The 72,089-nt window shown below is 38.4% G+C and overlaps 2 protein-coding genes across 2 annotated transcripts; both read left to right on the top strand.

Moving 5' to 3' along the window:
- Positions 1-11,385: 11,385 nt before the first annotated feature.
- Positions 11,386-20,525, top strand: LOC143530638 (uncharacterized). Its single transcript, XM_077026122.1, has 5 exons — positions 11,386-11,682; positions 14,874-15,098; positions 15,765-16,073; positions 16,695-17,030; positions 20,105-20,525. The coding sequence occupies exons 1-5, from the start codon at positions 11,386-11,388 to the stop codon at positions 20,513-20,515; spliced, it is 1,578 nt and encodes a 525-aa protein (XP_076882237.1). The 3' UTR covers positions 20,516-20,525.
- Positions 20,526-30,401: 9,876 nt separating this feature from the next.
- On the top strand, positions 30,402-31,531 carry LOC143530648 (uncharacterized). Its single transcript, XM_077026128.1, has 2 exons — positions 30,402-30,986; positions 31,061-31,531. The coding sequence occupies exons 1-2, from the start codon at positions 30,402-30,404 to the stop codon at positions 31,529-31,531; spliced, it is 1,056 nt and encodes a 351-aa protein (XP_076882243.1).
- Positions 31,532-72,089: the final 40,558 nt, after the last annotated feature.

Here is a 72,089-nt window from a genome sequence, read left to right on the forward strand (position 1 = left end):
TTTTTCTATTGCTCATTTATTTCTTCTTTTCTTCATAAAACATTCCTCCAAGTAATTTTATAGTTTATGTTACTCATATATTTTTTTGTCCTTAGTCATTTTTATATGTTTGTTCTTCATTTTCGCTTATTTTTCTTTTTTTTATAATGGTTTCAAAACCATCAAATAATCATTTCTATGATTCCACCTAGTTAATACATCATGGTGTGTTGGGAGGAAGAGACCAAGAACATAAGGTTGCAAGATTATCTTTAACTGTCACACCTTAACAAGTTCTTACGTTTTTTAAGTTTTTATTTTGTTTAATTTATTTTGATTAAAGAACCATAAGGATTTTAATGATACATGACCAAACATATTGTATTTATCATACCGCAAGTGTTTCATAATTTTCTATATCAAAATCCATTCCAACGTATCAAAAACATTGTTGTTTACAATTTTGCGGATTTGACCGCAAAATTGTTCGACAAAAGTTGAGCAATAAATTGATCATAAAAAGATACAAGATGCAAGTCCAAGCCTATAATTAACTATATTGAGTTATGGTTCTAACGACTATTTATTTATATTTTTATTATTTCGTATGACTTCACAATCGTTAATTAAAATTAGTGCTCAGATTTGTAACCTCTGTGAAGATCAACTATTTTAGCCTATCTTGAGTCTGAAAATGGGCAAACTTTATAAATAAAAGTTGTTTCTTACATATTAATTTAGTTGACTGGAGATTTTTATAGTTTTAGAGAAATTATTAATATATTTAAATATTTATCCAATCGGTGACAAAAATCTGTCCAAAACTGATTTCGTTTTTTTTGTTTCTTTTTCAACTTCTAGTTGTGTTATTTTAATACACATGTTTCTTTGACTTTTATTTATTCAATACATTCTAAAGAAGCCTTAATTACTTGGATTTAGGGATTACTCATTAGGACTCGCCCAAGCATAACCAAAGAACGATCTTTTCATTCACTAATCAAGGGGAGTAATCACACTCCCTTTTTATATTTTTGTTTTGGGAACTTTATGCATACACAACTTTATTGTGTATGTAAGTCCCAAATCTGGATCACTACAGATATGATATTAACAATCTAGGTGTTGGTGCGGAAATCCAACGCTAGATGATTAAAGAACACTAACAAACATAAACACGTAAAACACACAAATGGCTTCAAAACACACGTTAATATTAACGTCGGGTGCTTAAGCACTAACAGTACAATACTCGTCTATGATAACCCTTAGACGGCCAAAATCACACGTGAATGAACAACCCCAACCCTAAACAATGCATTCTATATATATAGGGTACAAGCATACTGTCCCAACAAAAGCCCAAAGCCCACCGAGAACCATAAAGTTCTCGGTTTACATAATATACCCTACCTAAGCCCAACATACAAGCATAAACCACAAATATAGCCCAACATTCTCCCCCTTGGTTTATTGCTTGTATGTTGGGCTTAGGTAGGGTATATTATGTAAATCGAGAACTTTTTGGTTCTCGGTGGGCTTTGGGCTTTTGTTGGGCCAGTATGCTGGTACCCTATATATAGAGAATGCATTGTATAGGGTTGGGGTTGTTCATTCACGTGTGATTTTGGCCGTCTAAGGGTTATCATAAACGAGTATTGTACTATTAGTGCTTAAGCACCCGAAGTTAAAATTAACGTGTGTTTTGAAGCGATTTGTGTGTTTTACGTGTTTATGTTTGTTAGTGTTCTTGAATCATCTAGCGTTCGATTTCCGCACCAACACCTAGATTGTTGATACTTCAAAACACACGTTAATATTAACGTCGGGTGCTTAAGCACTAACAGTACAATACTCGTCTATGATAACCCTTAGACGGCCAAAATCACATGTGAATGAACAACCCCAACCCTATACAATAGGGTACCAGCATACTGGCCCAACAAAAGCCCAAAGCCCACCGAGAACCATAAAGTTCTCGGTTTACATAATATACCCTACCTAAGCCCAACATACAAGCATAAACCACAAATATAGCCCAACATTCTCCCCCTTGGTTTATTGATTGATCAAAACTACTTTGGCGGTAGACAATCATCGTCCATCTATACTTTTATTTAGGCCATTCGGTGTATATACTGTGGCTTCGAAATAGACACTTGGAGGTTTAGTGTCATATTTAGCGCCTTAATTTTAAAACCTGGCTGGGAGTCCGGAACAGGTCGTGCTACTATCCATATCAAATAGATAAATATGATGTTCATCATCATGGATAGCAACGAATATTAGGCTTAATTGACTCAGAAAAGTCAAACACGATGTATCTATGGTAGGACCAAGAAATCCTCGGTCAAGATTCGACCGAGAATGCTTTAACAACTCTTCAAAATGAAGATTTCTCTGATTGACCAGAAAAATCTGGTCAGTCCATGCCGAAAACCTCAAAGCACTGTTCGTCATCTTCAACATGCCACCAATCACCATTAATGACCAAACCTGTAACTACAATCAATGACTAAAACCAACCATCAGTAACTTCAACATAGATCAAACAAACCGTTTGAATGATGAATCAAAATCAAATAATCTCTAACAATCTCTCAACCATAATATAATTCCTTACCTATTTAAAGAATTTTTTTCTTGAGAATCTCAAGGAGACAAGAAAAGAAGTAAGGCAGCGAGATAGGTGAAAGATTTGATGGTTAGAGTGAGAGAAGATTGTAGAAGATAAGAGAAGTTGTATTTTTCAAGATTAATGAGTGCCTTTATAGACTACCTGGTCACATCAGACCAGACCGAAAACAATGATTTGCCAAAAACATGTGGCTGAGAACTGTTCACTGAAGGCAGAGAACTCTCAAATCTGGTCGAGAACAAGAAGCAGCCGAGAACATCATCATCACAAGAAACTAGGACCAAAAATGATAGAGCCGAGAACTCAGAAATCATGTTTAACCGAGAACTCTGACCGAGAACGGTTATTCTTTAAAAATATCTCAGCGCACTTTGAAAAGTATCCCGACTTATGTGAAAAACGATCTCTTAAGAGCTTTGTTTAGACATGAGTAAACACGAGGCAAAAATAAAATAAAATAAATGAAAGTAGATGAGAATAGAAAAATAAAAATAAAATAAAACTAAACTAAAACAAAATTTACCTATCCAGTCTTTAGAAAATCAAAGTATATTGGGATCAAATTTCAGCTATTTAAAACTAACCACCTTTTATGAAAAGATCTGAACATGAGATCATATTGATTAAGTTACTTTCACAATGATTCATTTTCAGCATTATTGTGACATAATGAAAAGGTTGATAGTAGGTAATTTTCATGAATTTCATTGTGATAGTGATATGATTAGATTCGATTAGGCATGAAACTTACATGGACATCACTTATGGACCTCTGATGCCCCTTATCTATTCTCAAGGTGTATTTGGCTTTCTCTAGATCACCCTAATTTGACTCCAACCCCTTAGTACTTGATCAAAGTATTTTTCTCTATACAAAAAGATTTTAAACTTTAAGGTTGAACGTTGGACTTACATGTCATCCGGACTTACAAGCCTTACATTTAGGGTGTTTAGGACTTATTTGAGTGCCCCACCCCTGTAGTTCCCTGAGACCCCTTTAAGCTTTTAGAAAATAATTTAATGATAAATTAAATAATAATTTTTTTTAATATGAAATATAACCTTTTTGGCGATCAAGATACTAACGGGCTCGTGTATGACTGGGTAATTGCCTTTCTGCCTATCATTCGGAGAGATGTGTCTAGGGACATGCAAATATTTTCAAAATGACTCTCCACAATAAGTTTAGCAGATTTAGTTTATATCACTTCAAAATTTTAATTATCATGAAAAGCTTCCACACACATCAATAACAAATCAAAAGTCTTTTTAGCCTAATAATTTCAGACGTTAGGCACTCAAAATCAATTTATCTATCATTTCTCAAAGGTTGGATCAATTTTCATTTGAAAAACTTTAAGCAATCTGAAAAGCTTTTAGCTGAATAATAATATCACTTCCCAGATGATATTCCAAAGATGATTTAAATCCAATCACCCCAGCTGCCTTCAGTTTTCAGGTGAATGGCTATCCTATGTGTCTACGGACCAAACACATAATAAAATGTGTCCATCAAACATTAAGTGGCCGACATGATTTTCAGTGAAAGAACTTAAACTGAGAGTTAAACCAAAAATTAATTTTTTATGTATGTTCAGTTGCCCCGGTCACTTTCAGTCCTAAGGTTAATGGCTATCCCTTGTGTCAAGAATTGATGACAGGACCAAACATATGAAATATGTCCGTTGAACTTGAGTAACCGGCATGATTTTAAGCAAGAGAACAAAAATTTTTGAATTTTTTTTAAATAAGCGCACACACATACACACACGCACACTCTTTTTGTATTTTTCTATTTCTCACCCTAAATTTGTACAGAAATTATGACACAAAAAAAAAATTTATGTACACAATTTAAACCTCAAAAATACTTAGTCTTCAAAACGCAGCATCTTGAGATACCCTACAAGCACATTGAATCTGGCTGTACCGACCGGCTTCGTAAATAGGTCCGCCACATTATTATCAGTGCGGACCTGTTCAAGATGAATTAGCTTCCGGTCGTAACAGTCACGGATAAAATAAATTTTAATGTCAATGTGCTTGGTTTTAGAATGCTGAACAGGATTCTTAACAATTGCAATGGCAGCATCATTATCACAAAAAATGGGAGTATCAAGAAATTCCATACCGTAATCCAGCAGTTGATTTTGCATCCAGATAACCTGAGAGCAGCAGGCTGATGCAGCAATATACTCCGCTTCGGCAGTCGAGGTGGGCACCGTCTGTTGTTTCTTACACTGCCATGAAATGAGACGATCTCCTAAGAACTGGCATCCGGCAGATGTAGATTTCCTGTCAATATCATCTCTACCATAATTGCTATCACCAAAAGCATAAAGATCAAGTTCCGATTGTTTGGGATACCAAAGACCTAACTTCGGCTGTCCCTTCAGATATCTAAAAATACGTTTGACAGCAATTAAGTGAGAGAGTTTAGGATTAGCCTGAAAACGAGCACACTGACAGACTGCAAACATGATATCGGGTCGGCTGGCGGTGAGGTACATAAGAGACCCGATCATTGATCGATAGTACGTTTGATCTACGGGACTCCCTTCCGGATCAGATGACAGTAAAGGCCTTTCCGCCATGGGATAGCACCACGAATCTCTTGATCAGCTCTACAGTTTCACTCTTATTGGACAAGAAAAACACCTAAGTAAAACGTGAGTAATCATCAGTGATAACCAAACAATAAGAACTGCGAGAGAGACTTAAAACATGAACCAGACCAAAAAGATCCATATGCAATAGCTGAACAACTAAGGAGATGGTGTCGATCAGTTTTGGCTCGTGAGATTTACGATGATGCTTGCCCAGAGCACAAGCTACACACTTTTCAATGGTAACAAAATCCTTAACAGGTAATCCACGTACCAAATCATTTTTAGCAAGTCGGTTTAGATTTTTCATATTTGCATGACCAAGACGACGATGCCAAAGCATTGCATTATGCTCAGACACTTTTGAGAACAAACATGTTATTTCATCAGGAACGTTTTTGTTCATGTCGATCACGTAAGCATTATCCTTTCTCTGTGATCGAACAAGAATCCAGTCTTCTGGTATAATAATACCCGGTTTCAAAATCAAACACTCCTTTTTAGTAAAATGAGTTGTAAACCCTTTATCACAGATTTTTGACACGCTCAATAAATTGCGCTTCTGTTCTGGGACAAAACTTACGTTTTTCAAATTTTAGAACACCGTTACTTACAGTACCCTTCTGTGTGATCTTTCCCTTTTCTCCATCGGCAAAAGACACATACCCACCATTAAAAGTTTGAATGTCGTGTAGCTGGGAAATGTCTCCTGTCATGTGCCTGGAACAGCCACTATCAACATACCAAGGTTTGATGATATTCCTCCATAGCTGCTCCTGCACAAAGTGCAGAATTAGTTAGATTTTGGCACCCAGTCCATTGTGACACTGGGTACACCTGACTCATCTACACTAGTTACGAGCTGCCATGACATATCTTCTCGATTATCTAATATGGAATAAGAAACCTTCTTTACCGGAGACTTAGGCATCCATTTATATTTACCATTGTAAGATTTACTGTTGTTTGTACGAATGGATGGTTTAGTCTCTGGTTTGTGTGTAGAAGGAACAAACGAATTTGTTCTCCCGACAGGCCGAAGTTTAGAAATCGAGTTAATTTTTAAAATAGAAACATGGTTTCCACCCCTTTTCCGAGACATGTTAGGTTTGGTCTGATGAGGACTAAACCTGCCAGATTTGTGTCGGTTCCAATCACCGTCAGAGGAATTAGCCGTATGATGCCAAAATCTTTGCCTGTATGAATTGTGAGGCATATAGGGCATATTCCTCTGATAAAATCCATAATATGGAACATATGGACGATGTGGACAATTTCTGGCAATATGACCGGGAGTGCCATAGTTAAAACAAGTTTGACGTTTTATGTAGAAGTCATTTTGGGCAACTCCTTGTCTAGACTGGTTGTGTGGACCAGTTTGTTTAAAGTCGCGAGAGCCATGTTTCACATTGTGAAACATATCACCTTGTTTCATTAGAGCATCCCTCTTTAACAAATTTTGGTGGTAAATACTTGTTGAATTTTTTGGGTTTTTCAATTTTATTTGAAACCACATTATCAGAATTTAAATTTTCAACTGAATCAACCACACAAGAATCGTCGCTCTTTAAAACAGAGCCCACAAAAATAGTCGGAATAACAGAATTCAAAGCAGGTAGTTTTAAAGTAACATCAAAATTAAAGTCTTTATTAAACGAAACACAAGCTTAATCATCCTCATCAGTCCAATCCTCAACAATTACTTTCTCTGCACATGAAGTAAACACGTTAGTATCGTTCACTCCTGAGGTGGATGCACTCACATGATCAGATTTGTCATTCTTATCATGTATACCGTACTTCATGTTATGTACCTTTTCTTCTTGTTCTTTGGTGACAGGAAGTTGAACATAGTTGTCATTGTAAGGTGGGGGTACCTGGCTGTACCCTAATCCCTCACCTTCCTTTTCCTTCCACCATAATTGATTATCAATCATTGAATTTACTACTTTACTGGAACCCTCAAATTTTTTAAAATCAAGTTCAGCTCTTTCAAACTTAGCATTTAAGTTCAAAATTTCCAATTTGGAGGCTTCCAGTTTAGCAGTTAATTCAGAAATTTCCTGCTTGGCATCTAGGTGGTGACAACACTTTATACTGAATTCAGACTTAAGCTTAGAGAGATCCTTTTTATATGCTTCTATTTTATCTAAGAAGGATTTTTCATTTTTCTTAAGTTTAAAGTTTTCTGATTTTACTCTTTCCATGTCTCTAATCAAGTTATCATTATGAAGTTTATATAAGTTGATTTTATCAACACAATCTAGAGAACATGGTTGAAAGCTTAAATCAGATGAGCTGGAGGGAGTGAACACCATGAATGCGAATTGAAGTTCCTTGACTTGCTCCTCAGCAGCGTTTTCCTCTTCAATGTCTTCAATATTTGCTAAATTTGCGGTCTGATTTCCAATATTGAGAGCAGCCATCTGATCCTCCCAAGAGAACTGTTGAGCAATCAATCCCCTTTCACCATTTCCCGGACTCTCACCAACATCTCCCCTAGCATTACCCACTGGAACCAGCACCCTTTCTATGTTTCCTTCCTTCGCTGGGTTAGTACATTCACGAGCAAAATGACCCGGCTCGTGACAGTTATAGCATCTCAGAGTTTTCTTGTTAAAATCCACCTTCTGATTATTAGGCATGTTCCAATTGTTTCTACCAGTCCTCTTAGTGAATTTCATGGCACGAAACACTGCCATGGCGATTTGCCAAGCAATATCCATTTCCTCAACATCATCAGGGTGAATCTAATCGAGTTCAGCAGCCACAACTGGTTGAACCAAGTCTCCAGCTAGAAATGCATTATAGCAGTTCATGAACCCTGCCATTAGAGCTATGTTCTCCTGAGTCTCTTTCGGAATGGAGGGAAGCTGGCTTGAGTTCTGACCTTGAGCAGCGCCAACACATGAAGGTTGTGCAGACTTGGTGAAGAAAACTGGAGCTTGTTGAGGCGGAGTAGAGTAAGACTGGCCTTGAGTGGACTTAAACATCTGAAAGTTTCCTTGGGTTAGAGGTTTTTGAGTGGCCTTAAACATAGAGAAACTATCTTGAGAAATAAGAGCATTGTTGGAGGCAACGTTGTAACCAGATGCACTGTAAGAATTTGCAAGGTTTATTTCACGTTGCTTGTTGTCCATATCACATGCCTTGATAGTAGCCATCATCTTAGAGATAGACATTCTGTTGAGATCTTTAGTCTTCTTGATAACAACAACATTCATATCCCAACTCTTTGGCAATGAGTTTACCAGTTTGTTGTTTATCTCTGAAGTTGCTAGATAAATACTCGCAGATCTCATTTCAGTCATTAAAGATATGAACCTTTGGAGTTGAGTTTACAATGACTCCCCCAGAACATGGTTAAACATGTTGAACTTTTGTCGCAACAAGTCTTGGCGACTTCTTTTCATATCTTCATTTCCCTTATACACCTCGATTAATGCCTCCCATAGTTCCTTAGAAGATTGAAGTTCTCTAAAACCAAGAGCAATTTCAGGTGAAAGTGCCATGGTTAGAGTTGATATGGCCCTTTCATCATCTTCTACTTTGGCAAAATCATCATCATCATACTGTGCAACCGGCTTTACAACAACCTCGGTTGAATTCTCACGTTGATATGTGATGATTTGGGGTCCTCTAACTATGCTTCTCCAGATCTTAGCATCTTTCATTTTAACATACTTCTCGAATCAAAATTTCCACTCACTGAACCCCTCATGAGACAATAGACGAGGTACATGAGTGGTTGTCCCCATTATGGAATCCAGTTCTTGATGAAGTAGAGCATTTGATGACACATTGCTGTTGGTTAATTGTTCCATTTTTTTTTAATTACTTTAAAATTGATTCTGGTCCAGAAGATTTTATAGTCCTAGTCCAAGTATCTGGTCCAAATCAACTAATCAGGTCCAAATAGAGCCTGCCAGTTTACTGAGCCGAGAACTAAAGGTTGACCGAGAACACCTTCAGTCAACAGAGAACACCACTATTGACCGAGAACAATATTGACCGAGAATTAGAAGTCGACAGAGAACACTCTTAGTTAACCAAGAATACTTGGATGTAGCTGAGAATTGGCAGATTTGGCCAAGAACCAACAAATTTCACCGAGAACGACCAAATGATGGCCGAAAACAATGAAAATTTTCCGATAACTTCCAGGAAACCTAAAGATTCTTTGACCAGATAATTTTAGTAACAAATTAAATCCCGAAATCTCTGGGATTTGAATTTTAACCAAGATTAGGTCAATCTTCAATCCAAAAAGGAAGTCTTTCCTTCTCCGACGAGAGTATCACCGGAAAATCAAACACAACCACCAAAGATAAAAATCTTGAATCCTTGATATCACAATAACGAGCCTGAATAGGTCTAAGGCTCCGATACCAATTGTAAGTCCCGAATCTGGATCACTACAGATATGATATCAACAATCTAGGTGTTGGTGCGGAAATCCAACGCTAGATGATTCAAGAACACTAACAAACATAAACACGTAAAACACACAAATGGCTTCAAAACACATGTTAATATTAACGTCGAGTGCTTAAGCACTAACAGTACAATACTCGTCTATAATAACCCTTAGACGGCCAAAATCACACGTGAATGAACAACCCCAACCCTATACAATGCATTCTATATATATAGGGTACCAGCATACTGGCCCAACAAAAGCCCAAAGCCCACCGAGAACCATAAAGTTCTCGGTTTACATAATATACCCTACCTAAGCCCAACATACAAGCATAAACCACAAATATAGCTAGACAATGTATTTATTATACAAGTATTTACTCAAGCATCTTATCCTCATCATCATCCTTATAGTATGATCATACGCCGTCCGAGTAAACATGTCTGAATCTAGTGGCATGTTGAAAATACACTTTTATTTTATTTGGCTTGTTGATGTAATACATATTATCACAAGGAATTGTCATTTTTATCATTATATATATCTTAAAACTTGTGATTACTTGCTCAACATTATTGTTGACAATATATATATATATATAGGGTAAGGTTAAAATGAAAACTCATTTGAGTTGTGAAAACCCGGGAAAACCCTATGTAACATCGTTTTTTTTGTTACATGTAATATATGTTGTAACATTTAATACAAAATATCGAAACATAAAAAAAAATGTTTTCAGGAGAGAGAAAAAGTTATATTTATATTTACATTTTTTGTTCACTTTAATTCTGGATCACAAGATTTAAACATAAATTAAAAACATGTGGTTGAGAATGGGTTTCTAGAGTTTTCACAACTCAAGTGAGTTTTCATTTTATACTTAGCCTATATATATATATGCACATATCGCAGTTAGCTACATGGGATGATTGAAGATGCAAGATATTAGTTATACATTAGGTTTAATAAAATAAAGAAAAATTTATATGTATTAGTTAATTTAATAGTTTTGGGATGATTTTGGTTTGTTAAACTCTTGTGTATGATTATTGTAATAAATAAATTAGATATTGATACTTTATAACTATTTTAATATCTTTGAGCTATGATACAAATTATGTCGCGTCACGACATGTTCCGCCGTTAGGTTGGGGTGTGACATCTAGCATTACTCTTTGGCTTTACATCAAAAAGATTGGGAAACCGTACTGTCAGCTGCCACTTGACAGTCGTTGTGCCACCAAAAGAGTAGAACTCTCTGGCGTAGCACACGGTGGGACTAAAACCCAGGTAGGTTTGGGATTCGAAATAACAACCTCACAATGCATAGCTCAAATATGCCTTTGCTGATATTCACCCAAAGTACCACAAGTGGGATCGAACTTGGGTCTCCATTGGAGAACCCAAGGCTCCACTATTTTTAAATTTTTTTCTTAATTTTATCTATTTTTTTCTAATTTGTCGTTTACATACGTCTCTCTCTCCATATATGTATATGTTGGTTCATTACTAGCTATTGATTTTTATTCCTATTAATTTGGGAATTTGAGACATTCTCAAATTACTAAAAATAGATTTAATCTCCAACCAATAATCCGACCCTCAAAACAATTACACCAACACTCTTAAAACCTAGTCATTTTACATTAAAAGACATTAATCCACACCATTATTAACGTTATAAAGATGTACACCAGCCAAATCATCTACCTAAATGTTCCCATCCTCTAGTGAAACCAATAATGGGAGCTCTGTGGTGTAAACAGATCGACCGACTAAAGACGGTCATCGCTGAGAAGACCTTATTAAGAGAAATGCAAGAAAGATGCGGGTCCGGCTACCTTGGATCCAATTGGCACCCAAGAGATCGTAAAAATTGGATGTCAAGCCTTGACCCAAAGAAAGCTCGTATCAACATGATAGTGTGGCCCGGGACCCACAGCTCCGCCACCAACAAGATTGGAATCGAGATGATTACCCGTCCGTTTGCCCAATGTCAGTCGTTATCCGTTTACCAACAACTTGTATGTGGGGCTGATGCAACCTAGTTATCAAGCTCGACTGGGCCAATTAGCAGGCCCAAAAGGAAGATCCAGAAACCTACTAAGTTGCTGGAATAGGATGCCTTTTTGACGTGGAGTTGGTTGAGTCAAATTGCATGTTTTTTTTAGTTAGTGCATCTTCTTATTTTCTGCATGATTGTTTTAATTGGTTGTTGCAAAAGTAGTGGGTTAGTGCATGAGTGTTCCTAAATAAGTGGCTAGTTATCGTGGTGGGGTACACTAAGTCATAGTGTGTTGAATATTTATATTCTTGTACTGCATTTTGGAAGATATATCAGAGAAAATTATCACACTTCTTATCTTTTTTCTTTATTGAGTCTGACCCAATCTAAGGGTTCCTCACCAATTGATGCTTTCATTGCTTCAATCCAATGCCTCCACGCAAAGATCCTTCCGATGAATCCTTTCATTCTCTACGTGAGAAACTTGCTCAGCTTCTCTCGCATAATTCCGAAACCGCTGCCCAAACCCAAGCTCGTTCTGATGCCCAATTTCAATCCCTACAAACTGCTTTCCAACAACAAATAGAACTCTCCAATAAACTTATCGCCACCATCATGAAAGACAAAGAAAAAGAGATACCAAAAACCCTTTCCTTCGGTTCTTTCGGTCCTTCCCTTGCTGACACAAACAACCCTCGACAACCAAAAATTAACCTGCCCATGTTCGATGGTTTGAACCCTTTAGATTGGATTTTCCAAGCCAACAATTACCTCAAATACTATCGCATCCCTGAAACCGAGCGAGTCTCCTTGACACAATTCTACTTCACAAGGGAGGCACTAAGTTGGTACAAATACTTAGACAATAATGACTTGCCCGGGACTTGGCCCGAATTCTCCCGTGATCTAGAGTTATGGTTTGGTCCATCTACATTCGCGAACAATCAAGCGGCCTTATTCAAACTAAAGAAACCTCAACCGTAACCATTTATCAGAAGGAATTCGAGAAACTCTGCAACTGCATAGCCGGCCTACCCAAAGAATCACTCTTTAATTGCTACTTATTCGGCCTTAAACCTGAAATCCAATCCGAACTCGCCATCCTCAAACCAACTTCCCTACACCAAGCCTACGGTCTCTCCAAATTGGTAGAAGACAAACTAAACCTAGCCAACCCAAAAACATTTCAACCTAGATCTTACACCACTCCTTCAACTCCTTCAACCAACCCAATCTCATCTACCTTCCATAAAACACCCACTGCTCCTTTATTACCCACACCAACAACACAAAAGAACCCCCTGCTCTTTACCAAACTCTCACCCGACGCACTACAAAAACGCCATAGTGAGGGTCTATGCTTCCGCTGCCCGGAGAAGTATTTCCCCAGCAATAAATGCAATCCCCCACAATTCCTATTAGTGGTCGACTACGAAGAGGTCGAGCATAATGAAACACCGGCTACAGAATCACCGCCCGCGGACTCGGAACCTCAATTATTTGCCCTCTCATCGGCAGCCTACTTTAGGATTTCATCACCTCAAGCATTACAGGTTACCGGCTTTGTAAAAGGCCAGCCGGTTCAGGTGCTCATAGATACCGGTAGTTCACGTAATATCATACAACCAAGAATTGTGTCTTTTACCGGCTTTGTAAAAGGCCAGCGGACCTTATTTTGGGCCTTGCTTGGTTGAGAACCTTAGGCCCAATTTTGGCAGACTTTTTCATCCCCCAAATCACCTCTAACCATGGCACCAAGGCCATTACCTTAAAGGTGAAAACCTATCTAGCCAAGTATCTACATCCATGCTCCACACCTTACTTGCAAAACATAGTATTGCATCCCGTCAAACTCTACATGTCCAACCTACAAACCCCACTGACCACCAATCATCCTACGAAACTCCTATACATTCTGATGTTGACATACAACAACTCCTACCTATTTATGCTCACATTTTTTCCAACCCTACTACACTCCCACCAAACCGACCCCAAAACCACCACATCCATACCCTCCCAACGTCTAAACCGGTTAATGTACGGCCGTATCGGTATCCACATTATCAAAAGGATATTATAACCACACTCATCAAGGAAATGCTCATTGCTGGGGTGATCAAACCAAGTACCAATCCATACTCCTCACCCGTTTTACTCGTAAAAAAACAAAAGACGGGTCATGGCGTTTCTGCGTTGACTACCGAGCCTTAAATTCGATCACTGTAAAATATCGTTTTCCCATCCCTATAGTTGATGAATTGCTAGACGAGCTTCATGGTGCAACCATATTTTCCAAAATAGACCTCACTTCTGGCTACCATTAGATACGGGTCGCACAATCCGATACCCACAAAACAGCTTTTCGAACCGTTGACGGCCACTACGAATTTTTAGTCATGCCCTTTGGTCTCTCAAACGCACCGTTTACGTTTCAAGCCACCATGAATGACATGTTTAGAGACGCACTTCGTCGGTATGTACTAGTTTTTTTATGACATCCTAGTATATAGTGCATCCCGTAGTGAGCATTACCACCACTTGCAATTGGTATTAGAAACATTGGCAGGGAACAAATTTTTTGCCAAACCTTCAAAATGCATTTTTGGGGTTGACTCGATATCATATCTGGGTCATGTCATTTCGGCGAAAGAAGTAGAGGCTGAACCGGATAAATTAAAAGCAATACAAGAATGGCCACAGCCATCATCCATGACCACTTTGCGTGGGTTTCTCGGTCTCACCGGCTATTAATTACCGCCGATTTGTACGAGACTACGCTCGTTTAGCTACTTCTCTTACTGACCTCCTAAAATCACCAACCTTTAAGTGGACTGATGAGGCCACTACAGCCTTCTCACAACTCAAAGTAGCAATGGTATCCTTAATATCATTAACCTTACCGAATTTTAAAAAACCTTTTGAAGTCACCACCGAGGCGTCAAATGTAGCCATTGGGGCGGTATTGTCTCAAACGATCATCCCATTGCTTTCTTTAGCAAAATATTGTGCCCATGAATGCAAGTAGCCTCGGCGTATGTTCGGAAATTATATGCTATTACGGAATCCGTTAAAAAATGACGTCAATATCTGATCGGTAGAAAATTCAAGATTTTTACCGACCAGCTCAGCCTGAAGCATCTTCTCTCTCAAGTGGTGCAAACTCCCGAACAATACAAATGGGCAACCAAACTCCTTGGTTATGATTTCGAAATATTTTACAAGCCAGGAAAAGAAAATCGGGTTGCCGATGCGCTTAGTCGGATACCGGAACCAACTGTGTTTGCCATTTCAACGGTTCAACCCGACATGGTGGAAGCTCTAAAAGGGTTCTATAACTTAGTAGAAGGCAAGTCGTTGACTACTAAATTGTTGAGGACCGGACGGTTCAAACAAATTAATGGTCTGGTCATCGAGGGAAACCGAGTATTCGTTCCAGAATATAACAAGGTTCGTGACTTACTTCTTTCAAAATACCATTCATAAGTGGTCGGAGGACACTCCGGTATCAAAGATACGGTAAAACGGCTTTCGTCTTCATTTACATGGCCAAAACTGAAAGCCGATGTCAGCGACTTTATCCGAAAATGCGAAACCTGCCAACAAGTGAAATATCCTAACCACAAGCCATATGGCCTTCTACAGGCCTTACCCACTCCGGTTAGTGTATGGCAAGACATAACGATGGATTTTATTACCGGGTTACCAATGTCTCACGGTAAAGCAGCCATATTGGTTTTAGTGGACCGTTTCTCTAAGTTCGCTCACTTCATCACCTTACCACCCATGTTCGGTGCGGTGTCCCTCGCTACACTATTTTTACAGCACATTTACTGACTACGTGGTATGCCTAAAAGTATTGTATCGGACCGAGATTCAATATTTTTAAGTAAGTTTTGGCAGGAGCCTTTCAAGCAGGTGGGAACAAGGTTAAAGTTTTCAACGGCTTACCATCCTCAATCAGATGGATAGACGGAAGTAGTCAATCGTTGCCTTCAAAACTACCTCCGGTCATTTGCAAGTGATGAACCACACCTGTGGAGTCATTATCTATATCTAGCCGAATACTGGTATAATACGTCACATCATTCGGCTATCAATATGACCCCCTTTCAGGCTCTTTATGGTCGTTCAGTACCTGACTTCAATCCTTACATTCCGGGATCCTCCGACACTCCATCCATCGATTTCTCGCTACAAGAACTTGGCAGGCTACGTGTGTTGCTTAAAAATAATTTGAAAAGAGCGCAACAAAGGATGACAAGTTTGGCTAATGCTCACAGAATAGACAAAACATTCTCGGTTGGTGATATGGTGTACCTACGTCTCAAGGATTATCGTCAGCATACAGTCTCTTTCAGGAAATCAAAGAAATTAGCAAAACGTTTTTATGGTCCATTTAAAATATTGGAACGTATTGGTCAGGTCGCATACAAATTGGAGCTACCACAAGGTTCTCGTATTCATCCCGTTTTTTTCACGTATCCTTACTGCGCCAAGCTCATGGGAATCCTACTTCCGTTCCATTACCAGAAATCAATGATCTTGGAAATTACTCTCGGTTACCGGAAGCCATAATTGATGAGCGCGGAGAAGGAGATTAAAAGGAAGTACTGGTATCTTGGAAGAATAAACCTATGGAAGAAGCTACATGGGAACGATACTCAAACTTTCAGGCAGAATTCCCAATAGTTATGGCAGCCCCTAGAACCCAGCTCGAGGACGATCTGTTTGTGAAGAGCGGGGCTGTTGATGCAGCCCAGTTATCAAGCTCGACTGAGCCATTTAGCATGCCCAAAAGGAAGATCCATAAACCTGCTAAGTTGTTGGAATAGGATGCCTTTTTGACGTGAAGTTGGTTGAGTCAAATTGCATGTTATTTTTAGTTAGTGCATCTTCTTATTTTCTACATGTTTGTTTTAATTGTTTGTTGCAAAAGTAGTGGGTTAGTGCATAGTGTTCCTAAATAAGTGGCTAGTTATCGTGGTGGGGTACACTAAGTCATAGTGTGTTGCATATTTATATTCTTGTACTGCATTTTGGAAGATATATCAGAGAAAATTGTCACACTTCTTGTCTTCTTTCTCATTGAGTCTGACCCACTCTAAGGGTTCCCCACCAAGGGCCCGTGTTCTCGATATTCGTGTTGAAGAGACGGGAAAAGTGTGTCATGGGATCTTAAGCACATACGGTGTTGATGTCGTTATAGAAGACGTTAAACGCTTTATTTCCGAAACCAAATCAGAAATCATAATTCTCAAGATCCGGACCGAGGCAGGCCGGATGGATCCACCCGGGCTCGAGAAGTACGTATGGGAACAACTTTATGAATTATTGATCCGTCAAAATGATAATGTTTTTGAGAAAACAATAACAGAGATTGTCACACCCCGTTGAGTGATTTGTGGAAGCGTAAAACGGAAATGTAACAGACACCTCTCGTATCAACCACATTGTTTATAAAGAATAATACAAACTAGTTTACAATATTTTACATCAATCTAACTTTGTTTACAACTAGGTGATACAAACTAAATCCAGCTCATTAAGCGACTTTACTTCTTACTAGCACACTTGCATCAATTCACCCAGCATTGATCGGAAGTCAAACAGGTAGCACATTGACTTTCAAATCTAATCCAGTACCTGAAAAACATGTTAAAACGGGTCAACTACAAATAGTTGGTGAGTTTCACAAGTTTCAAAAATAAGTTGTGCGTACAACAATCACAGTTGTAAGTACGCAAGTATGTATATATGTACATTCACAAGTACGTTTGTTTGTATGTTTATGATGTAATTATGCTAAGCTACAGTGAAGCCTTGACCGTCTGTGCTGTGTGCATCCATTTCCCACGCTCAATCAACCACTTTAGCTCCCCTTCCACCCACAACATGCCCCGGTAGCTATGTCTAAGACTACATAGCCTGTTTGTATAAGTATGGTCATGTGCAAACGGCGCTATGTGACACAGCAACCAGGAGGATTCCGTTTGGGTTTGTCAAACCAATAGTACTATTCACAAGCCACCAGCTCGAAGTTAATCACTGTGTTGGTGGGGATTTTCGTGTGTTAGCAATTAGATAATTCCCATGATCAAACAATTCAGAGCATATATATAAGTGTATCAACATGTTTTTCACCACAAAAATTCATAAAAGCAACTTTAAAGCGGGGTCATGAAACTCATCATTTAATCAGTAATCAGTAGTGTAACATTTCAGGGTTTGCTTACCTCGTAATTACTAGTCCCTATAATCAATATTATAATAATATTAATATTTTAATATTATTATAATCTCAATACTAAACTGGGCTGTATAACTAATCTGGGTATAGCTGGAACGCCCAGAAAGTGTCAATAGGCTTTGGTTGTGATGTTGTTCAATGTCTAATACCTAAAACCGAACTTGGCTCAGTTTCCCGATTTCCTAGCTGGGCCAAGTTGTTCGTTTATGCGTTCAGAAAACAGTTATGGGAAAATAAGCTTGGCTAAATGTGTTGGTTAATAAAATGATTAAGTTATAAAGAAAGATCACATATTGGGATCCCGGATTAGCTACGGGGCCCGTTGTCGTTTATTCAGTTTGATTTGAGAAGAAACGCGCAAAATCTATCCAGATTGTCCAGGTTTCTCATAAAAAGGTTCGTTTTTACTTAATTAATCCAAAAATATGATTTTTGATCACTCTTGGTGTTTTGATATTCCCGTAGGTTCGTTACTCGCGAACTTGCAGGTTTTTATTAAAAATGAATTTGTTTAATCTTCAAATTAGCATATTTAATTAACTATTAATCATTAAATTATGAAAATTTAGCCACTTATCAAATAAAATATGTAGATTTTTATAAAAATATTTCTGGAATTATTTACTGATTTATTAATTTATTAAAATTCATTTTATCAGCTATATTTAGCCTGAAAATCGTCCGTTTATCCCAAACGATTTCCAAAAATTCCTTAAAAATTTTTGAATGTTCAAATTATATCCCAAAAGCATCTGTGTCAATTCCAAAATGCAACAAGCTTTTTCAATATTCTTTTTGGCCCAAATTCGGCTATAAAAATTCATACGAACGCATATACACAAAACACCCTTAGACTTTTCCAAATGATACCAAATTTAATATGTGATCAAAATATATTAATTCTAACTTCCCAACAAAATTTCATAATTTTTCAACCATTTTAACTATTTTTCCCAATTAAACATCCCAATTCGGTAAGAAATTCGCCAAATATTCTCCGATGGTCAAAAAATTACCAAATTTGAACAGGGACTCAATGACAAGGTCTCTGATATCCCTGAAAAATTTCAAGACCTAAAAATATGCACATCACAACCTTAACCTAAACAGCCCGTAATCGAGTGTTTCGGTATTACCTTAGCAGTTTCGGTTCGTTTTCGCTCCCTTAATCCAATTTCCGGGTTCTTGTTCTTCTATATAAGCTAAGTACAGGACCTATATCATAAACCAAGCATGTATCATCAACATGGCAGCCTCTTAACTTAGGGTTTCGGCTAGGGTATTAAACCGAACTTTTAAACCGCAAAAACATTGTTTAAACCCTATAATCCGTGTTTATGGCCAAAAAACTATCAAACCAGGTTCCTAACCATGTGTGGGATCATAAAATATTTTTGGACCATTTTTAAGGTTTTTGCATGGTTAGAAGTGATTTTTGGCAATCAAACTATGTTTTTATATGATTAAACATGATTAACAAGTTGAAAAATTGATTAAAATCAAGAAATTTACCAGGGTTTAGGCTGAGTTTTGGTAGAACCAGATGTGGAGGTCCAGAATCTGTGAGAACTTCTCACTAAAATATCTTATAAATGGTTAAAATAAAAAAAATATGATTTAAGGGGTTTTTAAGTCCACTTTGGCGGGCTAGGTTTGTTGGGCGCCCTTTGGGCCCAATTTTGGCCCATTAGTCTCATTTTGCATGCCCGAACGTGAAATCCCGATTCCAAAAGTATTTTGGGTTTGGTTTTTAGTGCGAAAAATACATCGGGTACAGCAAATAGCACGAAAACGAGTGTTTTTCGACTATTTTTGTGTAAATTTATAAAAACATAGTATTTGTGTGTAAAAATCGAAAATATTTTCATGGATCGCTTAAAGCATTCCCAATAAGTGTTTTGTAAATCTTTTTCGGCTTAACGGATGATACAATGCTTGTTTGGTAACTACCTTTCGCGTTTAAGTTCATACCGAGTAGTTAAACAAGCATGTTTTCGTTTAACTGGTTTGCTTTCTTACTAAAGCCATAATACCAATATGATGGCTTATAATAAACGTATATCACTTATAGATGGCCCCTCGTGATATTTGGGTCATAACCAGACCCGTTTGGTTATCCGTCCGTTCGTTACGCAGTAAGCAGTTAAATGCTTATTCGATTTGTGAATACTGAGGTGTATCCGGTTTTTTCACGAATGTCACAGAGATCCTACCAAGAAGGGTTATATGTGTTTGGAAACCTCATAGGTTACCCAAGTTAAAACATAAAAGCCCGTTTTGGGGTTCGAGTTACTTGAGAGACAACTGGATTGACACGGATTTACCCGCAACAAAGTTTGAGAGTAATATGAAGTATTTGAGTCAGCAACTGCCCGTTATGGCCCGAAGGTACTTTTATAGAGTGGAGAACACGGTTACACCTCAAGCTGATAACCCAGTTGTGTGTGTTAAAGCGGTTACAAACCGGATTCATGGATATGGAAGATTGTTTATAGCACAATGTTTTCAACGTAATTGTGTTAATTGCTTGCAGATATTTTCAATTCATTTTATAGCGGAGGATTTTTTTGATGCATGTGTTGGGCTTACTCAGGCTAGACTTGAAGGGGAGGCTTGAAACTAAAAAAAATTACGAGACAACACTATAACCAAACTTCCGTCACACATACTTCAAGCCCACTTTAGAAGGCCGATTTTGTGAAATATGACAAGTGATTTACGTTGTTTGAAAACCCTTAAAGAAGATTATGAGATGCATACTGAAAGTGGGTTTTGTATGGAAATAATGTTAAGGCTATGTTTAAAATTTTATTTTGTTAATAGTTTTATAGCATTCAAAAAATGTTCTTTAAATTGTATGAGTGTGTACTGTGTTTTTTAGAGAGTAGTTGTAAGTGAAAATTGTCACATATTTCATGAATAAAAGTACCTAAATGTGAAACACATTTGCTACAATATAGTGATAACATAAAAAAGAAAAAAGGGAACCCAAACATTTTCTAATTTTGTCATAAATGTGTGAGAAATTTTCCTTAAATAATATAAAAAATTGGCTTAATTGCATGGTTGGTCCCTGTGGTTTACATATATTGCACACTTGATTCCGAAACTTAACTAATTACAAACTTGATACTTGTAGTTATAAATTTATTACTAAGGTGGTCAAAATGTTTGACTTTGGTACCCTAATGGCCATTACACACTAATGTTGTTAAGGTTTTCAGTTAGGTATGTGTATAACCAAAGTACCATTAATAAAAACAATAATAATAATAATAACAACAATAACAACTATACATGAGTGGGCCCCAACCAACACTTCTTCTTCTCCTTCCTCACCATCCACCATAAACTTGCAACAACCACCCCACCCTTTTTTTCCGGTGTCACCCATCACCACCACCTACCACCGCTGTCGCCATTACACATCAGCACCACCATTAGGGTTTCATGCATTTCATACAATAACTACAAAATCAAAATAAAAATCAAATCCTAACTTAATTTGGGATTTTTATTTATTGAGAAGCAAAGTGGTGGTGGGTTAATACATATATCTAAATAAATGTGTAAAAGTAGCAGATACTCACTGAATCCTATGTTCTTTCTTCTCGAAGTCAATGGTGACCAGCAAATATCAAACTCTTCACGAAGTCAATCGATGAACAAAATCAAACCATTCCACAAGCCACCATCATCAGACACCAATCTGCCACCTCTGTTACCCCCAACAGCCACTACTTCAGTTCTGAAACACCAGTCACTTCATGTTTCCACCGGCCACAGTTTCTACAATAGACCATAAAATCATTATCCCCATTGGAAAACCATCATTGTTTACAAATCATAAGGGATTGTGTGAGGTTTCTCATATTGCTGAATAAATGGTGTTGGTGTGTCTATGGTTACAGAAGTGCCATATTAGGGCTGAATATGATGGTGATGGTTCAAAGCTAGGGGTTGTAGTACTGGAGAAGAAGAAGAAGGGTGGTGTGGGTTAGGTGGTTATGGTGTGGATTGTGACGGTGGAGGTTGGGAAAGAAGAAGAGTATGGTGGGCTCACAAAGTTTATTGTTGTTGTTGTTGTTGTTAGTATTATTATTATTATTATTATTTATTATAAATATTATTATTATTTTTTATTAGACATTATTATTGCTTTCTTATACGGGTAGTTGGGTCATTTTACACAGACTTAACTGAAAAATTTAACGTCGTTAGTGGGTAAGGACCACCATGAGTACAAAAGTCAAGCATTGCACCACCTTAGTAATAAATTTATGACATTAAGTATCAAGTTTGTAATTAATTAAATTCTGGGATCAAGTATGCAATATGTGCAAACCTCAAGGAATAACCATGCAGTTAACTCTAAAGAAAACTCATCAAACTATTTCTTTATTTGTTTTTTTATTATTACGGGTAAACTATTAAAAGTTTTGCTTTTATTATATAACGTACTTATATAAACATAATTAAAGCCAATGAAATCTATTTAAACTTGTTGAGGTGAGACATTTATATACTCATTTAAAAAGAGGTCTTGGCACAAGTTTCACTTGTGAAAAAAAAAATAATGGTTTCAGGTTAGGCACGAGGGTTTCTCATATACAATGGGTTTCTTCTAAGGGTGTCTGAGTCATACTAAATAAATAGAGATTATTAGATGGTTCAATGATCCATATTCAAAAGACCATTAAAAAAGTTGTCTTGACCCGACTAGCCGTAGCAGAAGTGTAAAACGGGAATGCAACATACCCTCTAGTATTAACCACATTGTTTATAAAGAAACATTAACAAACTAATTTACATCACATTACACTCCTGTTTCAACTAGGTGTATCACAACATAAACCAGTTCTTTAAGCCGCTTTATCCTTAATAGTATACTTGCATGTATCTACAACAGCATCGATCACCACTTGACTACAAAGCACATAACATCTCATTCCAATTCAGGAATACTTGAAAAGCATGTTAAAAAGGATCAACTACGAATAGTTGCTGAGTTTCACAAGTTTAAACGAAAAATCTGATAAGCGTATCCATAATCATCATAATAGATATGCATGTGATGTAATTACACTAAGCTACAAGTGAAAACTTTACGTGCATTTATACCATGTGGCCTCCATTGCCACGTCATCCCGTGGCCCCTATCCGCCCACGACATGCCCCAAGTAGCTATGCCTAACACTACATAGCGTGTATGTATATATATAGTCATGTGCAATTGGAGTAATGTCTCCGCATCCGTGCCGGCCCAATTGAATTTTTCAAACCAACAATACTATCCACATGCCAACGGCTCATGGTTAATCACTGTGTTTGTGGGGACTTTTCGTGTGTTAGCATTTCGACAATTCACATCAGAATGCGTTTCCAGATAGATATACATAAACATGCTTTTCACCCCGACGTTCATAAAGCAGCTTAAAAATAGGGGTTATGAAATTCACATTATAACGATAGAGTCAGTACAATATACGTCAAAGCTAGTACATCTTGCCGATAATCCGATTCCTAAAATCGATACCATATTGTTAATACTAGTGTAGCCTCCAGACTGAATTGAGTTATATATCAAGTCTGGTGTAATTGTTTCGCCTAGAACATGTCATTATTCTCAGATTGTGGTTGTACAATGTCTAATGTTCAAAATCGGTTTTGGCTTAGTTTTACCGTTTCGCGTGTTGGGCCAAGTTGGTCGTTTAAGCGTTTCGAAAACAGGTAGAATTACACAAACTTGAGTAAACGTGTCGTTTGATAAAATGACTCAAACTATAAAGAAAAATTAGAGCTTAGATGTTTGGATTCACTACAGGACTTGTTTCCGTTTTATACAGACTGGTTTGGAGAAAAACCCGCATAATTTACCCGAATTGTCCGAATTTCTTTCAAAATGTTCGGTTTTTATCAAAATTTATATTTGTTTAACTTTCAAATTAGTACAACTTTTTATCTGAACATGTTTAAATTACAAAAATTTACACACTTGCTAATTATTAAGTGTATATTTTTATAAAAATATTTTGTGAAAATATTTACTTATTTATTAATTTATAAAAATTCATTTTAAATGCTATTTTTAATCAATAAATTGTCCATTTATACCAAACGATACCCAAAAAATCCGATTATTTTTCTTAGTGGTCAAAATAGCTTCAAAAAATCCCTATAAAATTTCCAGAACCAAACTATTTGGCTAAAACACCTTTATTAGCACTAAACAATCTTTAAAACATGATCATACGAGAATCCAAAAACTATAGCTAGGGTTCATCAACTGACCCCAAAATTTGTGTGTGATCTTATATGGTTTACCTGAGTCCTCCACAAAATTGAAAAATTTTTCAAGCTGTTTTGCTAATTTTCACAAATAAACCTCAATAAAACCTCAATAAACAGCAATAAAATCGCCAATTCTTAGGTTATCAAAATATTCTCAAATTTGAACAGAGACTCATTCATATAGTACCTAATGTCCTTGAAAATTTTCAAGGTCTAAAAATAAGCACCTCATAGTCTAAACTCAAACATCCCCTCAACGGGTGTTTCGGTTAATACCTTTGCGTTTTTTGATTGATTAAGCCCTTTTCTATTGTTTTCAGGTTCTTGGCTAGCTAGATAGTATCTCTACCATTCAAGTACAACAAAACCAAGAATGTAACATCAATAATCAATCCTTGTAAAATATGGTTTCGGTTAGGGTTCTACACCGAGTTTTTAATCTCTAAAAAAAGATTTAAACCTTTTAATCAGTGTTTTTCATCAAAAAAGTTCATGATTCAGATTAGCACACAGGTTTAGCATAAAAATATATTTTTGTTACATTTTGAAGGGTTTTTCATGGTTATATTTTGAAGGGTTTTTCATGTCCTTACCTAGGTTTTGGCTAAAAAACTTGAAGAAAAAGATGGAGCAAATTCTAAAATGAAGATATTTTTCCAACTTGTTGATTGGGATTGTTTATATTGAAAGAAAACAAGGGGGTGAGGTCCCCCTTGTTTCGATCGCAAGTAAGGGGGCCCACAAGTCCCTCTTTTTCTTCCAATTCTCGTTTTACGTGCATAAATGATCATTCCCGAGTCCATTTTATGTGTGGGTTCGTTTTTGACCAAAAAAATAGTTCGGGTGTGAAAAATAACGCAAAAACGAGTGTTTTTTGGCTTAATTTTGCAAACTAAAGAAAGCGTACTATCTTGTTGTAAAAATCCAAAATATTTTCACAAATTGCTTAAAACATCTCAAATAGTTATTTCACATGTCTTTTTTGGCTTGACTTGTGATACAATACTTGTTTTGGTATTAACGTTTGCGTTTAATATCATAAGGTACTGTTAACTGGAAATCTTTCCGTTTAACTGGTTTGCTATATACCAGGGCTATAATATCAATATGTTAATATACATATATCACTTATAAATGGCCTCCCGATTTATCCGAGTCATAATCAGTATCATTCGGTTAATTGTTTACTCAAAACGTAGTGGCTAAGGTATACTTGGTTTGTTAGGGCTATTTTTTTCTCCGAATCATTTTGAAACCATGAGATCTAGCGTTTATGTTTAATATCATAGCATACTGTTAACTGAAATTCCTTCCGTTTAACTTGTTTGCTATATACCAGGGCCATAATATCGATATGTTAGTAACTAATATGCATATATCACTTATAAATGCCCCCCCCCCCCCGTTATAACCGAGTCATAATCAGTATCATTCAGTTAATCGTTTACTCGATACGTAATAGCTAAATTATACCTGGTTTTGTCAAAGATTTCCGTATAACTTTTTTGTTATATACCAGGGCTATAGTACCTATATGTTAGTTACTAATATACATGTAACACCCCAACCCGGAACAGGATGACGTGTCACTATTACAGATATCATAAACAAAACACAATCCATTTAAAAGGAATAAAGAGAATCCAAAGGCAACCAATGAGTCAAAACAAACCGAACGAAATTCCTAAGTCAAATTTATTAAATTCTGAAATAAACGAAAAATATTTAAAGTCCTTATTCTTGAAATTCATTTTTACTTGATTTCTCATATTACCTGTCAACAAAATAAGAAAAACACAAACAAGAAAACACGACTGACTCAAAAATTGACCAGTAACGGAAAGAACAATAGTACATGTAAAGACAGACATACAAAAAAACAACACTTATATTGAACTGAAGAAGGGACTAAATTGACACTAAAACTAGCTCGAATATATACTCAAAACCCACACCAAATCAGAAACATATGCTTACCATAATTCGATACACGATCAGAACATAATTAGATGCGTATATATAAAAATATTGAAAATAAATCAAAACTATAATAAAAGCATATTGATGTGTTGTAAAACACACGTATTTTCCGCACGTTTTATCTACGTATTATATTAATTTTTATATGTTTTAACTCGTTTTAGATAGCTTTTACATATTAATCTTTATTTTGTAGGCTATGGGTGAAAGATTGAAGAAAACAGGACTTTTGGAGCAGTTTACGGCCCTTTTACGCATACAATTTCAAGACAAGACTCAAAGCCCGGCCCGTGTACTTCATGAAAAAGCCCATTACTTACAATATTATAACATAAAAAGAAAAAAAATAAAAAAACCCTAGGGTAGCAAAGTTCCGATCGCAGCAGTAGCAGGGAGAAGGAATGGAAAAAAAGTTTTTTCGGTTAGGGTTTGAAGCTTGTGGCGGCTAGGGAAGGAAGAAGACACAAGAACCAAGCCTCGGGATCATTCACCATCAGTTTTTACAGCCATGAGCAGCCCATAAACATCCATATCCTTACACCTTTTTCATTGTTCATATACTTTGATTTACTTGTTCAATTGATTAGTACTTTTGCAATTACTTGAGATATTGACTTGTTATTGATTAGTATTGATTATTGAATGTTTGAATTGATGTTTAATATGAGTTTATTAATGGTTTTATTAAAGGTTCATGGCTGTCCAATTATGATTCTCGGCTAAACTTGTTAGTTCTACCTAGGAATGATGATTATTGTTAGTGTTTGATAGGTTTTATGGATTGTTTGATTAATAGACCTTAATTGCTATTGTAAAGTTTGATTTAGACATGAAATAGGTTGTGTTTAAGGGCTAGAAATTTTGGTAATTCATTGCATGAACCCCGTGTGTTGATTGATTAGTTTTGTGTTAATTGATCGATGCATTGTTTGATTCTAGACTTAGTGTTTAGGGTTTGTTTGCGGTAGGTACCACCGTAGGGTTTTGTTGCATGATTATTTGGATTAAGTACAGTGGTTAAACACCTTATTTGAGACCGAGAGGTGATAATAAGTTAGGGTTGTCTCATTCCCTTTACATGCTAGAATAAGGATTGCGCGAGAGCGAGTTCGTTTCTTGTCAGGTTTAGGTGTTTTGAGCGACTAGTTGATCTATTTTGGTTTAAGTTGAATTGTTCCTCTATCCTTGGTTGTGGAGTATTCATTTCCATTAGGGTCGAGTGTTGGTGAGACCGAGAGGTGATCTAGCATTAGAACACATTAGCAATTGTTTCCTGGTTTGGTCGTTTTAGGCGATTTTGAGTAGTTTAGGCTTGTTGAGTGAGACCGAGAGGTGATCCAGTGAGCCCGAGCGATCCTTAGTCGTGTCATCTTTAGGGACCGGTGTCTTGAAGTCATTCAATCCATTAGCTTGTTAGGCCTACAATTTGATTCAGACCTAGGTAGACGTTTTTCTCCATCCTAAGTTAACACAGTTAGTTTTCCGTTAAGTTTTCTATTTTTGGTAAGTTTTGTTAGTTAGTCCAGTTAGTCCTGTTAAGTAATTAAAAATCAAAAATCAATTAAATATTATTCTAAGGTAGGTCTTGTCTAGGGTTAGTAATCGTTAGCGTCTTACGTGTCCACGTGTTCGATACTCGGACTTCCTAGGTCTATACTACTTGCGATCGGTACACTTGCTGGTTGTGTGTGGTTTTAGGATTTTCGTTTTAATATTAAAGCTTAGTTGTGAGGGTCATTGTTATAGGGTTATTAGACACACATCACATATAAAAATACTAAACTAAACGACCGTGATGTAATAGTAATAAAATAGGTCGTGTAACACAGAAGCACCAAAAGCCATAAACAAAGGGGTACACAGCTAGCTAGTCCATGCACCTATGAGATGATCCGAGTGGCGTACATGCATTATTCCAACCCCAGAAGTCAGAAGTTAGAACAGAACTAGGATAAATCCATACGCCCCTAAGTGGACCTAATAATACACAAGTACTAGTTAGAGATGCCGTAAACTTTAATTACGAACTGTCACTACAAGTGCCATGTCATTGACGCCCCAACGACAAGTCATAAAATACTCAAGTAACAGAGTACTAAAGCTAAAAGCATATAATTAAATATATTCAAATGGGAACATGCAACAAAGAGTACAAAATATATAATCTATTGCATGCTACAAAATATATTATATAAAATAACTGAACTCAAAATATAACTGACGCATAACAAAAATCTGTATTACAAAGTAACGGAACATAATTAATACTAAGAGTAAACGAAAACAAAAATGGTACCACAAAGTAACGGAATATAAATAATTCTAAGAGTAAACGAAAACAGAAACCGTACCACAAAGTAACGGAATAAGAATAATAATAAGAGTAAACGAAAATAGAAACCGTACCTTAACCAAAGCGAAAGAAAAAGTAAAGTAAATGTCGCCCGCAAATTGTATGAGAACCTATGGTCTAGTTACTTGTATGATTAATATTTATATAGAACATAAATTGTCATGTTGGATGATTCATTAACTTACATATTCTCCGGCGACTACGTACAAGTTTGAGGTGTATAATCATTCACCAAAATCAAACATTTGATCGCTTATATAATCATTCACCAAAATCATACATTTAAATATTTATTAAATAGGTGTATTGGTTATTAATAGTCCCAACTTTCACCTTTTGGTCTCTATTGGTCCTAACTATTGAATTGGCTAGTAACGGTCCCATGTTTATCATTTTTTATTCCATTGAGCCACGACTAACAGACTAGTAACTTCGTTAATGGCATGCTGACTTGTCAATCCTACATGTCAAAAAACCTATTACGTGGCATCCAATATGGATCTTTGTCCATATAAATATAAATAACTCTTTTTATTCAATATACTTAATCAAATTTGTGAACATAATAGTTCATTCACTCTGGATACAAAAATAAAGAAACCCTAACCTCTCTTAATCAAGATCAAGCCCTAATCTTTCTGAATGAAGAACAAGCCCTAAGCTCGACGATTGAAATCCAATGGAGAATTGCATGAAAATATCCTTCTAGACTAATGGGAAATTTGAAGTTTCACCCCTCGAAATTAATGTGTGCTGGGGAAAAAGAACCTCATTAAGTTTATATTTGATAAAATTTCATACTTTGAATTACTAGGTTATGCAGTGGAGTATGGCTCATACAACTCGAAAGATCTTTGGATGTATTGCAAGATTCCCGATGATGGTTGTTTGAAACTATTACTTAGTGATAAAGATGTCACTGAGATGGTGTCTTTGGTTGGTTCTAGTTCTGCACAAGGTATAGTTTTATACATTCAAACTGATAAGATACGGAAATCCAAAGCCCATTCCACTAGTCCTCAAGACCAGCCCCTTATCCCTCTAGCCCAGTAGCCCTCAAGCCCATCTCATTACCCAGCCAAGTTCATCTAAATCCCAATGAGGAGCTTGTTTGAGCCCTAGTTCAGAAGTTAAGAAGTACACCAAGCTTACAGGTAGAAAACAAGTTCCACTAGTTAAGAATTCACCTACAAGAATTGAATCACCAGTTAAGGCTATACGTTTAACACTTGGATCACCAGCTAAGGTTGCAACCACACCACTTAAATCAAATAAAGATGAAATAGGTAGTGGTGGGTCAGATTTCGGGTCAGATTCAGAGAGTTAAAAAGATGATGATTCTGATGATTTGTCTTATAAATGTGATTTGTATGATGATGGATCTGACAATGACGATGAATAGTGGATAGATTCAGTTGTAAAGATACAACAAGTGAATGAAGAAAATGCTGAATTAAATAAGAAATTACTTGAAGAATGTCTAAAACAATCTGGTGATGCACTTAATGAAGCATCTAGTAGTTATGAAGATTCTGATGTTGATATTGACACACTTGGAGAGAGTGAAGATGACAACATTACACGAAACAAGCACAAAAAAGGTGTTCTAGTTGTAAATGAACAAATTGACTAGTCTAAGTTTAAATGGGTTGTTGGGATAAAGTTCCCCACCAGGAACGCTTTCAAAGATTCAGTTAGAAAGTATGCTATCTCAAATGGTAGGAATGTTTACATTAATACAAGTAACAAAAGTAGAGAAGGGCGTGTAGGTTACAAATGTGTGGGAGGGTGTCCATTTCTCCTGTATTGTTCATATCACAAAGGGAAGAGTTGCTATATGGTTAAAACTGTGAAAAGTAAGCACAACTGCGAGAGAAACATGTCAAAGAGTAGACAATTGAGTGTTAAGTATATAGCTAAAGACTTCTTAGCATTATTTAGAGCTAATCCTATATGGCATGCTAAGGAGATCCAGCAAGCAGTTAAAGAGAAACATAAATGGTTAGCTTATAATGCCAAGAATTGTACATATAGGATGGTTCTTGGGTCAATGAGGGATCATTATAGTAAAATTGGGTGTTACTTGGCAGCTTTAAAAAAAGAAAGTCCAACTTCAACCTTTGAATTGCTAATTGCCCCACCGGGGTTCAATAACCAGGACCCGAATTCAAATTTGGAGACATTCTTTAGGTTGTTTGTGTATTTTGATGGGGTGAAGAGGGGTTTTTTAGCTGGTTGCAGGAAATTGTTGTGTTTAGATGGTTGTTTTCTCAAAACCTTTTTAGGAGGTATGTTACTGGCTGCAATTGGAAGAGATGCCAATGACCAAATGTACCTTTTGGCATGGGCTGTTGTTGAAGGTGAGTCTATTGATAGTTGGGAATGGTTCATGGAAGAACTAAGAAAAGGTCTAGAGGTCAAAGATGGTGGAAAGGACTGGACACTTATCTCTGACCAACAAAAGGTATGACTTTAATTTTTTGATATCTAAGTTATATAAGTTCTAAAGTCTTAACTATTATAATTATAATGTGACAGGGATTATTGAATGCCGTTTCATTGGTTTGGAAAAATGCTGAACATAGAAACTGTCCAAGGCACATATTTGCAAATTGGTATAAGAATTTCAAGGGTGGAGAGTTAAAGGCGTATTTCTGGCAGGCATGTAGGGCTTATAATGAGGCTGACTTCAATGATGCCATTAGCAAGAAGAAAGAAATATCAGTTGGCGCGGTAGAGGCATTCATGAAACAGAATCCTCAAAGCTTTGTAAGGTGCTTTCTTAAAAATCACACATGTTGTGATGTCATAGTAAGTAACATGGCTGAGACTTTTAATGGATCCATAGTTAAGTCTAGATCTAAGCATATTATCTACATGTTAGAGGATATCTTGGTCTCAACAATGATTAGACTAACTGAAAAGCATTCTGAAATGGTAGCTAAAGATGTGGTTGTGTGCCCAAGGATACAAGATAAGCTTGATAAAGCAAAAAAATTTGGCTTTTAAAAGTACAGTGTTCCCATCATCATACAATGTGTTCCAAGTTAAAGATGATTTTGATGATGTTTCAGTGGACTTGCTTAACAGAACCTGCACATGTGGAAAGTGGGACTTAAGATGTATGAATATTAATTATACAAAATTTAAGTTTAGTTCATCTTTCTCTTATTGTGTATAATACAATTCAGGGATATGCTCGGTATCGTACCGATACCGACCAAACTATTTCGATCGGTGCCGGTACGGTACCGGTATTGAAGGTAATAATTCAGAAAATACCTGTACCGTACCATACCGGTACCGATCCCGAAACTCAAAATTTCAGTACCAACGGTACCAAATCGGTACCGGTTCGGTACCGGTACCGAATTTGCTCCTCCCTAATACAATTTTTATTTTAATAGGTATACCATGTAAGCACGTATGTGCATTTGCCGGGTTTTTTGGAAGGAATGCTAAAGAGTTTGTCCATGAATGTTACCTTAAAGAAATATACTTAAGGTCATATGCATATACAATTCCACCCTTGCCTAGTGAAAGGTTTTGGCCAAATGTTGATTATCCATTGGATCCTCCTCCCATCAAAAGTCAACCTGGAAGGCCAAAGAAAAACCAAAAGAGAGGTCCCCATGAAAATCCTATGAAGCCAGGTACGTTGACAAAACATGGAATTCAATATAAGTTGTAGAAATTGCAAAGAACCCGGGCATAACATCAAAAAATGTACAAACCTAAGAGGTCTACGGGTCAGGCCACAACATCAAAACCGGGTGCAATGGGAAGGCCGAAGGGAAAGTCAACAAGTGCAACACATAAGTCAACTCAAGCCACAAAATAGTCAACACAAGCTACACAACATTCAATTGGTTTTAAAAGGCCAAGAGAGATGACAAAGGGGATGCCAATTCAATCACGGAAAAAGTCAACTCAAGAAAAACAACCAAGTCTACCAACACAACAGTCAACTACTTATAAAAGGCGAAGGGAAAACACCAAGGTGAAAAGCAAGGGGAAGGCTACTTAATGTGTATTAGTTAATGTTGCAGTCTTTTGGTTCATGTATTTTGGTTTGTCAAGATGGTTGCAGCCTTGTCCTTTTTTATGTTCCTAATCAAACTCATGTAACTTGCAACATTTCTAATGTATGTACCTTTTGGTTATGTTTGATGTAATTTGGTTAATATGATGTTAGTTTGCTACTGTTAATATGCTTGTAATAACTTCTTATAATATGAGCATTATGGTCATTTTAACAAGTGAATAAGATATGGGCATTACGGTCATTTTAACCAATGAATTCTATATGCCAGTGAACATTTTGTGAAGTCAAACTTGTATGTGTATGCATTTGGTCATTTTAACCAATGGATACGATATGGTAGTAGGCATTTGGTCCTTCTGTTTCGTTTTTTTAATTTTAATGTTTTTATTTAGTGATTAGTGGAGTTGGTGGTTAGTTTTCAAAACAAAAATCTGTAAGTTTTTATTTAAGTTAGTTAATATAATATGGCTGCCAATATGTTAGTTGATGTGTTGTAAACACACGTATTTTCTGCACGTTTTATCTACGTTTTGTATTATATTTTATGTGCTTTTACTTAATTTATATAGGTTTTACATATATTTAATAATCATGTAGGTTTTGGGTTACAAGGAAGAGAAATCGGGACTTTTCGAGGAGCTTACGAGCCTTTTACGCATACAAGTTCAAGACAAAGCTCAAAGCCCGACCCATATGCATCATGGAGGCCCATTACTTACAATATTATAACATAAAAAGAAAAAAATAAAAACCCTAACTTGGGCAGAACTTGCGATCGGCAGGCAGCAGCAAAGGGAGAAAAGGAAAAAACTTTTTTCAGCTTAGGGTTTGATCTTGTGGCGGCTAGGGAAGGAAGAAGACACAAGAACCAAGCCTTGGGAAGGTTATACATCAGTTGTTACAGCCAAGAGCAGCCCCGGAATAATCCATATCCTTACCTATTTTTCATTGATCATACACTTTAATATACTTGTTGAATTGATTAGTAGTTTTGCAATTACTTGAGATATTGACTTGTTAACGATATTTGTTGAACATTGAATGTTTGAATTGATATTTGAGATGAGTTTTATGGTGATTTCATTGAGTGTTTGCTGCTGTCCAAAGATGATTATTGGCTAAACTTGTTAGTTCTACCTAGGGATGATGATTATTGTTAGTGTTTGATAGGCTTTATGGTTTGTTTGATTAATAGACCTTAATTGTTATTGTAAAGTTTGATTTAGACATGAAATAGGTTTTGTTTATTGGCTGGAAATTTTAGTGATTCATTGCATAAACCCCGTGTGTTGATTGATTAGTTTTGTATTGATTGATCGGTGCATTGTTTGATTCTAGACTTTGTGTTTAGGGTTTGTTTGCGGTAGGTACCACCGTAGGGTTTTGTTGCATGATTTATTGGATTAAGTACAGCGGTTAGACACCTTCTTTGAGACCGAGAGGTGATAAGAAGTTAGGGTTGTCTCATTGCCTTTGCATGCTAGAATAAGGATTGCGCGAGAGCGAGTTCGTTTCTTGTCAGGTTTAGGTGTTTGAGAGACTAGTTGATCTATTTTGGTTTAAGTTGAATTGTTCCTCTATCATTGGTTGTGTAGTATTCATTGCCATTAGGGTCGAGTGTTGGTGAGACCGAGAGGTGATCCTTCATTAGAACACGTTAGCAATTGTTTCCCGGTTTGGTCGTTTTAGCCGATTTTGAGTAGTTTAGGCTTGTTGTGTGAGACCTAGAGGTAATCCAGTGAGCCCGAGCGATCCTTAGTCGTGTCATCTTTAGAAACTGGTGTCTTGAAGTCATCCAATTCATTAGCTTGTTAGGCCTACAATTTGATTCAGACCTAGGTAGACATTTTCCTCCATCCTAAGTTAACACAATTAGTTTGTCGTTAAGTTTTCTATTTTTGTTAAGTTTTGTTAGTTAGTCCAGTTAGTTCAGTTAAGTTAAAAGAAATCAAAAATCAATATAATATTATTCTAAGGTAGGTCTTGTCTAGGGTTAGTAATCGTTAGCGTCTTACGTGTCCATGTGTTCGATACTCGGACTTCCTAGGTCTATACTACTTGCGATCGGTACACTTGCCGGTTGTGTGTGGTTTTAGGATTTTTGTTTTAATATTAAAGCTTAGTTGTGAGGGTCATTATTATAGGGTTATTAGACACACTTCAAGTTTTTGGCGCCGTTGCCGGGGACACGGTTTTAGGCGTTTTCAGAGCAATCCGAGTTAGGACTTACCTTTTGTGCTACTTATAATTATTTTTGTTTTATTTTACTTAATTGTTAGAATAGTTTAGATAATCTTATTTCTAATTATTGTTTTTATGCGACAAACTTGATCTCGTGGACCACCCGACACTGAAGCATTTTCTGAGCCAGAGAGAGAGAGTTTCGTGAGAGACATCGTCCCGTTTCACCCTCGTCCACTTCTTCATCCGTCGACCCCGACGATAGGGATATGATCATGGGCGACATTCCACCAAGGAGGACAGTTGCGGATCGGGCTCGACCTGCCAATGCTAGCGCGAGATCCAGCATCGCACCACCCGCCATTGGAGTTGCTACGAACTGGCAGATCCCGTCGAACATTCTAAATACCATTGCTCATTCTTGTCAGTTTCACGGGTTGCTTCATGAGAACCCGCACTCTTATCTTACTCGCATCGTGTGCATCTGCGACACTTCCCATCTTGCGGACGTTTCCAAAGACGCCGTTAAGCTCCGCGTATTTCCGTTTTCACTCGCTGATCAAGCGAGTCTGTGGCTTGAGTCCCTCCCACAGGTCTCTATAGCTACTTGGGCTGCCATGCAGACCCAATTTCTTGAAAAATACGATCCTCCGGCTAAGGCCACTCGTTTGCGTAACCAGATACATTCTTTTCAGATGGAGGACACCGAGAGTTTTTACGAGACCTGGGAGCGATTTAAGAATCTATTAGCGCTGTGCCCGAACCATGGCTTGCAAGATTGGACGGTCGTCGAGAAATTTTATAATGGAGTGACGTACGCGACGCAGAGTATGCTCAACATGGCGGCGGGAGGAAATCTGTTGACGACTAAGGACCCTGATGAGTGTATCGCTTTATTCAATGGGCTAGCTATGAGTGGATACCAGAGACCACCCACCAGAGGAAGTAAGACCGTTGATTCCATCTTACGAGGCATGCATTCGGTGGACACGACCACCGCACTGACGGCACAGGTCGAGGCGTTGGCGAAGATGGTGAAGGATATGCAGACGAAGAGCAAGTTGTGTGAGATCTGCAGAGGGGGGCATGATACCATTCAGTGCCCAGTCAGTTCGCAGGAGGAGGCCGTAGACTTCATAGGGAATCCAAACCGAAATCCAAATTCTTTCAATTCTTAGAATTCGGGATGGAGAGGCAATCAGAACTCCAACTGGAGGAGCTGAAACCAGCCCTGGTTTCAGCAACGCCAGAGTTTATTTCAGGATGCCGGTGAGGGAGCGAGCAGTGGGGAGAAGAAGCCCACTTTGGAGGAGATGATGGCGCAATAGACACAGATGTTGTCACAGCTTATGACGCGTGAGGATTCCCGACACAAGGAGACACAGGAGAAGCTTCGAGAGCACGAGTAGTTCATGAGGAATCAAGGAGCGTCGATTCAGAGTCTCGAGCGGTAGATGGGGGAGATAGCCAGCCGATTTAACGAGAGGCCGCAGGGTTCACTACTGAGTAACACCGAGCAGAACCCGAAGGGATTCACTAAAGCTGTGACAACGAGGAGCAGTGCAGGGGCACGAGAGGAGCCCGGGATTCAGCAGAGAGGAGTCGTCGAGGAGCCTGCAGTAGTTGTAGAGGAGCAGGTGGATGAGGAGATTCAGATGAGTCTCCACCGGCCCAAGTGCATCAGAGGAGCAGCCCAGGGAGTTCAGCACAGGCCGAGAGACAGCAGCTACCGAGCGAGCTACCCAGAGTCTACAAGCCTAGAGTACCATACCACGGGAGACTCCGTAGAGATAGAGATGAGGAGCAGAATTCCAAATTTGTTGATCTTTTGAAGCAGTTTCACCTTAACATTCCATTCCTTGAGGCACTAACTCAGATGCCTAAACACGCGAAATTCCTCAAGGATATCCTTTCGAATAAGGAGAAGCTTGCTGAGGTTGCTTCCATCCCATTGAGTGCTAGTTGTTCTGCTGTCTTACATAGAAAATTACCAGAAAAGATGGCCGATCCGGGGAGTTTCACGATTCCCTGCATCTTGAGTGATGATACGGTTATTCATGCGCTGGCCGATCTCGGTGCCAGTATTAATCTCATGCCGTATTCCGTGTATCGCAAGCTGGGTCTAGGCGATCCGAGGCCCACCAGGATGAGTATCCAGCTTGCTGATCGTTCTGTGAAATACCCTCGAGGGGTGGTCGAGAACATGCTGGTTCGTGTCGACAAGTTCATCTTCCCGGTGGACTTTGTCATTCTGGACATGAACGACGATGATAGCGTACCACTGATTTTAGGCCGACCATTCCTTGCCACTGCACAGGCGTTGATCGACGTCTGCGAGGGTAAGTTGATTTTGAGAGTTGGGGATGAGAACGTCACCTTTGACGTTCGACAGTCACTTAAACACCCCAAGTCTGCTGGTGACTCCCTGTACTTTATCGATACTATCATGGAGCATGTTGGGGAGTTTTTCAGCGAGATCTGTGGAGGATCCGCCTCCGACACTCAGATTCTTGATAGGGACATTCCGAAGATTGAGATGGTTGCCATGACCGATCAGTCAACGGAAGATGACGCCGAGTCACATCACCCTGAGTCTGAAGTGTCTGCTGGGATCGTACGTGACGATCCGATGGACCAACCTTCTGTCGAGAGCCCCCCTCCTTCCTTAGAGCTTAAGGATTTACCTGCCCAGCTGGAGTACACGTTTTTGGACGAGGAGAGGAAGTTTCCGGTTATTGTCGCATCTGCTTTGATGGAGGTCAAGAGAGAGAGCCTGTTGAGGGTGCTTCGAGAGCACAAGGAAGCCATTGCATGGAAGATTATCGATATCAAGGGGATCAACCCATCGTTTTGCACGCATAAAATCCTCATAGAGGATAATTATAGGACTGTCGTTCAGCCGCAGCGGCGGCTTAATCCGAAGATGCAGAAGGTAGTGAAGAAGGAGATCATCAAACTCCTTGATGCGGGGATCATTTTCCACATTTCTGACAGTTCGTGGGTTAGTCCAGTCCAAGTGGTTCCCAAAAAGGGTGGCATGACGGTCGTCACCAATGAGAGGAATGAGCTCATTCCCACTTGGACTGTGACTGGTTGGAGAGGCTGCATCGATTACCGCAGACTGAATGATGCCACGAGGAAAGACCACTTTCCTCTACCTTTCATTGATCAGATGTTGGAGCGTTTGGTAGGTCAGCAGTACTACTGCTTCTTAGATGGTTTCTCCGGGTACTTTCAGATTCCTATTACTCCCGATGACCAGGAGAAAACCACGTTTACCTGCCCATACGGTACGTCTGCCTATCGACGTATGCCGTTCGGACTGTGTAACGTTCCAGCCACATTTCAGAGGTGCATGGTGGCTATATTTCATGACATGATCAAGGACTCCATGGAGGTGTTCATGGATGATTTTTCTGTGTTTGGGAGCTCTTTCGATAAGTATCTCTCCAACCTTGAGAGGATGTTGGCCCGATGCGTTGACACCAAACTAGTTATTAATTGGGAAAAGTGTCACTTCATGGTACGCGAGGGCATCGTTTTGGGGCATCGTATTTCGAGTGCGGGGATAGAGGTCGACCGAACGAAGGTCGATACCATCTCTAATCTTCCCCCGCCCACTTCCGTGAGATCCATCCGGAGTTTTCTGGGTCATGCTGGGTTCTATCGCTGGTTCATTAAAGATTTTTCTAAGATTGCGAGACCCATGACCAAAATCTTGGAGAAGGATGCCCCATTTGTGTTTTCTGAGCAGTGTATCGAGGCGTTTGATCTTTTAAAAGACAAACTCATTAACGCCCCGATCATGATTGCTCCCGACTGGTCGCTTCCTTTTGAGTTGATGTGTGATGCGAGCGACTTCGCAATCGGAGCAGTTCTTGGACAGCGGAAGGATAAACACTTCCATTCGATGTACTATGCAAGCCGGACCCTGAATGGTGCACAGGAGAGTTACACCACCACCGAGAAAGAGCTTTTAGCTGTGGTGTTCGCATTCGATAAATTCAGGTCCTATCTTGTTCTGTCCAAGAAGATTGTGTACACGGATCATTCTGCCATTCGTTATCTCTTTAGCAAACAGGATGCTAAGCCACGTCTTATCCGTTGGTTCCTTTTGCTTCAAGAGTTTGATATTGAAATCCGTGATAAAAAGGGGACCGAGAGATGTGGCGGCCGATCATCTTTCTTATCTTAAGGGATCTGAGTTAGGAGAGCCGGGGGTCAGGATTAATGACCACTTTCCGACAGAGAGTCTTATGTTTGTTTCGGCTCAGGATGAGGGTTTCCCATGGTTCGCCGACTTCGCGAACTATCTTGCGGACGGGTTCTACCCGAAGATGTCTTACCAGCTAAAGAAGAAATTCTTTGCTGACGTTAAGTTTTACCTGTGGGACGACCCGTATCTCTTTCGTATTGGTGCTGACCAATTGATCAGGAGGTGTGTTGATATTAAGAAGGGATGGCAGATTCTGAGCCATTGCCATGTTGGACCGACAAGAGGTCACCACGGTGTGAGTTTGACGGCGAAGAAGGTGTTTGATTGTGGTTTTTATTGGCCTTCGATTTTTAAAGATGCGCACGCGTTTGTGAGGAGTTGTGATCGTTGCCAGCGGGTCGGCAACATCTCGTCGCGAAATGAAATGCCCCAGAATGCTATTCAGGTTTGTGAGGTTTTCGATGTGTGGGGCATTGATTTCATGGGACCGTTTCCATTTTCGCGTGGGAACAAGTATATACTCGTGGCGGTTGATTATGTCTCGAAGTGGGTTGAGGCCAAGGCTTTACCCACTAATGAAGCCCGAGTTGTACTCCGTTTTCTCAAGAGCCTTTTTGCTCGTTTTGGTGTCCCTAAGGCGTTGATCAGTGATAGAGGGACTCACTTCTGCAATGCGCAGATGGAGAAGGTGTTGCGTCGCTATGGGGTCACCCATCGGCTTGCAACCGCCTACCACCCACAGACTAGTGGGCAGGTAGAAGTGAGTAACCGGGGGATCAAACGTATTCTTGAGAAAACGGTTGGTTCGAATCGTCGGGATTGGTCCGACAAGTTAGATGATGCGTTGTAGGCCCTCCGTACAACCTACAAAACTCCTACCGGTACCACACCGTTTCGGATGATTTATGGGAAGGCCTGCCACCTGCCTTTCGAGTTGGAGCACCGTGCTTCTTGGGCCCTACAGAGGGTCAACTTTGATATGTCTGCAGCAGAGAGCACTCGTTTCCACCAATTGCACGAGTTAGAGGAGCTGAGAGATCACACTTACGCGCAGTCATTTAGGTATAAGGAGCGGACGAAGGAACTGCACGATAGGAAGTTAAAGGGTAACAAGCAGTTCAAGTGTGGGGATTTGGTTTTATTGTATAACTCCCGGTTGAGGTTATTCCCGGGAAAGTTGAGATCCCGATGGTCGGGACCGTTCACGGTCACTGAGGTCTTCCCGTACGGCACTGTTGAAATAGAGGATAAAGGTGGGAAGTTTAAGGTGAACGGTCATAGACTGAAGCACTATATTGGCGAGCCGGTGACTGACCAGACGGTCGAGGAATTCTACCTTGACGCGCTCTCCGAGACTTAGACGCGATGGATGCACACTCGAGAGACTGCCCGAGTTGTAGAGTTTGTATTTATGTATTTGTGTGATGCTATCTGATTTCTTTGTTTTTTCTATTTCAGGTTGTTCCAAGATGAAACCGCTCGTACTCAATCTCCATTCGAGTCAGTCGATTTAAGGAGTATCCTATATATAAAATATATATATATATATATATATATATATATATATATATGTATTTATTTCTTTATGTTTTTGTTTTCCGTATTGTACGCCGCTACATACGAGCGAGTTTAAGTTTTGCAGGTTATATTATGCGCATTTTAGCTACGATGGCGTTGTGGAACAGGTTCTCCCGAGGTTGCGGCCGCGAATGAAATGCTATACGGTCATTTGGACACTACTCAGCTGTTGAAGATTCGGCACACAAAGCAGGGGAGTAACCCGTTCTTTGTTTTAGTCTTGTATACTTTATTTTTATTTTTTCTATTTTATTTTTATTTCTTTTCCTTATACTCATCGAGGACGATTTCGTTCTAAGTGTGGGGATGAGGTTTATTTTACTTAGTTGTAGGAAAATTTTTGAAAAAAAAAATAATAATAATAATAATAATAATAATAAAATAAAAATTTGAATAATTTTGAAAAAATAGTCCCTTGAAATATGTTTTCTCTACGTTAAACAGGATAAGATATTATTACCGAGTAGTGGTTATTATTATAACTTCTTGGTGTTTTCAATATATATATATATATATATATATATATATATATATAATAAATAAGAACAGTGCCCATTAGACCCGCACGTAATGTATGGTAACCAAACGGTTTAGACTTAGTAATCGTGTGTCGGTAGGCTTAGCCTTTGAGAATGAAAGGGCGGTTTGGTTGTTGACCTAATTGAACATCTTAAATGGCCTGAAAATAGTGGGAAACATCTTAGGGGTTTTGTTTGTTTAACTAAGCTCGTGACAGGACTGGAATGAAAAGCCGGGTCATACTCAAGCCTCGAGTCACATGATCGTCTGTTTATATTAGCTGTTTTATCTTTTGTATTAGTTTCTATTCAGGCAAAGCCATGTACTTTGATATTTCAAAAAAAAAAAATTGCAAAAAGCCAAAATGCAGAAAAAGAAAAAAAAATAAAAGAAAGAATGCATTTGTAATTGCGTGCACTTGAAAGAGAGCTAGAGTTTATAGTTTGTATATGAGTCAAAATGTTTTAATCAGGTGGCAATAGGTTTAAGTCAAGTTAGGGTGGCTCGGCCCGGTAAAACCATAATGGAATTGGTGAAGTGGCAGCAGGGCTTTTAGGTGTGGGTTCCACTTAGTCATACAAATTAATAGAATTGTCACGCCTTATTTGCCTCGGTAAGTATTAGGGGCATGGGTTTAAAGTGGATAGCAATACCGGCAATCGACCTGATCTAGCTTATTAGGTGAAAGTTGGAAGAAATATTTGGGTAACGGGTCATTTGTTCTAATACTTTAAAAAGAAAAAAAAATTATATTAATAATAATAATAAATAAATAAATAAAGCCAAGAGTTGTCGGTTGAACTCGGATATGATCCTGTGTAGTATTCTTTTTCAGGGACGAAAAAGTCTTAAGTGTGGGGATATTTGATGTGTTGTAAAACACACGTATTTTCTGCACGTTTTATCTACGTTTTGTAATATATTTTATGTGCTTTTACTTAATTTATATAGGTTTTACATATATTTAATAATCATGTAGGTTTTGGGTTACAAGGAAGAGAAATCGGGACTTTTCGAGGAGCTTACGAGCCTTTTACGCATACAAGTTCAAGACAAAGCTCAAAGCCCGACCCATATGCATCATGGAGGCCCATTACTTAGAATATTATAACATTAAAAGAAAAAAATAAAAACGCTAACTTGGGCAGAACTTGCGATCGGCAGGCAGCAGCAAAGGGAGAAAAGGAAAAAAAAAAATTTCGGCTTAGGGTTTGATCTTGTGGCGGCTAGGGAAGGAAGAAGACACAAGAACCAAGCCTCGGGAAGGTTATACATCAGTTGTTACAGCCAAGAGCAGCCCCGGAATCATCCATATCCTTACCTATTTTTCATTGATCATACACTTTAATATACTTGTTGAATTGATTAGTAGTTTTGCAATTACTTGAGATATTGACTTGTTTACGATATTTGTTGAACATTGAATGTTTGAATTGATATTTGAGATGAGTTTTATGGTGATTTCATTGAGTGTTTGCTGCTGTCCAAAGATGATTATTGGCTAAACTTGTTAGTTCTACCTAGGGATGATGATTATTGTTAGTGTTTGATAGGTTTTATGGATTGTTTGATTAATAGACCTTAATTGTTATTGTAAAGTTTGATTTAGACATGAAATAGGTTTTGTTTATTGGCTGGAAATTTTAGTGATTCAATGCATAAACCCCGTGTGTTGATTGATTAGTTTTGTATTGATTGATCGGTGCATTGTTTGATTCTAGACTTTGTGTTTAGGGTTTGTTTGCGGTAGGTACCACCGTAGGGTTTTTTTGCATGATTTATTGGATTAAGTACAGCGGTTAGACACCTTCTTTGAGACCGAGAGGTGATAAGAAGTTAGGGTTGTCTCATTGCCTTTGCATGCTAGAATAAGGATTGCGCGAGAGCGAGTTCGTTTCTTGTCAGGTTTAGGTGTTTGAGAGACTAGTTGATCTATTTTGGTTTAAGTTGAATTGTTCCTTTATCCTTGGTTGTATAGTATTCATTGCCATTAGGGTCGAGTGTTGGTAAGACCGAGAGGTGATCCTTCATTAGAACACGTTCGCAATTGTTTCCCGGTTTGGTCGTTTTAGCCGATTTTGAGTAGTTTAGGCTTGTTGTGTGAGACCGAGAGGTAATCCAGTGAGCCCGAGAGATCCTTAGTCGTGTCATCTTTAGGAACTGGTGTCTTGAAGTCATCCAATCCATTAGCTTATTAGGCCTACAATTTGATTCAGACCTAGGTAGACATTTTCCTCCTTCCTAAGTTCACACAGTTAGTTTGTCGTTAAGTTTTCTATTTTTGGTAAGTTTTGTTAGTTAGTCCAGTTAGTTCAGTTAAGTTAAAAGAAATCAAAAATCAATATAATATTATTCTAAGGTAGTTCTTGTATAGGGTTTGTAATCGTTAGCATCTTACGTGTCCACGTGTTCGATACTCGGACTTCCTAGGTCTATACTATTTGCGATCGGTACACTTGCCAGTTGTGTGTGGTTTTAGGATTTTCGTTTTAATATTAAAGCTTAGTTGTGAGGATCATTATTATAGGGTTATTAGACACACATCATTAGTCAATCTATTATATAGTTGAAGTCAACTAATAGACAATCTGTGAGTCAACTGATATGGTCATTTTGTGCAGATAATTTTTTAGTAGCGAGTTATTATGGTGATTTGGTCATTATGAGCTCGACTAGGCTCGAGCTCGACTAGGCTTGAGCTCAACTAGGCTCATGCTCGGCTCGTTTAACTTGCAAAATTATACAAGAGTTATAATAAATATATATTATTTAGTTATTTTTCATAATAATATATAATATTAATTAATAGCTATTGAATATATAAAATATATAAAAATAGATTTTAATGACAGGTTCGTTTAGGCTCAAGAGTCGGCTCGTTTAGGCTTGCGAGTCTGCTCGAGCTCGATAAGTGAAGCTCGAGCTCCTTTATAAAACGAGCTTTTTTTAGGCTTGAGCTCGGGCTCGTTTATTAAACGAGCTAACAGCATTTTCAACAGATTGCCAAAAAACAACAACATTACATAGATTGCCAAAAACAACAACATTAACATTGCAACAGCTTGACAATAACATCCATAGATTGACATTAAAGTGTTCAAATGAAACACATTACATTCCATACACTAACAACATTTTCACAAAAACAAAGCCCATCATATTGCTATGACAACAATTACTAAACCTAAAACATTTTGACTTTTGCAATTAGACTTTTTCAATGAGAGCTGCATCTTCAAATTCTTGTTCTCTTCTTCCAACACCATGTTCTTTAACTTCAAATTTTTTATCTGCATCTCTTTTATATCGTTATCTTTTCTTGAACTGCATATGTTTAAGAAATCATCAAAATCTTCTTTCCACATGAAGAATTTGCAATCTTGATTCTAGTCACAAAAAAGAAACAATTAATGTATTTAGGTATAAAATTAAACTCTATAATTAAAGAATGTGACTACCAGCCATATAGGGAAACCATAGAATTCATCTCCAATTCGGGAACTTCGTGGTCCGGCAACCCTACTAGTTGCAATTATATCGTGATTGCAGTAGACATTGCCCTCTAAATCAAGTTTAAGCCTTTTTGGGTTTTCTTGCGACCAGATGTAGAAGACGATGATGAACTCATTTCAATGTTTAAAGGATCGATTGAAGTTTGCAACCAAATTTAGTATATTATGATGATTCGATTGTTCTTACCAGTGGAGCATTGAAGTTTTTAGGGGTGGATTTACAGTAACGATTGAAGATAAATCACACTTAAAAGATACAACACACAAAGATCCATGTTGGATGCCACGTAATAGGTTTTTTGAGAATTAGGATTGAGAAGTCAGCATGCCATTAACGAAGTTACTAGTCTGTTAGTCGTGGCTCAGTGGAAGAAAAAATGATAAAAGTTGGGACCGATACTAGCCAATTTAATAGTTAGGACCAGTAGAGACCAAAAGGTGAAAGTTGGGACTATTAAAAACCTATACACCTATTAAGCTTATATTTAACAAGTAAGTATATATACATAGCTACTGTAACAACAATAACAACAACATAAAATAACTAACAATTTAAAATGACTCATACAAGACTTCACTTCTTCATCGACAACCTGCTCGGTTTTTCATGAAAAGCGTGGGAGCAACCTGATGTAAACAAAAGGGTATCAAAAGAAACAGGGGACAACATGAACTAATTAAACTTACTCAATTTTACAGGATTATTATTAATTGTGTGTTATTTATGAATCCAATTTCAAGTTAATTAGACCAAGTTTCATCGCCGGAGCAAGTTAAAGGTTTAAGTTGAGGTATACCAAACAAGTAATCGGGAATAACCAGTAGTAAGAAAACTGATGATTACCTTAATATCAGAACTAGATTGAACGTATCAGGGAACAAGAGTGGTCATAGCACACGAAAGCATGACGGTCCGCGGTGCATGACGAGGCTCGTTCATTGGTAAAAAAATGGCAAGGTGGTGTGCGGCGGGCCTTCTTCCCTAGAAATCAGGGATTACCGAAATAGGGTTTGCAAGCATTTAAATAGTGTGTTTAACCATCAAAGATAATGGAGAAATCCCGTTCGGAGCTTTAGGTGATTTCGTTGGAGTAGATAAGGGATTTGAAAGCATGGAAATTTCTAAACGGAGGAACCGGGTCGGGTCTAGGGAAGTTGGTTCGTCGTTTATGACCTTTATTTTGTGTTAAAATATATATATATTTTATCTTATTTAACATTTAATTAGTTGGATTAATGTCAAATTCATTTCCCAACAAGATCTCGAATTCAATTTTACAAATTCCTTATACTTATTAAAATTCTTATTATTAGATAATTATCTTAAAATTCAAATTATTATGTTTATTATACAAAAATTTAAGGTTATTACAATACATATATTACTTATAAATGCCCCTTCCCCCCGATATATCCGAGTCATAATCAGTATCATTCGGTTAATCGTTTACTTGATACGTAATAGCTACGTTATACCTGGTTTTGTCACGAATGCAAAAAAAAATATAAAAGAAAAATAAATAATAACTTGATAACGTAAAAATAATACAGAATTACAGAGATTGTCCTTTATGTTTGTACCAAATTTCACTCATTGTCATTTATCTTTCAAATTGATCTGTTTCAAATCCAACAGCGTTTGTCTTTTGGCCCTAACCTAGATTGTTTTTCTCGTTAAATCAGATTATATGCCTTGCACAATAGGACAAATTGGTCATTTTACCCCTTTATCTAAAAAAAACATTTCAATAATTAATAAAAGATACATATAATGTCACTTTGTATCTTCTCTAACTCATCTACCACAACCATCACCGCCCCACCAAAACCATCCAACCTCTGACAATCCCCACCATATCTTCCACCCTTTTCACCACATCCAACTATAACATTTCGGATTTTTCGTATTCGTATTCGTATTTGTTTACCCGATTCGGGAACGTAATTTGGATTTTTCGTATCAATAAGATCATGCATTTGTTATTAATTAATTGTGTTTAACTTAGTTTACGATTCCATAACTTTCAATTATACCAAATAGCCCTTTGAAACTCTTAAAATAGCTTAAAAGGCATTTTTGGAACTTCAGGGACTAAAACTGCCAAAAACCAAAAGCTGATGAAAGCCCGTCCTTGTGGTTGCGCAGAGGAGGAGGCCTTGGACCCTTCTCATAGCACAACGCAGGGTCTGCGCAGCCAATTTTGTTTTCGATTCTCTTTTAATGCTAAATCTTTCTCTAAACGACCTTAAATCACGAAAATTGAGCTATATGTTATTTAATCTGATATGAAAAAGTGTCTAGGTTCATTTCCTGTGATTTGGTCGATATATTGAAGATTACAAGACCCGATTTAGTCATCAATATATTATTTGTTTACCTAAACGAATCGATTTCTTGTTCTACAAGTTGAACCAATGATTATTTAAACAAACCACACCTCCAAACCCTAGAATGGTACTGAAATATTACTATCCCAGCCATCACTCTCATTGAACCGAAGATTCCACCTTCGGTTTTGTTTGACTTTGCTATATTTCCCGCGTTTGATTTTCGTTTCCCATTGATTCGAGCATTTTTCGGGTAAGTTGTGTACTGATAAGTTATTCATTATTATCCCATGGTCAATAACTCTCAATCAATTTCTAAGATTGAGGGTAATTGACGAGTCAATTTTACTCCGACCCGTTTAAGGGCTTATTAGTCAACAACTTTGACCAATCAATTTCTAACACTTCTGTTTGGAACCGACATTCGGTCTAGAATACTTATATTTTTGTTTAGAGATTTTAAGGCTACTGACCAAACCTTAGAATGTTACTGAAATATTACTCTCCCAGCCGTCACCCTCATTGAACTGATGATTTCACCTTCATTTTTGCTATATTACTCGAAGTTACTAGCGTTTGTGTTTGACTTTACTATATTTCTAACGTTTGACTTCCGTTTCCAATTCGTTTGAGCCTTTTCTGGGTAAGTTGTGTATTGATAAGTTGTTCACTATTATTCCATGGTCTATAAACCTTAATCAATTTCTGAGATTGAGGGGAATTGACGGGTCTATTTGACTCTAACCCATTTAAGGGCAAATTGGTCAACAACTTTGACCAATCAATTTCTAACACTTCTGGTCGAAACCGACTTTTGGTCCAAAAGACTTTTATTTTTGTTTTGAATTTTAAGGCTACTAACCAAAACCCGACTTCTGACTCGCTGTTCGGATTCTGGTCAGTACCAGATCGCTTAAACGTTAATTTTCTCATAACCGGAGTTCTAGATATCCATTTGGAATGATTCCAGTAGCAATGTTCTCGATTTTAACAGCGGTTATTAGTCTCAAAGTTTCACAATATCATTCCCCTTTATTTTACCGAATTTAATAACTTTAGAGACATATGTGTATTAATACTTATTTTTATATAACATACATACACAAACTAGCAAACATAAATATTGTGTGTATTCGATCAAATGCTATTTATTACTTATTTAAGTGTTTATTTTATCACATTCAGAGATGTCCATTATAATCACATTATAGTATGATCATACGACTGTCATAGTAGCCAACACACGTTTCACATGTCAATTGTCAACTGACACATTATTTGCTCACGGTTTGATTGATTATTACTCACCTTTATTTCGTTTTGCTTATTTACATATATTTATTATATCATGAAAACCGGTGATTATCTCACTCAACCTAGTGTTCAAAAATTCTATGTTTATTTTCTACATATATGCAGGTTATCAGTTGACTTGAAGTTAAGATGAAGAACGCTTGGAAGGACCTTAGACATTAATATAAAGACTATTGTCATTATTATTTTGTTTTGGATTTAGTTGTTTATTTTGGATGTGTCATGTTTGGAATTATATGATAGTACCTTGTGAGCTGTGAACCAACAGTTCGCACCCCGGCATTTCTACTATAGGTTGGGGTGTGACAGATTGATATCAGAGCCGAAGGTTTTAAGATAAGTCATTAGAAATGTCCAAGAAATATGCTTAGGACCATATATGTGCTTATTTGACTGCCTTGTGTGCTTATTATATGTTTACAGCTTACTTAAGTTATTCATTTATTTTATTTTAATTATTGTGTACACACAAATTACGAGGCTATGTCTCACCTTCAAAATATTTTTAAATTCTTTTATTTTCTAGTAGATTGCTTTTATTTTGGAAAATTCCTTAAGAATTCCCTTTTTTTGTTTTTACTCTCGCACCTTAAAGCATAGGAGTATGACATGTTATGTAGTAATCGTAAAGGGGAGAGAACTGTGAGTCGGGCCTTGACAAAATGGTTCCAAGAATCAAAGGTAAGACGCTATTCCTCACATGGAGGATAACTTGACCACAGTACTCGAACCTATAGGCCAAAGCGGAACAAATTTCATATGACTGGAACTTTAAGTGGTCAATGTGGCCGGTTAAACGGTTACATTCCTTTTATAAAAAACAAATTCACTGTGGTTCGTGGCTAAATTCGGGAAAATTTTCCAATATTTTGTTTTTATTTATTTTAAAAATGTTTAGTTGGGTGAAAAAATCCATGAAAACCCATGGGCACTCCAACTATCCATTTCTCAACCCGTTTTGATTTGATATTTGGTTGGAAGTATCACCCGTGGTGGTTCATGAGATACTCCAACTACTTATATTTGGATATGTTAAATCGATATTTAGTTGGGTCAGTTAAAATGTCATGTAATGCTCATGGGCCGACCAACTCAGTTGCTTTATAACTTGTTATTTTAATTGGTCCATTAAAATGCCATGGAACGCTCACGGGAGGCCTAATTCATAAAATTTAAGTTGCGTTATTTAATTGGGCCACTTAAATTGCTATGGAACACTCAAGGGAGGCCCAATTCTTAAAATTCATGTTGCATTATTTAGTTGGGCCATTCAAATTGCCATGGAAAGCTTATGGGAGGCCAACTCATTGGATATGCTTCGTTATTAAATTTGGGTTCTCAAACTACTATGGAAAGCCCAACATTTCATTTTTGGATTTTAATTTTTAAAAAAAAAGTTTATTAATTCAAATATCTCAAAAACATTCACATGGTTTTTAATCGCGACTCATCCTCAAGTCATAACAAGACACGAACACAATTTCATTACATTTCTCTAATATCTCACATTGACTCATTTACACAACTTACCCATCATCTCATGAAATTTCATCTTTGGTCCTCACAGAATGTCACCTCTAAGAAATCACCGTCGTACTTAATGTCGTCCATCTGCTGCTCATGATCGCCGTCTGGCTGCTAAAATCGCCAAGGAGTTTGCTGCTATGCCCACTATTTTGACTCAGATCCAGAGTCTCAACTCAAATAGTTCTGCTACTTCAGCTTCCCCGAGCAACTTTCACTACAAGAACTTCAATAGTGCTAAACCACCCCCGTATCTTGGAGAAGAGAATGCCAGTAAACTCCTCCGATGGTTCGAGAGAGTGGAGAACATCTTCATCCATTGCGAATGTCCGGACGAAAATGGACTAAGGTCGCCTCGAGCGTCTTCGAGGAGCGAGCTCTCACGAGGTGGAACACTTTCAAGGCCCTCCAAGGTATTAAGATTGCTATGACCTTGCCTTGGGAGGAACTTAAAGAGGCGATGAAGAAGGAGTTTTGTCCCGAGCATGAACTGCAAAGGCTTGAGATAGAGTTTTTGGGAACTCAAGCAGATTGGTGGTGATAACTCTACTTAGTCCAACTGTTTCAAGGAACTTAGCCTGCTAGTACCCCATCTTGCTACCCCTATGTCTCACGGTATCCATAACTATATTCGAGGACTGCCCATGATTTTTCGTGATGCCGTGGTCAGTCGAGATTCTTTTTCCATCGAGGAAGCTATTGCTCTTACAACTTCACTTTCTAATGACCATGTTAGAGATGGCACCTTGTTCCGAAAGGATTCCAAACCTACTTCTGACAAAACCAAAGCCGAGTCCTCAACCGATGCTAAAGTTGAACCTAAACCCGCTCAAAACAACAACTCTCACCACTACCGCAAGAACAACATCAACAACCACAAACATAAGTCCAATCACCAAAACTATGCTGTTAACCAAGCCAACCATCAACCGCAACAAAACCAAAATGCTCGGAATAAAAGACCCTATACCGGATCTCACCCGTTATGCTCTATATGTAACCGTCATCACCCAGCTCAATCCCCATGCCATCTTTTCACCCAATGAAATCGTTACGGACACCTTGCTAATGTTTTTAGTGCACCGCTGGTACGCAAGTCATCCCACAACGGTCTGCTCAGCCTGCTCCTAGACTCGCTACCACCTCATATGCTCAACCTGGTGCACCTTCAACCCGTGTTTGCTACAATTGTGGAGATCCTAGTAATCTCCGTAGCATGTGCCCTCAGCTAACCCATGCCCATCAAGCCCAAGTTATGCTTGCACCCTACTATGCAACTTCTACTCACCAAGCCTAAGTCATACCCAAACCTTACTACAATAGACAAGCTTACCAAGTTCAAACCTACCAACCATCAATTCCTCAAGGTTTTGCACCTCACACCTATACCTCTCAAGTTCCTCAGCTGATGGCTCCTCCCCATGCAACAGTTCAAGCCCCTGCTATCCAAGATCCTTCAACCAACCAAGATGCTCGAGAACGTTCAATGGTCGTGCTTTTATGATGAATGAGAAGCAAGCTTAGAATTCCAATGATGTGGTGAATGGTACGCTCCTTATTAATGATCATTTTGATTCGGTGTTGTTTGATACTGGTGCCGATAAGAGTTTTATTTCCTTGGATTTTGCGTATGTTATTGATAAGCCTCGGGATAAGTTACCTAAGCCATTTACCGTAGAAGTAGCAAATGGGAGCTCTATTATTATTGATTCGGTTAATCGGGATCGTGTTTTAACTCTTAATAAAGTCAAGTTTCGTATCGATTTTATCCCTATGCAAATGGGTAGTTTTGATGTTATTGTTGGAATGGATTGGCTCACTTTAAATCATGTCGAGGTTGTATGTTTTGAGAAATTTCTTTGCACACCTCTCAAAGATGGTCATATTCTTAAAGTTTTCAGTAATACACCTACTTCTAAGCTTAATCTCATGTTGTGTTTTAACTCTTAATAAAGTCAAGTTTCGTACCGATCTTATTCCTATGCAAATGGGTAGTTTTGATGTTATTGTTGGAATGAATTGGCTCACTTTAAATCATGTCGAGGTTGTATGTTTTGAGAAATTTCTTCGCAAACCTCTCAAAGATGGTCGTATTCTTAAAGTTTTCAGTAATACGCCTACTTCTAAGCTTAATCTCATGTCGTGTTTTAAAGCTCAACGTTACCTGTGTAAGAAGTGCGTTGATTTCATAGCTCTTGTGGTGAGAAATGATCATGATAAGAAAAAGATTCAAGATATCCCTGTTGTGCATGATTTTCCCAACGTCTTTCCTAATGACATTTCCTAACTCCCTCCTATTTGTCAATTCGAATTCTGTACTGACCTTGTGCCTGGAGCAAATCCCGTTGCTAAAGCACCCTATTGTCTTGCACCGTTTGAAATGCAAGAACTCTCGAATCAATTGCAAGAACTCTCGGTCAACGGTTTTATTCGCCCAAGTTCTTCTCCTTGGGCCGCACCTATTTTATTTGTGAAGAAGAAGGATGGTTCGTTTCGCATGTGTATTGATTATCGCGAACTCAAACTCACCGTCAAGAGTCATTACCCGCTCCCTCGCATCGATGATCTTTTCGATCAACTTCAAAGATCCGCATGTTTCTCGAAGATCGATCTCCGTTCGGGTTATCATCAACTTCGTGTTAACGAAGATCACATCCCCAAGGCCGCATTTCGTACTCTATATGGGCATTATGAATTTCGTGTTATGCCTTTTAGTCTAACCAATGCACCCGCGGTTTTCATGGATCTTATGAACTGTGTGTGTAAACCCTACCTGGACAAATTCGTAACTGTTTTCATCGATGATATCTTGATCTACTCAAAGAACGAAAATGATCACAAAGAGCATCTACATGCTATTCTTGACCTCATATGGAAGGAACAGTTAGTTGTATGCCAAGTTTTCAAAGTGTTAGTTTTGGCTTAAAGAAGTTCAGTTTTTGGGACGTATTGTCAACAACAAAGGTATCAATGTTGATCTCACAAAGATCGAAGCTGTTAAGAATTTGAAAACACCGACTTCTCCCACCGAAGTTCGTTGTTTTCTTGGTTTGGCGGGATATTACCATAGTTTCATTCGGAACTTTTCAAAGATTGTATTTCCCCTCATCTCTTTAAAACACATGGGTAAACCCTATGTGTGGGGGTCAAAGCAAGAAGAAGCCTTTCAAATCCTTAAGGACATGCTTTGCAATGCTCCTATTCTTGCTCATCCTAAAGGTAATGATGATTTCATCGTTTTTTGTGATGCTTCTAATCAAGGTCTTGGTTGTGTTCTCATAAAATGAGGCAAGGTTATCGCATACACTTAAAGACAACTCAAGGTACACGAAAAGAATTATACTAACCACGATCTCGAACTTGGTGTTGTTGTATTTACCTTGAAAATTTGGAGACACTATCTCTATGGTACCACTCTAGCATTGGAATGTCACCTTTCCAACCCATGTATGGTGGCAAGTGTCATTCTCCGATTTGTTAGAACGAAGTCGGGGAAACTCAAATTACTAGTCCTGAAGTGGTTCAAGAAACGACCAATCGTATTGCTCAAATTTGTCAGAATCTTCTTGTCGCTTGTAGTCATCAAAGGAGTTATGCGGATAAAAGATGGAAACCTCTAGAATTCAATGTTGATGATCGGGTTCTTCTAAAAATATCTCCATGGAAAGGAGTGGCTAGATTTGGAAATTAAGGAAAGTTATCTTCTCGTTTCGTTAGTCCTTTTGAAATTCTCGATAGAGTTGGTCCTGTTGCTTCTAAGCTTAAACTTCTTATTGAACTCTCAAACGTTCACCCGGTATTTCATGTATCGAATCTGCAGAAGTGTCTTACCGAGGGTTATCTCCAAATACCTCTCGATGAAGTTCATACTGATGAGACCACGCTTTTTGTTGAAAGACCTGTTGAAATTATGGATCACAAGGATAAAGTCACTAAAAAGGATAAAGTCACTAAACCAAGTCGTATACCGTTGGTTAAAGTTCGTTGGGAATCTAAACAAGGCGTAGAGTTTACTTGGGAGCGTAAAGATCAAATGAAGGTGAAATATCCTTATCTGTTCGCAAGAGTTAATTCTCTAATTTCGGGACGAAATTCCCAAAAGTAGGGGATACTGTAACATTTCGGTTTTTCCGTATTCGTATTCGTATTTGTTCACCAGATTCGGGAATGTAAATCGGATCTTTAGTATCAATAAGATCATGCATTTATTAGCAATTAATTGTGTTTAAATTAGTGTATGATTCCATAACTTTCAATTATGCCAAATAGCCCATATAAACTCTTAAAATCGCTTAAAATGGCTTAAAAATGCATTTTTTGAACTTCGGGATTAAAACTGCCAAAAACCAAAAAGACGATGAAATCCCGTCCTTCACGTAGCTCGAAGGAGGAGGCTAGGACCCTTCACGTAGCGCAAAGTAGGGTCTGTGCAGCCAATTTTATTTTCGATTCTTGTTTAATGCTAAATATTTTCCTAAACTACCCTAAATCACGAAAAATGAGCTACATGTTATTTAATCTACTATGAAAAAGTGTTTAGGTTTATTTACTATGATTTGGCCGATTATTGAAGATTACAAGACCCGATTTAGTCATCAATAAATTATCCGTTTACCTAAACGAGTCTATTTCTTGTTCTACAAGTTGAACCAATGATTATTTAAACAAACCACACCTCCAAACCCTAGAATGTTACTAAAATATTACTCTCGTAGCCGTCACCATCATTGAACTGATGATTTCACCTTCGTTTTTGCTATGTTACCCGAAGTTACAAGCGTTTGTGTTTGACTTTACTATATTTCTGATGTTTGACTTCCGTTTCCCATTGATTTGAGCATTTTCCGGGTAAGTTGTGTACTAATAAGTTGATCACTATTATTCCATGGTCTATAAACCTTAATCAGTTTCTGAGATTGAGGGGAATTGACGGGTAAATTTGACTCTAACCCATTTAAGGGCAAATTGGTCAACAACTTTGACCAATCAATTTCTAACACTTCTGGTCGAAACCGACTTTTGGTCCAGAAGACTTTTATTTTTGTTTTGAATTTTAAGGTTACAGACCAAACCCCGACTTCCGACTCGCTGTTTGGATTCTGGTCAGTACCAGCTCGCTTAAACGTTAATTTTCTCATAATCAGAGTTCTAGATATCCATTTGGAATGATTCCAGCAGGAATGTTCTCGATTTTAACAGGGTTATTAGTCTCAAAGTTTCACAATATCATTCCCTTTTATTTTACCGAATTTAATAACTTTTAGAGACATATGTGTAATAATACTTATTTTTATATTACATACATACACAAACTAGCAAACATAAATGTTGTGTGTATTCGATCAAATACTATTTGTTACTTACCTAAGTGTTTATTTTATCGCATTCAGAGAGGTCTATTATAATCACATTATAGTATGATCATACGACTGTCACAGTAGCCAACGCCCGTTTCGCATGTCAATTGTCAACTGACACATTATTTTCTTACGGTTTGATTGATTATTACTCGCCTTTATTTTGTTTTGCTCATTTACATATATTTATTATATCATGAAAACCGGTTATTATCTCACTCAGCCTAGTGTTGACAAATCTATGTTTATTTTCTACGCATATGCAGGTTATCAGTTGACTTGAAGTTAAGATGAAGAACGCTTAGAAGGACCTTAGATGTTAATATAAAGACTATTGTCATTATTATTTTGTTTTGGATTTAGTTGTTTATTTTGGATGTGTCATGTGTGGAATTTGTGCTCTTGAATTGAAAATTGAAATTAATTAATTAATAGATATTGTCATAATTTATTATTATATTATAGTACTTTGTGAGCTGTAACCATAGTTCGCACCCCGGCATTTCCGCCATAGGTTAGGGTGTGACACCAACCATAGAGTTATAAATAAAACCACAACGGTGAATGGTGATATATATTTTAAGTTTTGCAACTTACTAGAATCCACTGAATATAGTTAGATCAGTTAGCAAGTGGAATGTAAAAGTGGAAACACATTCACAACTAACACATCGATTTCAATGATATAAAGCACGACCAATATACCTGGGGAAAACACAATAGTGTAATTTAAATTCAGATTCCTTTTAAAACAATACTAATAATTAGATAACATTTGCAGGAAAAGATGAAGAAGAATGAAAAGGCTGTTATGGTGAGCCGAAGACGGTGGAAGAAATCGACGATTTGATAGAAAAATTCATGAACATACCCTTCCTTGAGGTTATATATTTTTTAAGGTTCCACATATCTTCTTTTATACAAGGAATAAGAACAAAAAAAAACAATTACTAAGCCCACCGTCGCCGGCTCCGATTTCTACCACAGTAGTTATCTCTTCGCAGCAGCTGTTTTTCCAATAGTCGCCTTAAACCACTGATATCTACCATCTACACCATCTCAAATATGGTGCGAGCTTCTCCTTTCACCGCCTACCATCGATGGAGTTGTAATAGTGGATTTCGGGGTTAAATTTAAGGATGGAGAGGTTGGTGGGTGTGGTGGTGAATGAAGGTGACGGTCAAGTGGCGGTGGAACAGGTGGGGCCAACGGTGGCTGGTGGTAAGGTGGGAGAGGGGGGTTATGAGAGATTGTGTGTAATTATTGTTAGGGCTCGGATTTTCAGTATCCTAGGCAAGCAATATGTTCAGGATAACCCCAGGATATGGTATTCTCCAAGGTAACAGGTATCCTAAATATGTTGTATGACTAACAAATTGTTCGCTATCTTTCCTTGTTTACCAGGTTAAGGGACGTTACCATGATTTCCTAAAGACTCGGAATTGCAGCTGACCTACTTCAAATAAAACGTGGTCAAAAAGAAAACGTGGGAATCAAACTGCTACCTTAAATAGAACGTGTTCAAAAATGAAACAGCTAATTGGATGGAGTCAATTATCTCCGTAATTATAGGAAGACTCGTTACCTTCTTTTGTGTATAAATAGAGCTATTACTTGGATCATAAAACACACTTTATCACACGATACTTACTAGTACTCGCACTCTGTAAGCACGATCTAGTTGAAGCTCTACCACTTGTAACCGATTTTTGTTATTAATAAATTGGTGGTGATAGTTTTCACCACCCGGGATTTTTTTCTTGTTATCCTCAGGATACCATGTTTTTTCCTCACAACAAATCCTCATGTCCTAGTAATTTTTTCATTCATTTCAACCAAGCACCAAGCCCCATTTACTAATTTGGTTACAAAATCACCTTTGTTAATTTTTGACCAAAATAATTTGGCGCCCACCATGGGGCTATCGGTGCTTCAATCCTTCAAAACCGTTTACTTCATTCTCAATTACTTTCATCCCTTCATCATGGCCTCACAACCAAAAACTAGCTCCATTTTTGCTCCGGTGGTCACCACTGCTCCAAGTGTTAACCCTAGTCCTCCACCAGTCCTGAAGAAGAACACTCAACCCAGAGGAGAACTTCCACCGTACCCGGGAACCTCTACACGGATAAATCCGGTTATCTGATGTGTTGTAAAACACACTTATTTTCCGCACCTTTTATCTACGTATTATATTATATTTTTATGTATTCTAACTTGTTTTATATAGGTTTTACATAATCTTATTCATATTGTAGGTTATGGGTTACAAGGAAGAAAAACCGAGCTTCTTGAGCATTTTACGGGTCTTTTACGCATACAATTTCAAGACAAAGCTCAAGGCCCGGCCCGATTACATGTTGGAAAAGCCCAAGTCTTACAATAATATTATAATATAAAAAAAATAAAAACCCTAAGCTGCCTACTACTATCCGATCGAAAATCACAGCTAAGGAAAAGGAAGAAAAAAGTTTCGTGTCGGCTAGGGTTAGAGCTTGTGGCGGCTAAGAAGAAGAAGGAGGCAAGAAACAAAGGCTTGGGGACATTTTTTATCATTCAATCACAGCCAAGAGCAGCCAAGAAACACTCCATATCCTTTCATCTACTTCATTGTTCATCATCTTTATTGTTCTTGCTTAATTGTTAACTAGTTTTGCAATTACTTGAATGGTTGCAGTGTTATTGATTAGTATTGATTTTTGAATGATTTTTTAGATGATTGGGATGAGTTTATTGATGTTTATAATGAGTATTAGCTGCTGTCCAAAAATTATGCTAAGCTAATCTTGTCGGTTCTACCTAGGAATGATGATTATTGTTAGGTTTTTATGAGTTTATTGGATTGTTTGATTGATAGATGTTAATTGTTATTGTAAAGTTTGATTTAGACATGAAATAGGTTGTGTTTAGTGGCTGGAAATTATATCAATTTTATTGCTTAAACCCCCTTGCGTTGGTTGATTAATTTTGTGTTGATTGATCGGTGCATTGTTTAATTCTAGACTTTGTGTTTAGGGTTTGTTTGCGGTAGGTACAACCGTAGGGTTTCGTTGCATGATTATTTGGTTAAAGTACAGCGGTTAGGCACCTTCTTAGATACCGAGAGGTGAAAAGAAGTTAGGTTCGTCTCATTACCTTTGCATGCTAGAATAAGGATTGCGCGAGAGCGAGTTCGTTTCTTGTCCGGTTTAGGTGTTTTGAGCGACTAGTTGATCTATTTGGTTTAAGTTGAATTGTTCCTCTATCCTTGGTTGTGTAGTATTCATTACCATTAGGGTCGAGTGTTGGTGAGACCGAGAGGTGAGTCAACATTAGAACACGTTAACGATTGTTTCCCGGTTTGGTTGTTTTAGCCGATTTTGAGTAATTTAGGCCTGTTGAGTGAGACCGAGAGGTTATCCAGTGAGCCCGAGCGATCCTTAGTCGTGTCATATTTAGGAGCCAGTGTCTTGATATCATCCAATCCATTTACTTGTTAGGCCTACAATTTGATTCAATCCTCGGTAGACGTTTTTTTTTTCATCCGAAGTTAATGTCACACCCCGACCAAAGGCGGATTATACATCGGGGCGCCACATATTGTTTCATTACCCGTGACACTATTGGGTGTCAATATTTATTAATACACATTTATCGCGCGCGCGCAGCGCAACACAAGATAACATAAATCAACAAAAATCATTATATTATAAAGCAAAGTATTCGATCAACATATACTTGTCTTGATACATTTTAATCTAGGTCCAAAATAAAAGAAAACTTCCTACGTGTCCACAAGCTCCAAAACAGCTACTGCAAACCTGAACATGTGTTAAAATAAACGTCAAACACTTGCGTGTTGGTGAGAAATCAAGTTTAATGCAATACAGTAAATCTGCGCGCAACACGTGTATGTCTAGAGTTTAGCAAGGGTGTAATCAGATTGTGATCAAGCCTAAGATAGATCATAGCTCATAGTTCAATCCGTGCTCCCAATTGAGCACAAAAACGAGAAAACATACAGTGCAAGTGTAAACAAAGAAAACCGTAAACGATAGGTCTCCCGTGTTCATCCAATGGATCCATGAAAACTTCGGAATAGGCCGAACAAAGCGGTTAATGATACACACATACAAATAACAGCCAAGTAAACATCCTCAACACATGGGATACTGCGCGACTAAAGTTCATAAACAGTTTAAGACTCTAAGTTTGTATGAACACATGAACATCCCAAAACATTAAAAATAAAAAGGGATTAGGTACGAGATAACTCACATGATAAACGGTGCGATGAAGATAAATAAAGCAAGAACCAAACAAGCAAAGTTAACCCATAAATAAGATTATCGGTTTAACGATTGGTTTTAGTGCCTTGATTATAACTAACCATAGGTAATATGCATCGATTTACTTAAACAAATTATAAACATTTACTAACCGAGATCTGGGCAGAAAAGAAGAGAAAGAAAAACAGGGGCAAGGAGAGCTGGAGTTATGTTGACGGCTGTGCTGCAAGGATCTTCAGCAGGGAGAAGGAGAAGAGATTAAGTGTCTGCGTGTGAAATGTTAAAGAAAAATGGCTGGGTATAAATAGGCAAACCCTAGGGAACACAATCCCGGAAAAAGGGGAAAATATCTCACCAAATCTAAGCAAAAGATATGGCAGCAGGAAAAGGGGAAAAAGCTGTCAGGTTACTGTTCACAGCACATGGGATATGTCAGGCAAACACTGTTCAAGATAAGGAAAAGAAGATCTCAAAAGATATTGTCAGTCACCTTTTTCTGTCAACCAATAGGATTGACGCGCATGCTGCGCCGAAAGTAACTTTTCAGACACAAAGCAAGTTAGGTCAACAGCCCAAAAGATAAGATATCACCAAAGGTAAACGGCTGGATAAATCAAGATAAAAGACACAAGACTTAGCGCGAGAAAGCTGAGTGCGCGAGCGCGAAGGCACACACAGAAGGCTGACACAGACAAACCTTAGCGCGTCGCGGAACGAACTGAAATCCTTAGCGCGTCGCGGGAAGAACATAAATCCTTAGCGCGTCGCGGGAAGAATTACAATTCTTAGCGCGCTGCGAGAACTACAAATTTACAGCGTGTCGCGGGAGGATCTACAATTCTTAGCGCGTCGCGCGGAGAAGTATCATTCTTAGCGCGCCGCGGGAAGAACTATAGTTCCTAGCGCGTAGCGCAGGAACAGTCAATCTTCACGCAGGCTTCCTTGTAAGGAGTTTAGCGCGTGGAGCTGCGCAGACATCCTTAGGCGGGAAGAGCCAAAGGACAAGCAAGGAGTTAAGAGAAAAAGGGGTTCAAGGCTCAAGGGTTAAACAAAAGGGGGGGGGGGATGGCGACAAGAGAAAAGAAGGCGGGACGGCGGAAAGAAAAGAGAAGAAGAGGAAGGAGAGGCGGAAGAAACATTTTAAAAATATATATATACATAAAGATTTATTAAAGGTTAGATTTATAAAGATTATAATTAATTTTTAAATCATAAAAAGAATCGGATCAGAAAACGGGTATCTGGGTCGGGTCGGATTCGGGCAGATGTTACAGTCTCCCCTACTTTAAGAAATTTCGTCCCGAAATTTATCTCGAAGTAGGATGCGCAAAGAAAAGGTACGGGGATAAGGTCGATCAAAAAAATCGTTTTCATTAAGGTTAAGCGTGCAATCCATGATTATAAAGTTTATTAAAATAGTTTCGCCATTAGCCAATTCAACAGAAGTTTTCCTTAAGTTAAAGCACGGTCGCGCGAGCTTCTGCTCAAACGCGCGAGAAATAAAACTTCTATCGGCACCAGTAACAAAAAGTATAGATGCGTAACGCCCGTAAAAAAAAAAAATGTACCATTAAATACGTCATTAATCGCTTGCGCTTGGTGCGCGGTTATATTAAAAGTTTGTCAGCGCGTCACTTGGTTCGAAATTTGGTTCACCGGATTCGCTTGCGTAATCTGTACTTGTAGCCTCGGGCACGCGTTCCGGAAGTGACTGGGATCACCGCAGTTAAAGCACGATCTTGGTTGGGGATTCTGGTATGTTGGTTGTGGGTTCTGCGGGTAGGTTGGTGGTGTTTGCACAATTGGGTTGGCGGGAGGGACTCTACAGTACTCAGCAGAGTGACCAGCGCGGCCACATTGGTTACATTGCCTACACGAGGCTTGAGTTGGGTGATGAAATTTACAGGTTGGGCAGAAGGGCTGATTTCCTGTGTAGGGTTTCTTAGTTGGCGGGGTAGGGAGTGCAGGATTAGTTAAGGCATAGTTATGGACTACAGGGGGAGTTGGGTAGGTAGACAGTGGGTTAGGCGCGTATACTGGAGGTTGGTAAAGGGGTTGCTGGACAACGAGTGGGTTAGTAAGCGCGTAAGCTTGATGATTGGTTTTGCGCCTTCGTTTATGGTTTGAGGGTTCTGGCTTGGTTTCTGTTGGTTCTGGGTCAGTCTTGGTGGGTTTGGTCTTTTCAGTTCCCCGCAGGAACAGGGTTCCTGCTCTGACATGGTTGTCGCTGAGCACAGCGGCCAACTCGATGGCGTCAGAGAGGGTTACTGGGTTTCTCGCCCATACAGAATCTTGAATTTCCATGGGAAGACCCCCAAGAAATTTTTCGATGGCTCGGCGGGAAGGGGTAACAAGGTGAGGGACAAGCAAACTTAGTTCGTGGAAGCGCGTCGCGTACTCGCGCGCTTCGCCACTATACTGCTTCAAGTTCCAGAATTCCTCCTCAAGGTGCTTGACTTCGTTGGGAGGGCAGAATTCTCGCGTCAGAAGTTCCTTGAATTCCTCCCAGAGCATGCTAGAAGCAACCTCTGCGCCACGCGCATGAGCTACTCCGTTCCACCAAGTAAGCGCTCTAGATTCCAGGACACTTGAGGCGTATAAGGTTCGTTGGTTTGGAGGGCAATGGGTATGGAGAAAAGTGTTTTCAATTTTCTCGAGCCACTGGAGCATTATGGTGGCTCCTTCAAGTCCTTTGAATTTCGGAGGGTTACCCGCATTAAAGGATTTAATATTGTAACCAGAGTGGTTGATATTGTTTTGGTTTAAGGCTTGGGCTATCGCGGCGGCCATTTCCTGGGAACGTTGCTGCCTACGTCTGCGCGCGGCTTCTCTCCTCTGATAACGAGCTGATAGTGGAGGCATTCTATAAAAGTTCTAGTTTTAGTTAATATCATGTTATGAGAAACCGTTTTAGCGCAAAGTATAACCTTGTTAAAGCTTGTTTCGCGAAGTTAGTTGCTAACAAAAGTTAAGGTAAAGTAAATGACTTTATATGCAGACTTAATAAAGGTAACAAATTCGAATCGAGAATCGACAATTCATGTATCACCATGACCTTCCGAATTCTCAATTTTAAAAAAAATATACGAGCAAACGGGTATTGGAGATTGACGATTCATGTATCACCATGACTTTTCAATCCTCAATATAAAATATACAAGTAAATAAGCATTGGAGATTGACAATTCATGTATCACCATGACTTTTCAATCTTCAACTTAAAAAAATATAAAGTAAATGGGAATTGAAAGTCAACTATTCATGTATCACCATGACTTCTCGGATTTTCAACTCCAACAAACGAACATAAATAAAAATCGAAAGATCGCGGAATAAAACATAAAATCATATACTGCGCAGGCGCGAGCATATTTATAAATAACGAGTAATTAACAATAAGCGCGCAAACATGAGATTTCTCTCATGCGCGAGAGGGGACTTAAATTTCTAGGTCGTTACGTCTAACCACCTATCCTAAAGTCAACGAGCTCTGATACCAATCTGCCACACCCCGACCAAAGGCGGATTATACATCGGGGCGCCACATATTGTTTCATTACCCGTGACACTATTGGGTGTCAATATTTATTAATACACATTTATCGCGCGCGCGCAGCGCAACACAAGATAACATAAATCAACAAAAATCATTATATTATAAAGCAAAGTATTCGATCAACATATACTTGTCTTGATACATTTTAATCTAGGTCCAAAATAAAAGAAAACTTCCTACGTGTCCACAAGCTCCAAAACAGCTACTGCAAACCTGAACATGTGTTAAAATAAACGTCAAACACTTGCGTGTTGGTGAGAAATCAAGTTTAATGCAATACAGTAAATCTGCGCGCAACACGTGTATGTCTAGAGTTTAGCAAGGGTGTAATCAGATTGTGATCAAGCCTAAGATAGATCATAGCTCATAGTTCAATCCGTGCTCCCAATTGAGCACAAAAACGAGAAAACATACAGTGCAAGTGTAAACAAAGAAAACCGTAAACGATAGGTCTCCCGTGTTCATCCAATGGATCCATGAAAACTTCGGAATAGGCCGAACAAAGCGGTTAATGATACACACATACAAATAACAGCCAAGTAAACATCCTCAACACATGGGATACTGCGCGACTAAAGTTCATAAACAGTTTAAGACTCTAAGTTTGTATGAACACATGAACATCCCAAAACATTAAAAATAAAAAGGGATTAGGTACGAGATAACTCACATGATAAACGGTGCGATGAAGATAAATAAAGCAAGAACCAAACAAGCAAAGTTAACCTATAAATAAGATTATCGGTTTAACGATTGGTTTTAGTGCCTTGATTATAACTAACCATAGGTAATATGCATCGATTTACTTAAACAAATTATAAACATTTACTAACCGAGATCTGGGCAGAAAAGAAGAGAAAGAAAAACAGGGGCAAGGAGAGCTGGAGTTATGTTGACGGCTGTGCTGCAAGGATCTTCAGCAGGGAGAAGGAGAAGAGATTAAGTGTCTGCGTGTGAAATGTTAAAGAAAAATGGCTGGGTATAAATAGGCAAACCCTAGGGAACACAATCCCGGAAAAAGGGGAAAATATCTCACCAAATCTAAGCAAAAGATATGGCAGCAGGAAAAGGGGAAAAAGCTGTCAAGTTACTGTTCACAGCACATGGGATATGTCAGGCAAACACTGTTCAAGATAAGGAAAAGAAGATCTCAAAAGATATTGTCAGTCACCTTTTTCTGTCAACCAATAGGATTGACGCGCATGCTGCGCCGAAAGTAACTTTTCAGACACAAAGCAAGTTAGGTCAACAGCCCAAAAGATAAGATATCACCAAAGGTAAACGGCTGGATAAATCAAGATAAAAGACACAAGACTTAGCGCGAGAAAGCTGAGTGCGCGAGCGCGAAGGCACACACAGAAGGCTGACACAGACAAACCTTAGCGCGTCGCGGAACGAACTGAAATCCTTAGCGCGTCGCGGAACGAACTGAAATCCTTAGCGCGTCGCGGGAAGAACATAAATCCTTAGCGCGTCGCGGGAAGAATTACAATTCTTAGCGCGCTGCGAGAACTACAAATTTACAGCGTGTCGCGGGAGGATCTACAATTCTTAGCGCGTCGCGCGGAGAAGTATCATTCTTAGCGCGCCGCGGGAAGAACTATAGTTCCTAGCGCGTAGCGCAGGAACAGTCAATCTTCACGCAGGCTTCCTTGTAAGGAGTTTAGCGCGTGGAGCTGCGCAGACATCCTTAGGCAGGAAGAGCCAAAGGACAAGCAAGGAGTTAAGAGAAAAAGGGGTTCAAGACTCAAGGGTTAAACAAAAGGGGGGGGGGATGGCGACAAGAGAAAAGAAGGCGGGACGGCGGAAAGAAAAGAGAAGAAGAGGAAGGAGAGGCGGAAGAAACATTTTAAAAATATATATATACATAAAGATTTATTAAAGGTTAGATTTATAAAGATTATAATTAATTTTTAAATCATAAAAAGAATCGGATCAGAAAACGGGTATCTGGGTCGGGTCGGATTCGGGCAGATGTTACAGTTAACACAGTTAGTTTGTTGTTAAGATTTCTATTTTTGGTAACTTTTGTCAGTCAGTCTAGTTAGTCCAGTTAAGTAATTAAAAATCAAAAATCAATTAAATATTATTCTTAGGTAGGTCTTGTCTAGGGTTAGTGATCTTTAGCGTCCTTACGTGTCTTCGTGTTCGATACTCGGACTTCCTAGGTCTATACTACTTGCGACCGGTACACTTGCCGGTAGTGTGTGGTTTAGGATTTTTGTTTTATATTTAAAGCTTAGTTATGAGGGTCATTGTTATAGGGTTATCCGATGCACATCATTATCTCTAATAGTGATACTTTTGCTTTGATGAAACAGGTCAAAACTCATATGGAGCAGCAAGGATACCCGAGACCTAACCACGATCTCGGTAACAGTTTAATTAATGCTAATTTATACACTAACCGTGGATCTGTGCAGGATAAGGGGATATCTCCCGAGATGGCCAGGGAATTGCAGAAAATGAAGGATATGATTTCCAATATCCCAGGGATAATCCGTCCCATTGCTGAAGTTCCGGTAGGCAGTCACAGATTATCCAGGTTCACCTGGCCTATATGCGACGTAGAGATCCCCAGGAAATTCCAGACACCCAGCATGAAACTGTACGATGGCACTACGGATCCTGAGGAACACGTAGCTCAATACAGAGAGAGGATGGAGGTTAACCCAATTCCCGCTGAAATCAAAGAAGCCTGTATATGTAAGGGATTTGGTTCAACACTAATGGGGCTGGCCCTTAAATGGTTATTAAGTATTCCTTCCAATACTATTACTTCCTTTGCTCATTTGATTAACTTATTCAATAATCAATTTTCTTGTAGTAGATCTTTTGATAAAATGACAGGTGACTTATATAGAATTGTTTAACCTAATAATGAATCCCTAAGGGATTACATAACTAGATTTAGCAGGGAAGCTTTGGATATCCCCAACCTTGACATGGCGGCTGCTGTTGAAGCTCTCAAGATGGGGTTAAAGAAGGATTCATCCTTCTATGACGATCTTGTCATGACTCCATGCAGGAATCTTGATGAAGTCAGAAATAGGGCATTAAGATACATACGGCTAGAGGATGATAAAAAGGCTCATGGAAGTTTGGTTATCCCGAAGTATGAGTCTACCAACAGAAAGTCAGACCCTCCACAGAAGTTCTCTAGGCCCAAGCCTTATTCCAAACAAGATATCTCCAAGATAAACACCGTGGATGAAAACGAAGACGATGAGGAGTATCCTAAAATCTCCGAATATTGTTTTAATATTGATATTGGTGGTGTAATATGTGCCATGCAGGATTTAGGTGACAAGGCCAGATGGCTCAAGAAAAATGAGAAGCCCAGACAAGTCAAAATGGTGTGCATTCCATGAAGACTTTGGCCATCGCACTAATGATTGTATAGCACTTCGGAAGGAGATAGGATACCTTCTTAGCAAAGGACACCTGAAACAACTATTTGGAAGAAACAAGAGCAAAAGTCAGGATCCTGTCAAGATACCTGAAAGGGCACCTTCTCCACCACCCGAAGCCAAGGTTGTATCCTTTATCTTGGGAGGATCGGACATTTGTGGAACCTCGTATTCAGCATCTAAGAAGCGTTCCAAAGAAACGAAGATGGACAATGGAGAAAGACCTCTCCGTACTTCCATGTTGACATCTCAAAGAATCATCTACTTCGATGAGGAAGATCGATGTGATCTTGTTGATCCCAACCATGACGGTTTAGTAATTACTTTATGTATAGCTAACTATTTTGTGCACAGGATAGTCGCTGATGGAGGAAGCTCTGTGAACATTATCCAGATGAATGCATTGAAGAAAATGGATATCCCGGAAACGGAGATTATCCCAAAGTCCTTAGTTCTTGTGGGATTCAGTGGCAAAACAAAAAACACATTAGGAGAAATTAAACTTCCAATATATATTGAGGGAACTAACTCCCTACAAAAGTTTTTTGTTATTGACTCTTTATCTTGTTGTAATGTTATACTAGGCAGACCATGGATCCACAGCATGAAGGCAGTACCATCAACCTATCATCAATGCGTGAAACTACCAAGTTCGTGGGGAGTTATCAAGATTGAAAGCGATCAGCAAGACGCAAAAGAATGTTATCCATCATCAATGAAGTGGACTATAAAGCCCACTCAGGCATAGCAATTATAGAAACAACCAGGGAAGGTTCTGCAGGCTAGAGACCAAGAAGTGAAGGAAGTATCCTTGGATTCTCAGGATGCCGAGATCAAAATATTGTTAGGATCAGGTATGCCTGAGGATATCAAACAAGGATTGGTATCCTTCTTAAAGGAAAGAGCCTCTACCTTCGCCTGGAAACATGAAGATATGACAGGTATCTCTAAGTCCATAATTACTCATAAACTTGGTATAGATAAATCTTTCAGGCCAGTACATCAAAAGTGAAGGAAGTTTGCTCCTGAAAGAAATGTTATCATACAAAAAGAAGTGCAGAAGCTGCTCAAGACCAAAATGATAAGAGAAGTCCACTACCCTAGATGGTTAGCCAATCTAGTAGTAGTTCAAAAAAAGAATGGAAAGTGGAGAGTGTGTGTGGACTTCACAGACTTGAATAAGGCCTGTCCAAAAGACCCATTTCCACTCCCACACATTGATTCAATGGTGGATGCAACTGCTGGTCTTGAACTGCTAACCTTCATGGATGCATCCTAAGGATTTCAACATATTCAAATGGAGCCTTCAGATCAAGAAGACACAGCCTTCATGACCCCCACAGGTATAGACTGTTATACTGCAATGCCTTTTGGATTAAAAAATGCAGGTGAAACATACCAAAGGCTGGTCAACATGACATTCAAAGACCAACTGGAGGACACGATGGAAGTCTACATCGATAACATGGTGGTAAAGTCAAGGAGGGCTGAGGAGGATCATCGCAAAGACTTGGCAACATCATTTGACATCCTGGATGGATAAAACATGAAGTTGAATCCAGTCAAGTGTCATTTTGGGGTTAAAGCAGGAAAATTCCTTGGATACATGGTCACCAAAAGAGGAATAGAAGCAAGCCCTGAGCAAATCAAGGCCATCCTGAATATCAAATCACCAAGGAACGTCAAAGATGTCCAAAGATTGACCGGAAGAATTGCTGCTCTCAACAGATTCATCTCAAAATCTTCAGAGAAGTATAAAGACTTCTATGATATCCTGAGGAAGAATCAAAACTTCGAATGGGGAGAGAAGCAAGAAAGAGCTCTAATATCCTTGAAGGAATACTTATCCTCTGCGCCACTCCTGATGAAGCCAGTTGATGGTGAACCATTATCCTTGTACTTAGCCATTTCTGGGAGTGCAATAAGTGCTGTCTTGGTCAAAGATCATCATGAAGGTCAACAACATCCAATATATTATGTAAGTAAAAGCCTACTAGATGCTGAATCCAGGTATTCTTATCTTGAAAAATTAATTTTAGCACTTATAATGACTTCTACTAAATTAAGACATTATTTTGAAACTCATGTTATCCATGTAAAAACTAACTATCCTATTAAGGCTGTTTTGAGAAAACCAGAAATGTCAGGAAGGATGGCAAAATGGGCTGTGAAACTTAGTGCATACGATATACTGTATGAACCAAGGACAACCATCAAATCACAGGCACTTGCCGACTTTGCGACTGATTTTAGCCAGGATATACTCGAAGAAGTGGAAAAAGAACTTCACCAATTGGAGATCAAGGAAAGTTAGACCTTGCATACAGATGGTGCCTCCAACATAAGAGGAACAGGTCTTGGTATCCTGCTAAAATCGCCACAGGGGGACATTATACCTCTATCCATATCCTGTGAAATTCACGCTACTAATAATGAGGCTGAATATGAAGCCTTAATAGCTGGTTTGCAATTAGCTAAGGATATGAAGGTTAGGTATCTTCAAGTTTATGTTGATTCTTTGTTAATAGCTAACCATTTTAATGGCTCTTATGCGGTGAATGCAGAAAACTTAGCAAAATATTTAGAAATAGTTAAAAAATTAGCCATGTGTTTCGAAACATTTGATATAGTACAAGTACCAACGGAAGAGAACACTGAAGCAGATGCCTTAGCAAATTTAGCATCAGCTCTCAAGATACCAGACGATATCAAGATACCCATCGTTCATATCTTAACTCCAGCAACAAAGGAGAACCATGAAGTCATGGCGACTTCGTTACCTGAAGACAAGCCAATATCCTGGACCAGTTCCATAATACGGTATCTTCAGGATAAAATGATCCCAGAAGGAGAAAATCCCAGAGTATTCCGAATAAAGATAACCCAGTATATTATCCTAAACGATGTGTTGTATAGAAAATCACTTGCAGGTCCATACTTGAGATGCTTGGAATATCAAGAAGCACAAGAAGTTCTCAAGGATATACATGAAGGTGATTGTGGAAACCACACTGGGGGCAGAGCCTTAGTATCCAAGATACCGAGGACAGGTTACTTCTGGCCAACAATGAAGAAGGACGCAATGAACTTCTTCAAAAAATGTGATGCTTGTCAAAGACACAGCAACATCTTACATCAACCAGCTGAACCATTATATCCTATCATATCCCCGTGGCCGTTTATGAAATGGGGGATGGATATTGTGGGAAAGCTGCCCAAAGCTCCTGGTGGAAAAGTCTTTATGCTTGCCATGACAGATTACTTCTCCAAGTGGATCAAAGCAAAGGCATTTGTCCATGTAAGGATGTGATCTCATTCATCAAACGTAATATCCTGACAAGATTTGGTATCCCGGCAGAGATTGTTTGTGACAATGGATCACAGTTCAGCGGTAGTAGAATAACCAACATTTGTGAAAGTTGGGGAATCAAGATGGTGACTTCGACTCCAGTACATCCTCAAGCTAATTTTCAAGCAAAATCTAGTAACAAGATCATCATCAACAATTTGAAGAAGAAATTGGGATCCAAGAAGGGAAAATGGGCTGAAGAACTACCATTTGTTCTTTGGGCTGATAGGACCACTTCAAAAAATGCAACAGGACAAACACCTTACTCTTTGGTGTTTGGGATTGAAGCTATTATCCCTACAAAAATGGTGATCCCCACAGCAAGAACCAGCATCCAAGATACCGAGTTGAACAACCAAAGACTTACTGAAGACCTGGATACCATTGATGAACTCATAGATCTCGCCATGATCAGAATTGCAGCATACCAACAAAGAATAGCCAAGTCCTACAACAAGAATATCAAAATTCAAAGATTCTAAGTAGGAGATATGGTGTTAAGAAAAGCATTTCAGAATACCTCTAACCCAGCAGATGGAAAGCTAGCTCCAAAGTGGGAAGGTCCTTACTTGATTGATTCAAAAGTAGGAAAAGGGGCCTATAGGTTAATCACTATGAAAGGTGATCCAATACCAAGAGCTTGGAATGCTATCCACCTTAAGGCATATTTTTGTTAGTCTCCTTAACTGGTATGTTCGTATCCTCAGAATAAAGGTATGTCCCCTCATCTATTTTTACATGTTTCTGTTATTATCTCTAAATCAAGTTTACTGACTTAAGCATCGGAGTGTTAGCCAAGCTAACACCCACCCCTCAGTAAGAGTTTAGTGTTTTGCAGTTATCCTATGGATATGTTATCTTGACAACCACTAGAGGCTGATCACATCCCACACGAACATGATATCCCTGATATCTCCTAAGGTTTAAAGGTCTTCACCTTTCTAACGCCGCCTGGAGCGCACGATGATTCGGATATAATTCGAGACAGGCGGACCAGACCAGCTGATAATCCGTTTGTTGTTGGCTATATACCCCTGATATCTCGTAAGGTTTAAAGGTCTTCACTTTTCTCACGAATTGGGTAACACCCCGCCGGGAGCGCACAATGATCGAATATAGTTCGAGGCAGGCAGACCAGACCAGCTGATAATCTGTTTGTTGTTGGCTATATGTCGAATCCTCAAGATAAGTGGCAGACGTGTCACGCACACGGTTTATAACATTTTCATGTTATCTAAGGTTTATAACAATTTCATGTTATCTAAAGATTCTACATTTTTGATTGAGCCTATAAGGATCTAGATCTTAGGATGACATCGATTCATTCGTTGATTATGTATACGATTAGGCTAGGTTACTTTAACTATGTGTACTATGTGTAATGAGAGCACAATCGGGCAGAGTAACGAAACTTGAGAGAGAATAATCGAACTGTTCTCATTAATGAATATTTTACAGGATATATATAGGGGATGACCGCATTCGTTAAGTTATCCTTAACGAATGTGGCATTCGTTACATTAAAGACTAACGAATGGGACAAGTCATTCGTTGTACATTACACATAGCGAATAGCCCTACATTCGTTATGTCCCATTCGTCGTGCAGGGTTAACGAATGGAACTTACATTTATACGAATGTGACACATTCGTTACAAGGTAACGAATCTGCCTTACAATTAAGGCGAATGGGCATATTTACATTAATAGCCCTTACATTATAAACCAAATATAATAATAAACTAATATAGACCGAGACGTACAAAACATGTATCAACAAACTCCCCCTCTTCTCGAGCTCTTTATTCTTTATCTCTGGAACATCTTCGTATTCCATTCATTGCAGCTATGGATCTTGCATGCATAACAGACATGAATAACCTTCGGAAACTGCATCGCAAGCTCATAGTCACTTACGTTAGCGAATCTGATCTAACTAGTAAATAAAGCATCGTTTTCAGACTCAGATAAGTTAATGAGCCACATCGGGTCAATCACACGTATGACACTCGTGTTTGATCCAGTGCCCAAAACAATAACTGCTTCACTCGTTCGATTATTATAATACCAGTAGTTGAACGAGGTGAACAGACTTTGAGGGAATGTCTTCATTGGTGCCCTTTTCATTGTCTTCGGAGGCTTCACCTATAAGATCATCTTCCTCCAGCCAGTTTTCGGATCAATCTCATCTATATACTTGTGAGTCGGCACCTGCGGCTTGAAGAATTTGAAACCATAACGGGTTTCATGTAATAAATGAGAATAGAACCACTCAGCCCAGACATCCTTTCCTCGATTCACAAACGGTCTGTTGGCTAGTTTTCTAACATCCCACCTTGGCATAGATAGTATATCGTGTGGGCGTTTAAAATAATAAATACCATGCTCCCACTTCACGATATATACCTTA

Source organism: Bidens hawaiensis, unplaced genomic scaffold, assembly GCF_021521415.1.
Source record: "Bidens hawaiensis isolate Kalapana, Puna unplaced genomic scaffold, B.hawaiensis_p1.1 tig00000657_1, whole genome shotgun sequence".
In the NCBI taxonomy this organism is placed as follows: domain Eukaryota; kingdom Viridiplantae; phylum Streptophyta; class Magnoliopsida; order Asterales; family Asteraceae; genus Bidens; species Bidens hawaiensis.

What these genes read in the sequence shown, in the direction of transcription:
- LOC143530638 (XM_077026122.1), top strand. Translation starts at nt 11,386, where the DNA reads ATGGGAGCTCTGTGGTGTAAACAGATCGACCGACTAAAGACGGTCATC. An exon ending in AACTTGTATGTGGGGCTGAT is followed by an intron (nt 11,683 to 14,873) that starts GCAACCTAGTTA and finishes ATATTTTACAAG; the next exon opens with CCAGGAAAAGAAAATCGGGT. An exon ending in TCGTTCCAGAATATAACAAG is followed by an intron (nt 15,099 to 15,764) that starts GTTCGTGACTTA and finishes ACCCCCTTTCAG; the next exon opens with GCTCTTTATGGTCGTTCAGT.
- LOC143530648 (XM_077026128.1), top strand. Translation starts at nt 30,402, where the DNA reads ATGTCAAAGAGTAGACAATTGAGTGTTAAGTATATAGCTAAAGACTTC. An exon ending in TTATCTCTGACCAACAAAAG is followed by an intron (nt 30,987 to 31,060) that starts GTATGACTTTAA and finishes ATAATGTGACAG; the next exon opens with GGATTATTGAATGCCGTTTC.